General features: G+C 44.3%; 3 protein-coding genes across 3 annotated transcripts; 2 read left to right on the top strand and 1 right to left on the bottom strand.

Moving 5' to 3' along the window:
- The first annotated feature begins 25,766 nt into the window (after positions 1–25,766).
- LOC131259377 (uncharacterized) lies at positions 25,767–38,265 on the top strand. The gene is made up of 3 exons (XM_058260856.1): positions 25,767–27,109; positions 27,202–27,740; positions 37,247–38,265. The coding sequence occupies exons 1-3, from the start codon at positions 26,958–26,960 to the stop codon at positions 37,390–37,392; spliced, it is 837 nt and encodes a 278-aa protein (XP_058116839.1). The 5' UTR covers positions 25,767–26,957; the 3' UTR covers positions 37,393–38,265.
- A 2,418-nt stretch (positions 38,266–40,683) lies between these two features.
- LOC131259361 (transient-receptor-potential-like protein) lies at positions 40,684–46,063 on the bottom strand. Its single transcript, XM_058260836.1, has 7 exons — positions 45,503–46,063; positions 45,298–45,440; positions 44,623–45,230; positions 43,885–44,551; positions 43,450–43,813; positions 42,605–42,827; positions 40,684–42,538 (listed from the first exon to the last, which is right to left on the bottom strand). Exons 1-7 carry the CDS (start codon positions 45,929–45,931, stop codon positions 41,031–41,033), a joined length of 3,942 nt encoding a protein of 1,313 aa, XP_058116819.1. The 5' UTR covers positions 45,932–46,063; the 3' UTR covers positions 40,684–41,030.
- Positions 46,064–54,346: 8,283 nt separating this feature from the next.
- LOC131259366 (probable serine/threonine-protein kinase pXi) lies at positions 54,347–68,976 on the top strand. Its single transcript, XM_058260843.1, has 8 exons — positions 54,347–54,399; positions 60,884–60,974; positions 62,427–62,630; positions 62,714–63,055; positions 63,927–64,079; positions 64,145–64,301; positions 64,385–64,589; positions 66,537–68,976. The coding sequence occupies exons 1-8, from the start codon at positions 54,366–54,368 to the stop codon at positions 68,438–68,440; spliced, it is 3,090 nt and encodes a 1,029-aa protein (XP_058116826.1). The 5' UTR covers positions 54,347–54,365; the 3' UTR covers positions 68,441–68,976.
- Positions 68,977–71,609: the final 2,633 nt, after the last annotated feature.

Genomic DNA, 71,609 nt, shown 5'->3' with positions numbered 1-71,609 from the left:
AGCGACGGATGCACGCAGCGACGGAGACAAACGCACAACGCGATGTGCCTCAATGGAAAAATGTGGAGCTCGGTGCGCTCCTCGTGTACGAGAGCGAGCGCAATGCAGGGTGCGCGCGTTCGATCACCCAAATAAGATCTCTCCATCGGAAAACTCGAGAGTGGGATCGAAAAATTTGGCTAAGTCCGCGAGCGACGGGTCTTCGTCGCGTTCGCGGCATCTGCGGACGGCAATAATCGAGAGTGGCATCGCAAAAATCGGCTAAGTTCGAGAGAGCTGGTTTTTTTTGTATGGAGTTTTCTCTGGCATGCTCAATTTTCAAATGGAACCCATCCCAGGCTGGTTGGGTACCCAAATAACCTTTTGCGTGCTTTAACCTCGCGATGAGTTGATATCCGTTCAAAAACCGAGGGTTATCCGTTCAACGGATAGTTGTGACAATAGCAGCGGCATCCGTGCAATTTTTGAGAGGTGAGCGCGCGAGAGCCCCAGACCCGAGAGTTACTTCCGAGAGATTTTTTCTTTCGCTTCTACGCGTGGCTGTGACGTCACAGCCCTTGCGCGAATGAATACACTGGACGAAATTTGTTGTTGCGTTTTCACCTTTTTATTTCTCGATTTCTTGTGAATCCAATAACACCGAAAAGTAAGTTAACATCGATAATCCATCAAGAACAGCATACACACTATACAATAAACTATTTCGTATGAAATATACACACTTCACTGCAGAGCTTACAGTTGAGGAAGTTTTTTGCTCAGCTTCTTTCGGTCAGGTGCGTTGCTCCGGAACTTATCATTCTGCGTAAAAAGATGTCTCCAACTAGCTAGAATCGTAGGTTGAATAGTTGATAGTTGATTGAATACCAGATATACTACCCTGCAATAGATGAAATGTAAAAATTATATGTAATTATCGCCGAAAAACTTTAGCGAACTTACCGTGTTGCTTTGTTTACGTCGATCTGGCAAAATCGCTCTACGCATGTGATGAACGCAGCGAAGGAGAAAAAAATATCCACGTCTCCATCGTTCTAATGGAGAAATGCAAGCTCATGCTTGAAGCTACGGAGCACGCAGCGACAGATGCACGCAGCGACGGATGCACGCAGTGACTGAGACAAACGCACAACGCGATGTGCCGCAATGGAAAAATGTTGAGCTCGGTGCGCTCCTCGTGTACGGGAGCGAGCGCAATGCAGGGTGCGCGCGTTCGATCACCCAAATAAGATCTCTCCATCGAAAAATCCGAGAGTGGGATCGAAAAATTTGGCTAAGTCCGCGAGCGACGGGTCTTCGCCACTATCGCGGCACCTGCGCACGGCAATCATCGAGGGTGGCATCGCAAAAATCGGCTAAGTCCGAGAGAGCTGGTTTTTTTTGTATGGAGTTTTCTCTGGCATGTTCAATTTTCAAAAAGAACCCATCCCAGGCTGGTTGGGTATTGTCACAACTATCCGTTGAACGGAGAACCCTCGGTTTTTGAACGGATATCAACTCATCGCGAGTTTAAAGCACGCAAAAGGTTATTTGGGTCAAAAACCGAGGGTTATCCGTTCAACGGATAGTTCCCAAATAACCTTTTGCGTGCTTTAAACGTATTACGTATTAAACGTATTACGTATAAACGTATTATTCGGGTACAGCACTGACTACGATCGGATAAAATCCGTTCGAATCGAGTTGTCAAAGGTCACTCACGTTGAAAAGCGCGGGCAAATCTGGCTGTCAAGTTTCACTCACCTGCTCGCAAAGGTGTTCATTTTACTTGCCATTTTGAATATGAACGAAATGAACTCTTTTCGCAAATCCGTTCGTTCCCGTTTGTATGGGAAGAAATCCGCGAGGTTTTAAGCCGCGGATTCTCAACGAATTCGTACATTTGAGGGTTCTTATTAAAAAAAAGAGTGTTAATTGCTTTTCTGAGGATCCTATTTGTAATTTTTTATGAGTTTATCATCATTTTGTATAATTATTTAAATGATTACCATCGACTTCGTTTGAAAAGAAACAATCATCCACTTCACGGAAACACTTGAGCGCCTTAGGTATAAACGAAGCTGGAGGCTTCAAAGTAACCTTTGAACATATAAGGTATAAACGCACAGAGTTCATTTTTCAGCGACCGTCGAACGGATATTTTCCGATCGTAGTCCGTGCTCTACCCGATTATGTATTACGGATAGTGTGCAAGGAAATAATAAATAGCTGTTTTATTAGGAGGTTGTTCAGAATTAAACGGACCACCGACGTCATTGGCACCGGATTAGCTTTAAATTCTTACGCTTTATTTTGGGTATGGTGATTTGTTTGTTCTGATTGATTTCAAATATTGCATGCAATCAGTTTTTTAAAAGTGTGTTTATAATTCACATCTCTACAGCCATGCTATTATGTTGCTTGCACTGCGGATCATCGGGTTTACATCGTCGTCCATTCCTCGGGATCATTGGATTCCATCGCAATCATCCAGCTGATTTTTTCATTCCCAGGAAAGCAAGCTCTTTTGTAGGTCACGCCGAAAATAAATGATAATAATTATGAAATCAAATGTTAAAAATCATTACAGACATAAACGTTAAACGTGATTTTTGTATAATATTTGATTTTTTTAAATTGATAAGCACGTCGTATAAGAAGCATCTAAGTTTGGAAATGATTGAAATTTTTTTTTTAAATATATCCCGCAATAGACCGACTATATAGACAGGGCCAATTAAAAAAAAGTTGCTTTAAAGAGTGTGAGTAAAAAAAACTAAAAAAATGTTTTTTTATATATATATTTGGACGGCCAGGCCGTATTGTACTTCTTGTACCAAAATATAACATTTTTCTTAACCTAATGCTTAAAACTAATTGTAGCGTGGCATTTCCTCCAGCTATCGCGGCTGTAACCTTATAAATAAAAAAATGTTGAGTCATTTTGAAAAATATGTTAAGCGTCACTAATTTTATGCGAGTAGTATAATGGGCTCTTGATTCATTTTTTCTTATTACCACTTTTAATGCATTAAATTAACAGTCCATTTCATTTTATTTAGCATTGACAAAACCTTCTCTAGTTTCGACGGGATCTTAATATCACTTTATTACATACTGACAGGAACATAAAATTGACAATTCCTTTTTATTATACCACCTCTGCAATTTAAATGGATCAAAAGTGGATGAAATTTAGTTTTTAGAAAAATTGTTTGCCTTACAAGTGCTAGTTATGTTCACCAATCAAGTGTTCAAAAAAGCCACAGAATTATATTCAAAGCGCTACTATTTGTACACAAGTCCGCACTATTTGTTCTTTATCAAATGAAAGCTGACAATGTAGTTTATGAACGATGGCGAAGAAGGCCAAAAAATGTATGTGGGTTAACAAATTGTGGAAAAAGGCCGAATCAAAGAGGCCGAAGCTGCATCTTTCGATCTTAAAATAAACTTAAAAATCTTTACTGTCGCGGTTCGAGCAGCCTCATTGAATCAAAGCGTTAGCAAATAAAGTTAACTATTCTATGTTAAATTTTATTTTGGGAAATTTCGTTCAATCCGTGCAAAATTTCCGGTTCCTCGAGCGTAGGATAGGAAGGAAACGTAGGGGGGCAAGAACTTTTCATAGTTCGGGTCAATTGATGGACGAGGGAGACGAGTCGCGGTAGCGACGGTAGGTTGCGCTGTAGGCTCGACCGTGAGCTGGAGTGAGACGGAAACACATTTGCCACTCAAAATTGCTACTAGAGAATTCTCTACAGTAACCGTCGGCATGGCATGGCATGGTTGTTGTCCTGGGAAAATTGGCCTTTCTTGCGTTGTGTTCAGCACCGCACGAGCTTAATGTCGATTTCGCAATCAATTCTGGTTGGTTCGAAATACCATGGTCAGGTGTTGAGGAGAGAATTGGATATATTGTTTAAATTTTTACCAAAAAGTAAGGCCTAACGGATGTTCGGCAGAATGTTGGAATAAATTTGGATGCGGTCTACAAGTTAGTTAAACCAAACGGAAATGTTCCAAACCGGTCAGTAATGAAAAATGGTTTGCTGACTTACGACTTATCCCTACAAATGCTAATGAATCAGTGCAACTCATCGTCATAGACGCAACTTCGACTCCATGGGCTAGCGGCGATTTATTTCATTAATCAAAAAATGCAACCGAATCTTTTCACGTCCATCATATTCATCATCGGTGCCAGAACCGAACTGGGGCCGGAAAAATTGACCACAATTTGTCACTATTAACTCTTTCGTTCCTTCGACGCCAAAAGCCTCGGGAATTAGCGTGCATTGGCCACGACCAGCCCACGGTAAGATGACGTGATAAATCGTGTTTTAATCCTAAAGGCAAACGCTTTCCAAATGCCACCGATCCCGGGAGTGGGCTTGGGAAAACACCCTGTGGACATATTAAAATTCAACTAGGATTCGTTCGTCAGCGTCAATCCCAGAGTTGAGCAATCAACTTCAAACGGATAATTAATTCGAAGGTGAGCATATAGGAAAATGCACATTTGCATTATTCCCAACAGCATCCAACCGATGACCGGGAAACACCGACAACCGACTCGGTAAGCTACCAACGGTCATATGGAATGTCCGTTCCGTTGTGTCCTTTTCCTATCCAGTATCCCTTTTTTCCCTTCGCCACTACGGCACTAAAAACAAAGTAGTCAAAGACGAAAGTCATCCCAGCGAAAGGGCTGCGTCCGGTTGAATGATTAATTGCTCGGAAAATGTTTCAATTGCAGTTGGTAGCCTTCGACATGCATGCATCCTTTTGGTCACCAATGGCAGGTAAGGGACAGTGACGGAACGGAAAATGCATGTAGTTCCGGTTTTATCATTTAGCCATAAGTTTAGTTTATGTCCTGTTACGTTTCCTTTCTCCCATTCAAAGCAAGCCAGGTCAAAAGTTGATCGCACGGTTCGGAGTGTCCTTTTTCGTTTTTGCTTCGGTCCTTCAAGAAAGGACCTCTCGAACGGGCAAACCGATCAGATTACATAATGTCCTTGCCTTTCGTGTACTGTCCAACGATGACCGAGCATCCTTTTCTTCCCCTTTACGCGTTCAAGGCAAGGGTTATCCTTGGCACATTTTAGCTGATCCAGTGTAGCAAAAGCCTCAACGGCTCGCGTTAATTTATTTGTTTTAATCGCTGCCCATATCCTCGCCCAAGACGCACCACGATCGCGAAGCCCTCTTCCGGTTGGATTGCAGACATGCAGCCCGCTTGCAAGGCCCCTGGAAAAAAGGGAAAATGTTTACCCGTTGTGCCCCCCTCATGGCTTCTCGTCATTAACCAAACGGGCGCTTTTTGTCTAAATGTTTCTCTAGGTTTTTTTTTACCTTTCCATTCGACTTCGCGTATCCTTTTTCGAGCGGTGGCATTGCAGCCAGCACGCAAACGGGTTCGGAACAGCGGCATCGGGGCTGATAGTCGGTTTTGAATTGACGAAAGTCATAAAATAAAACAAACATAAACATTGGCACCCCAACCCGGATGTCGCTGGGAAACGTGGCGGGGAAATAAAGGATTACCAGCAGTGAAGGGTAGCAACGCGTGGAACTGTAATGCCGCGATGAACACTTTCCCTTCGTCTTGGTTTTTCTGACTGTCTCTTTCCTTTCTAGGATTGATTTAATATTTAACTTTTACTTTTGACACCACCGTTTCTGATTCATATTTTTCATTTCCCTTGGATTGTTCCTCCTCTCTAGGCCTTTGACTTTTTTTTAAAAGTCCACCATTTTCGGACGACAGGGAATTGACTGAAAACTTTTCTAATCCTTACCGATCGTGGACGATCTCTTCGATCCTGAGTGTCATCATTCTCATCAGCGCTGTATGGAGTGGTCATAAAAAGAAGAAATTATTGCATTTCTCTTTCTCCTTTTTTTTCTATCATTAAACGATCCACTTCGGAAACGGCGATCTTCTTTCTTCTTCCCTCGATTAGATAATTTATTTTGATTTCTCGACATGGAAAAGCCACCGGTGGCAGGATGCGTCAAAAGGACGATTTTTTAATGTTTTTCTCCTGTTCTCTTTCCTTTTAATAATTCCTTCTCTTACCCACTCACCTTTATGGGTTCTTTCAAGGTATTCCAACTCCAACCCGAAGTTTGTCCTCTTTCCATTTTCCACCTTTCTCTCGAGGGTCAACAACTCGTTCGCTGCGGAAGGAAAAGAAAAACCCCCTCTCACCCAAGACAGCCGGTTGGTTTTGTTTATTTTTCCTTTCTCCTTTACTTTTTCTCGTCGTCGGCCAGCAGTTGGAGCAAAAAAAAAAGATTACATTAACACTTATGACAATTGTGTCATAAATTTTATGACATCAACAAATCAGAGAAGCGAAAAAAAAGGCAACAAACGGTGACGATTGAATCGCACCACTTGAGGTGGATGCTTTTCGCGGTGTGGACTGTTTACATTCTGGTGTCTTTTTTCTTTCCTTGGTCTCTTCTAACGCCCATTTTCCCGTTCGCGGTTCGATTCGAAGTGATGCGTTTCGTTTTTGAAGTGCCGTGATTGTTTGCTGTTTCATTTTGTTTTTTTTTTCTCCTAACATTCCTGCCATTATTTATGTTTACACTGTTGTTTCCTCTCGAAAGGATTTCCGTTTTACGACAATCCGTTAGCTCGAAGGGCTTGAGAGAAAAAAAGTTTGCTGGGAAAAGTGCAGCCAAACACAAAAACCAACACAATTCCTTCACATGGAGTGATTTTAATGGTTTTTGCTTGCCGATTGGGCTCGTAAATTAGATAATTTTATCGTCGATTGATTGGAGATGTTAGTTTTTACGATTGAATTTGTTTTTTAGATGAATTTCAACGGTTTCATTCTACTTGAAGGAGACTCTTATCAAATTATAAAAATTATTTCAACTTTACTGTGATGAACTTGCCACTAGGCAAACAAATGTTTCGCAAAAAAGTTATATCTGTGTTTCTACTCTCCTCTTTTCCGCTCACTCAAGTGTGATTCCTTTTCCATTTTCTTTCCTTACCTCAACAAACTCAAGGAAAGTGTCCGAAGGAGGCGGTCAGCTGTCGCAAAAAAGGCTAAAAGGCAACCACCGAAAAAGGACACGCGGGAAAACAATCGTTAAATGATCTTCCGATGGATGTTGAGCACGTGCCGGACCGGGGTCTCTCGCTCTCCCTTCAGGTACCCCAAACCGTGCCCAAACGAGCAAAACGGTGTAATTGGTTGTAGTTTTTCGTTGAAAAGTAACAGCCTGCATGTTGCGTAGGAGGGATGGGCCAACGTTGGAAATCTGGTTTCCTAAAACCTCTCCAAACCCGGGACAGAGGGACGGCTCGATGGATGGTGGGATGTGGCTCGTGTTTATTATTTGCTACCTTTGCCGCTGTCCCAAATTTTCAGGGACCCTAAACAGGCCGTCCAACAACCTCGACCATATGGCTTCGGTGTCGGTTGCTTTTAGGGAAAATCTGAGGGTGTTCGTGGCTGGTTTTGCTACTCTTTTGCTGCTCATCTGCTGCTGTTGTTGCTGCTGCACATTCACCCCGGACACACACACACCAAAGTGCATCGCAAACAGAGGAAAATGAAATTGACGCCAGCTTCGTCCGGGTTCTACCAGCATAAATGTTCAGAGACATGAAAAATGAAAATAAAAATATGACACACACGGGGTGAACAACATCCGGAACGGTGTATCCTTATTTGCTCCCGACTGTGATGCTTTTGCTTCTAGAGTAGGTACAGTGATGGCCTTAAAAGTAGCAACAATACTCATAGTGAAAACTTGAAGGTCGATAATTTAAGCTATAATTATACATTTTTTTTTCTTAATCATTTCGTTTATTCTACAAAACCATAGTTACAAAACCAAAAGTTAAATAACTGAAAACATTTTAAGAAAAATAGGTAAGAAATAGTAAGAATATCCTTATCTAAAAGATAATACTAAAAGATAATACTACTAGATAATAGATAAAAGAAGAAATAGTAAACTATCAATACATGGATCATAAATTCTCAAAATTCATTAAAATTTTAAGTAAAAATAAGATAAGTTGTAACAGAAATGTTTCAATTATAAACTATAAACTAGCAAAATGTTTTCCAATGTGTTTTAGAATTTCATGTCTTAGGTTAAATCGGTTTTGTTTATTAGTATATGGATATTTCTAGTTCACAACTGTTGATAACGCTTTGTCTGATGACGGTCGAGTATTCAGTTACTATCAAGGAAAACCTCATCGTTCGAAGCCACACGCGTAGGCACCAAAAGTGTTACAGAGAGATAGAAACAGCCAAACTGAGGGTCCTTTTAAAAGCCTCGCTTCGACAGACGGCAGATGAGCCCTCTTTTGCGCTCCCTCCCGTCCCCCTAAAGGAGAAAGCGATCGTAGCTATTTTTATCCTCCTCCCAAATCTACACCGACGCAAACAACAACGCCAGAAGCCACCGAACACGGTTGAAACACGAGAATCCGCTGCTCGCTAAAAGGGACCTAGGGCTTTTTCCTGAAACCGAAAATTAAATTACTCACCCCGACTCGCACACACTTTTCCCGCAGTGGACGCTTTCGGCATGCGCATGCGTCATGCCGCAGAGTTTTCGGGTTTGCGCACGTGTTCGACGGTGCGTCAGCTGTTTGGAAATGTGCGTCCTCCACAGCCCTTGGAGCTGTAAAACTAGGGACTGTTTACTGCGCTGATAACCTAGCCTTATCGGATGGGTGTCACCCTCGCGTTTCGTTTAGCAACGTAAATGTTGGAGGAAGATTAGTTCGGCTGCGGAAAAGCGAGTTAGAGAAATGTTCCGTATCGCCGAACAGCACCGCATATGACACATCGTTTTTCGTGTCGGAACATATTAATAACAACAAAAAGACATTAACAAATGTACCGAAATTACCTGCGTGGTTGTAAAAACGAACCGTAGAACGGTATTTTTCATCCAACAGTAATAAAAACAACGATCCATATCACCATGATACAATCATTTTCGGATCACTGAGGAAAACGTTTCCTCGCATGGTCAAACTTCTTTTTCAAGATGTTTTAATAGGGTTTTTGGCTAATAAAAAAACAAAACCAGGCTAATTAAACCTTTGAACGTCTTGTTTGTAAGTGACTTATGGTTATAGATTGAAAGATTCAAAAGAGATGTACGTAAAGTGAGGAAACGATAGTGAAGATGAACATCAGATCGTAAGGTCAATTGCGAAGCTATTTCGAGTAGCCACTAACCGGTGATTGGGTCACACAAATTTAGTGTTTTAGAATGTAACAATACAGTTTTAAAAGTAAACTCCATTGATGTTGCTAGGAAAAAAAACATTAGACTTTCTGGATTGGATTTATATAGATTGATTTAAAAGACACAAAATGGAAAAAAGGAGTTATCATACAGCTGCCATTTTTGCTCCGGAGAAATCCGCTTGTACGACAGGACCCATCTGTGGTTTGCCAATCGAACTCAATGTTCCATTAACCATCCAGTAATCCCAGCTCATCTGTCCCGATCGATTGTGGTTTCGATCGTTCTTTGCTACTGCATTTGAGCAAACGTTGGCGTTACGAGAGTCTTCCTCCTTCGTCTATCAATGTCGATAAAGCGAAATTTGAGATTTCGCTGCACCAACTGACGGAATCAAACCGTAACAAGGGGATTTCAAAAACGGAAAACCTTTTTGAACGTTCGAACTGAAGAAAAAATTACACACAACTGCAACGCATTTTCAAAACCAATAAAACCGACTAAATTCTACAAAGAGCCAAATTTATTTATATCAAAAAATCCCTCACCGACGAGCACCGGGCACAATGGCGATTAAGCGTGTTCGGTTTGAATGCAGCTCGCGCGCACGCACGCATCGACTTTCGGTTTTGTTTCGGCTACGGAATCGGAAATTCGATCGTTTTATTACGTCGTTAAATCGTCCCCGTCCTTTTCAAATCCTTGCGCGATCCGGAGACTACAGACTCGTCCAAAATGTGCGCAAGGGTCGCGTTTGACTATTTCTCCCCCCGAATCGCTCAAATCTCATCACCGGCGCATCTATCAGGACGCCGGTCCGTGTTTGACGCGATTTGATTTGATGGGTCCTTTTTTCCGCCAATACTTTTTTTTCTCCGCTCCTTTGCTCTCCCTTTTTATTCCGCTTCGTTTCCCCCGATTGCGATCGATGTCGTTCCGATTTCGGGCCCAAAAAGGGCCATTTGATTGATATCGGGCGTCGATGTTGCACGATGCCAAAAGGACGCTGTCGCGAAGGAGAACGCGAGGATCCTTAATGCAATTTATTATGATTTTTATTAGATTCACACTTCTCCTCGTATCGATCGTTGCTTGATTCTTATTTTTCTCCCGGGGTTCCTTGTGCCAGGATGCGCAAGGACCTTATGCGGCGCCAACACAATGCACTTTTCGTCACGCTGGTGCATCTTTTTTCGCCCTTCAGTATGCCAACGCTTCACGGTGTTTTAAAAACGGCAGCTTTGGCGTGTTCTTCGAGTCCTTCTTTCTGGCTTCTCCAGAGGTCCTTCGTCCTGCGGACCTACAGCGGTCGAGAGTGGCTTCATCATTATTACAACGAGAGTTTATTTATGATTAGATATGGAGATCCCCGTTTTTGCCGTGACTTTTGTCCACCTATCGGGTGTCCTCTGCAAGGACAACAAAGCCGACCACCGCCAAGGATGTCGGTAGCTGTGTCCTTCCTGATGTTCGTTTCCAAAATACAAACACACATACACATCTGTCACAACACTCCCTGGCCATCGCTGGTTTTGGATGAGTGTAGCGATTATCAACACATCCTGCCAGCTCCTCTTGTCTTCTCTTCTTCCGAGATCGACCATTAGTCGTCCACAAAACGGTCACTCTTCAGGGTTTTCGCGCTGTCCGTCACTACATTAATACCGTCATTAATGTGATTTTTTTCTTAAGTGTATCGAGTGCAAATTGTGTTATGATTTTCCCTTCCATCTTTTGCATTGGGTCGATCGTTTTGTGGAACATTTATGGTTGCCGAAACTGAATCTTTGTCTTTATGTTGACTGTTCAAGAAGGAATATTAGTTGTTTTTTTTTCGTTATCTTTGTTGTCCTGATTTAAATCCCTCAAATTTATTGGATCTCGTAAAATATGCACTTCTCTCTCAGAGCCATAAAAGTATTCAACTAACGGAAAAAATACTTCCAACTTCCAGTACATTTGTTACATCGTTTATTTCCAGCGGTGATCCCATATGACTTCGAACTCAGTAACGGAATTTTGCTAAAACCTCTTAGAAACCATTAGAGAACGTTTGGAACCCTAGAGATTGGTAGTTTTTGATGTTTAGCTCCGGAAAAACATTTTTTCCCTCTCATCAAAACCGTTACTATTTAATGACTTTTAATCCAATCATCTTTCTGCTCAACCGTGACAACTTCTGCCTCTTTATATGGTGAGTATATTACCATTATGATTTAAGAACTCGAACTAAGGAGAATTATCGTTGGAAATGATGGGGCAATAGAATATCATTTTGTTGTTTTATTTATTAATTTGATACTTTTCCATTGATATAATCTTTTATGCCAAGTACTTGGTGCATGTTGCATTTAAAAAAGTGACAAATCATTAGCAAATTTAGACTAACTTAACGTTTGATATCCATGTTTAAATATTTGAAATGGAAACCGAAAATTTTAATCTGAACAAATTATGATTCGAACAATCATTACAATGTTTATTTTACACTCAATTTGTTCAGACTTTATCCTTTCAGAATACCTAATCCAATCATCTTTTGCCTCAACCGTGAAAACTTGTACCTTTTTATACACATCCGTGTGACTTTGGGCTTGGGGAAATCTACCACCTTGATTTGTGAACTTTGCGTAGCAAATTATTTGGCGGTAAAAAACGGTTGAGTTTGTGGATGTTTTTTCCAATATATCATAATTAAAATATTTAAATTTTAGTCCAAACCAACGATGCTATAAAATAACTCGATATTTATTTTTCTACTGCACTTCTTTAGTGTGTATTCCTTTAAAATACCATCTTCCATCTAACTACACTTTATTTTCATTAGCACAATGCTTACAAGGCATTCGCCACCTTCGAACGTCATGATTGATGAAACCACACCCTTCAAATCAAAACTTCCATCACGTTGTATCTCATCGCTAACGGTTTTATGCTCCCTTTCCCGTTGCTTTTCCTTCGTGTCGAATAACAAGCACGACTTAGGTGCGCCCGAGGTGCAAAAGTGCATACGATTGCAATTTGCATACCATGTAGACAACGAATAGGCAAAATGCCCGATCAGAGTCGTCATAATTGAAACCAAGTTTGTACTGTTGTGCTGTCAACAAAAGGGGAAACGCTGGTAATAACTGATGTCAGATGAGCTTCAAACGTGCCTTCCATATCGTATTTCAAAACAACGGCGGACCTTAAACCAATGCCTCCGAGGCGTCATTTGCATCGGAACCTTTTAATGAATTCCTGCGATTGACGCTACTTTTCTTAGATGATAGCAAACGTATTCGATTCGCGAAACCGGGATGAAACTCACCGAAAACTCTTCCCAGGGAAAGATAATATTTCAAGACACGCAAAAGAGTGACACTTTCACCCCTTCCGGGTGACAGTGCAGCGCCTCCTGCACCTTTGACGCTCTGTTTTACTTCCTTAAGGGTTAGAGAGTTTAGAATATCTATCCATATTTTGCATACAGACGTTCCTGTTCGCAGTTTCGTCGTCGAAGGATATTAAATTTCAATTCTTTATCTTCCCTAAGGTAGGGATGTTCTTTGAGCATCCTAAAACATTAGTGTTGTTAGGAAATAGAAGCAAAAAAGGACACCCCGGTAGTTAGATGTCAGTTAGTTATCGGTTAGCGAAAACAAGAGAATGGTACTCCCATATCCGGAAATAGCTTGGACGAAGGAAAATGGCCCTGATCCTTGAGCGTGTTTTATCACACGATCGTACGTAACGTGTTGATGTTTATTTTATTTAAATTATTACGCGATTGTTCGCGCAAGGGGCAAGGACAACACTTTCGACTTTTCTCCTCGTGTTCGCTACCAACCCGCTTTCAACGCAGGGAAGTGGAATGTTTAGGTTTTGTCTGTTTATTTCTCTGGTCCTTTCCCTAAGCTGTCAACGAATTTTGCCATCGATAATTGAAATATTTGTTGTGCCGCCGACAAATCTGAATAAATAAAAAAGTCACCCAGACCAGCCGAATCCGCTTCCTGGTGGGGTGGCGTGCGCGCGCGAGAACCCAAACGCATCCGATTGTAATTGAAGTGTAATCCTTTCGAGAGCAGCATACGCTAGGGAATGAAAATACGGAATGCGTTATAAGCTCAATGTAATGCGAGACATCCCGCTGGGAAATGCTTTCCCCCGTCGCTTGCAAGACGGAAGGGAAAGATACCAATCTTGAGCGTTTTGTTTTCCGGCCTGCAGTTGACATACTTTCCGTCTTGGGAAACCCTTTTTCTGGGCGGCCGGAGGCACTCGAGAAGGAAGAATTGTTGTTTGCATCCAGTTGTGGCAAAACAGTTGTATGCACCCGGAAAGAGAAAAATAACCACCGTAAAAACATTGAACAACGGAGACGATATTCTTTCGGGGTCGATTTTCATAATATCGCCATAAATCTCCCACCGTCCTTTCCCGATGCTCTTTTTCAGTAAGATTTTTCGGAGAAGGTAGCTTCCGGGTGCAGTTTATAAAACTCTCGCATGAGAAAGGAAGTGATTTGTCTGTGAAGTATTGAGCTAGGAAAATTATCGAGTGCAGCGACACTCAAAGAGGATTTTGAATAAAAACCATTTATCAGATCTACAGGAAATCGTACTAAATGAAGGTGAAGTATAGAAAGCACCTATTGAAGTACCTTAATTTGTTAGCAAGTTTTTATTTTCATTGCTTAATTAATGCTTTTTTTGTTTTAATTAAATGCGCTTTTTTGTAGCGTTATTAATTAATTCATTTTTTACAGTGAAAAAAATATAAGACAAGTTCTATTCGAAAAATTGTTTTTACACGGAAAGAATTGCGAATCTAAATTTCCAATGTAAGGCAGATGAAAAACAAATACATATGTCACGCTCAAAAATCCTTTCAAATCAAAACACTTTCAATAAAAAATCAAAGGATTATTCTGAAAAAGATAAATAAGCCCAATTGCTTGGAAAATGGTTAAGACATTAAACAGTACAGTTTTGACTAGTTCACTGATTGAAGTCATTTATTGATCTTCAATTTTACATTTTATGAAATTTTATCATTATCAGTAGTACTCAAAACATCAAATGAAAATATTACAGCTTAACTGAAGTGAATTACTTTCATAATTCTGAAGGCATAATTATAATCTGTTAAAGCCATTATCATTAGCGTAAATAAAGTCAAACCTTCCCGTTGTTCAGGCATCTACTTTAACGTTTATCCCTTCCTTCCGAAGTCTGTTATCCGACCGAAACGCGCCTTCCATTCCTAAGACCGGGATCGGGATGATCCTCTCCGTCTCGCGGCACAACATCATCCGTCAAAATGTTCATCTAAATTATCCAAAATCGGGACAACAATCCCACCCTTGCGCCACCATGCAGATGTGGAAAGTGAACAAAACGGATGTCGCAGAACACGGGTGATTTTCCTTCCTTTTTTCCCCGGGCACACAAACATCTGGCCGATTGTTCGCAGGACGTTTTTGGGCCGTGTTTTGAACCTGGTTGAGTTCTGCTTGCTTGCCTTCAAATGTTTGATCGATTACGATTTAATGATTGATCGTGCCTCCGTCGTGTACCGCACCCGAAACCCTCAGCTCCATCGATTTCAAAAAGGACCTCCACGTCCAGGCGCCTTATCTCTTTTTTTTTAAAAGTTCATTGAATTAAATCCCTCCTTAATGGATTTGCTGAACCGTTTATTCCAGTTTAAAGGCTGAACACAGCAAGGATATCGCAAGGATAAGGTGACAAAAAATCGTTTGCAGGAGGAAAATGAACGAAAGGTTTGTGGTGGACGTGGCAAACGACCGTTGGTGCACTATCGGGGCACGATCTTCAATCATACTTTCCGATGCGACAAGGCGTTACAGTCAGAGCGTGTCCTACCACGTATCCTTTCGCGCGCCTTAGCCTTATGATGTGTTGTGGAAAAAAGTTAGAGAAAATCTGTAGCAAAAACTACGTGCATCTACTTTTTTACAAACACTTTCTGACATTCCTTAACTATTTTTTTTTTCCATTTCCCTTTCTTTTTCGATATGTTGTTTTCCTTTTTTGTTTAAAAGAACTTTCTTCCTTCTTGGGAAATTATTTTAAAACATGTGTCCATCGGTTTTTGTGCCTTCCTAACAACATATCACTTAGTCGACGCTCTTCCGCCGGAATGATGAATTCATTTCACGCTACACATCAGAAAAGGGAAAGGAAACATCAGTTAAACGGGATTTTCAAGCGCCTTTTTCCCGGGTGCCAAAGATTTCCGTTAGTCCATAGTTAGGTTTCCAAGGAAGCTTCATCAAAACTGGCGCTTAGCAAATGTTTCAGGAACTGAAATAACTGTCACACGACCGTATCTGGTGAATCGGTGTACCGTTCGACTGCCATGTTTGGACTTTCACCTCCATCCGTGAGCCGCTTTATGCGTTATTAATGATGCGATTATGCAATACGGCACCGGCGCCATCGTCACGGTTGTCCATCAAATGCACTTTTCCCGCTGGCAACCGCTCGTATCGATAGGCAAGATTTTCGTCCCGAACGTGTCACCGAACGGGAGCCCGGCGGATCTTGAGCAGCGTGTCGAATTGTGGACATGTTCCGAACATCGGATTCTAATTTCTCGATCCCAAGGGAAAGGGTTACATAGCTTTCAACTGCAACACTTTCACGGGGTTCGTTTGAATCGGTTTGCCATTTGAATGCCCGCTGGTGGAAAAGGCCGGTCCTGTTGGGATGAAAAATCGATCCTGGGAAAGAAAAACAACAACTGGTTCAAAAACATAAACGGGTTGAATCCGTTTCGCACAACGACTTACACCGAGGATTTCGTGTCGCTTACATGTAAAAAGAGAGCGAGAGAAGAATACTATAAGGCCAATGTACATCGACAGTTCGCCCCTCCACGCAGGCAATTCGAGCTGGAAAAGCGTGGAATCGATTTTCCTCACCGTCGAGGTGCAATTTATCATTTCTCTCGAGTGGACACTTTCGCTTCGGTCATCTTTCTGGAGACCGAGTGTACCGGTTGTCCGTGCGTTTGATTTATCGAAGTTATGTTAGTTTGTGGTGGAAGGACATTTATCAGCCTATTAGATAGAAACCGTTGAGATTAGGTCAACTTCAGTTGGAAAGTTTTGAAATTAAACGTTAACTTTCTTAACGAGGGTATATTAAAATTTCAAGCCAAATTTTTGGAACTAAAGATTGTTATACATTTTTATTTGATCAGAGATATATATACCTACATATAATAAAAGATTACAACTTTTATTGCCCATAAAATCTTAAGCATTCCGAAGTGGAAGCGTTTTATGGCTGGGATTTACTGGCTGTTCTGATAACTATTGCTTAACATCATTCCGTACAAACCCTCTTCATTGGAGTAGTTTCGTAAGTGGAAAAGTGCATTTTAATTACATAAAGTGCCACCCATGAGTGTCTGAAGTTGCTATTTACAGAACAGACCCTTGTGAGTTACGACAATATCGAAAGGGTTTCCCACGCATTAAAATAATCTAAATGGCCAGAACGAAAGAAGAATAGGTCTGCGATCCGGCGACGATTTTCAGAGGCAATGAGCGCGGTAACTGTCAATATTAATCAAGTAAATTGAAGGCAGATGATGAAGTTTCCCATAGACGATAGTTTCAGAATGCAAGGGTTTCAAGCGATGGTAAATTTGGTTGCTTCTTTTGAGTGTTGACAAAAATCTTTAACGTTTGAAATGTGAAAAATGTGCCTTAATCAAATCATTGAAGAGACAATCCGAATACAAACTTTTGTAAAAGAGGTGAACCTCTCACCAAAAACCAACCAACCAACAAGTCGTGGGAACAGTTCCCACGGCGCTTGACCGCAAAACCAAAAAAGCGAACAGTCTTTCTCTGGTTTAACATCTTTAGAGCCCATATTTGAGAATAATTTAGCAACCACACGTCGAGGCTTCCCTTTCATTGTCTCTCCATGTCTATATTCCTTGCCCTTAGGGACCCTCTTTTCCGTGTGTCACTGCCCGTAATGATAGCTATTCGCAATCGAACTTGACACCTCACGACTAACTCGCTTCGGAGAGTGGAAGAAGTGAAGAAAAGATAGGTAACCTGACCACGAGTTTTATTTCGTCCAACGGTTCCCGCACTTCGTCTTGAGGAATCACGCGCGCATCGCACACCGGATCCGGGGGTGGGATCAGACGAAGGGGAACCTCATTAAGACTGTCCTTCGTGCGAACGGCTTTTCTTCCTGTGCCATCGAGCCGGAAATAAGCAGTTGGAGAGACGCGTCTCAGAGGAGACTCACACACCAGGAGGTGGAAAGGGGTTGGGGAATGGAAGAAAAAGGGGAGTGAAAGGTGTGACCGGATGGGTTCGTGTCGTGGTTGGGAGAACCTTTTTTTTCCTATATCCCTTGTAACGGAAGAAAGATGATAATAATTTGAGCCTACCCTTCTAAGGAACCGCGATCCCTTGCGCTTCCTACGAAACACTCCTTACAGTGCACTTTCTTCCGTGTGACTCCTTTGCGGGCTTAATTTGATGACGTGCCTCGCCCTTCGACTGACCAGTGAAAAGGGGTAGCGGCGAAACGGAACGGCCGACGGGCGAATTGTTTAATATCCGGTCGGTTTTCCGACTTGTGCGAAGGTAGAAGGAAGACACGATCGCTCGATTTACGTTGGTTAAGGAATCGGTGACTGCTTCGTCAGAGTATTTGGGGAGGAAACAGAGAGGACGTAGCGTGTTTGTGCTTACTTGGCCGTGTAAAACGATATTAGCAAGATGAGTACGCTGGACGATCCGGATCGCAAATCGGTTTGTCTATAAAGAACACTTTCTGCTCGAGTTCGCTCATTTTCGCCGCACGAGAAGAGGAGTTGGATGTGCCTTTCCTGGTGACTTGAAACCTCGATCACGCCAACAACGAAATGGGAGAAAAGCGAAAGAAGAAACCACACCAGAGATTATTTACATCCTAAACCATGTTCGTCTCTTCCACATAGGTTCTTTATTCACCTTCTCTTTTTCGGAAACTCATCAGCCACCATCATTACCGGAGATCTCGAACGATCGCGGAAGGTGGTCGAAGGAGGCAAGGAAAAGGGATCACTTTAATCGCCCTTTTAGTACGAGTTGCCTTAACTCCGAAGGGAAGTTAAGAATCTTGCCAACCGGCCGAGAGCTGAACCCGAACGATGTAACGTAATCAAATCCGACCGAGAAAAGCCAGAAACCCCAGCAAAACCGGGGCCGGAAATCTCCTTCTCTTCCACACTTTAGCCCAGCAAGAATCGTTCAGCGACGGGAGGACTGGTAATTTGGTCGGTGGAGACGGACATTCACACAACGTGCAGCTAAGCATGACCACTTCCGCCCTCGGCCGTTTTACCTTCGTTCGTACTTTCCCAGACCTTTCGCCGATGCGCGACGTGCGAGGGAACGGTGGACAGGTGGAACCGGTCAATCCGAGTGCACAAAGGCTGGAGACCTGGAGGTTCCCATCCGACGTCGCATGATGGCAGATTTTTCTGCACCGTTTTCTCGAGCACCACGAGTTCTGGCGGCCAAGGTTATGAACGCAACGAACCGAATCCGCCAGGTTTTGGTTTGGCCAGGTCTCTAGGCTCCCATGACGATAGTCTTGAAAACCGCTTGGGCCCCCAGAGGGAGGACAATGAGCGATTGGTGTGATAAGATCTTGATTTTCTTAGCTACATTCTGCGCTCCGCTGCACCGAATGAGGATGATGACGAGCGAATGTTTTACATTGGAGACGGTTACGTTCTTTTCCAACGATTCTTAGCTCTTGTTTACGGTCAGAGATCACGGAAGTTGTGATGGCCGGTTCTGGTAGTTACACTCAGATCTTCAGTCTCCAAAGAGTCTCCGCGAACCCCCTTCGTCCAAAAGGGTCACACTTGCCCTAGTTGTGATTGTCAACGGAATGTTTTGTCCACAAAAGTTCGTTAAAAATAAACGAACCTCTCGACAAACATGCGGGAGTGAAAGTTTCCCGCGCACTGTGGGAAAAGCGTGAGTTCGTCACGGGAAAACGCGCACCTTCCCAACCTTGAGGTACCGATGATTTTAACACCCAAACAAGTGAACGTCCCTGTGGACAACTTCCGGGCGCCACCATTAACAGTGACCGTTTGCTGTATTCCCAACACGGTGGGAACTTCTGAATAGGGACCCGCGTAAAAACTGTTGGTCTGGATGGAGATTCCGCTTCACGCTCCACCGAAGGATGATGGTTCGCTTCACGCCATTCGCTTACTTTCAACGGCCAACCATGGAAAGGGTGTGTACATGAAGTCTGGAGGACTTATTGGCATGGAGTAACGCGCAAGATATGAGAAACTCCAGCGGCCTATGGCAAGGTATGAAGCCTTATCCAATGTTCATGATAAGTAGTGATATCAACTTTTTTGCCCCTTCTTCCTAGTTTTTCAAGGTGGGCTGCACTCATTACCGTCGTAGTCAACCCCATTTACCACGGTCCACTACGTTTCACCCGTGTCATTTTAAGTCCCTGAAAAGCGACGGACATCCCACGAACTCAGACTCAACAGCGGCGCAATAAACCGCCAACTCGTTTCACCTTCAACTTTTTCTCTTCAAAAACCACCGTCCCGCGAACGATGATGATCGTATGCAAAACTGCCGATCATTGGCAATGCTCGAAAATCTGTCGATCGTCTGATGTCTACAGCGCCTTCAAACCTGTTCCTACGTCGGGCGGCCTACAAGGATCTGGTGGAATGGAACGAACTAAAGCGGTGGATGGTGATCAGAATTCGCAAGGCGCCAAGGACTACCGGTTTTTGTGGAACGAAACCACGCACGCTGGCGCTTCGACGATCATTCCTATCCTGAGAACCTGTGGGCCGCAATTAAGGTGACGCGCAGACGCGATTGCATGCAAATAGGTCAGAAGTTTATTTATAGGCACATGTTTTCGTCGTTGTAACTAAAGGCTTAGGGCGCGCTGTGTCTCTGTTTGAATTTCTTGAGTTACCTTGGGTAGTTTAACCTTAAGAAACCAGGTGCACATTTTGACCAATTTACGGTTAGTGTCTAAAAAAACATTTCCTCAACAGATGGAGTTCTCGTATCACTCCCACGCTAAAATAGGGGTCTTGTAGCTGTTTTTTATCGTTTTCCAATAGTTCACACAAAACTCAACCGTGAACCGGAAGCACGGTTCGTGCGCACTGATCCGTGAAAATATTGTTTGATTTGTTTTTTACCTTATTCTCTCCCCCCTTCTCTCTTTTCTCCGTCTTTATTTAATTTTCCGGTTGTAGTTTAAATGTTGTCTTTCGTTCCATCGCTACGATCCATATGGTTACGGTCATGGTTTTGAGGTTGATCATTTAAGGAAAATGAAGGAATACAACACTCCTCAGCGACTTTGCAAACGGGGGACCTCAACTGTAATTTTCCCATATTAACTTTTTTAAGTCTTAGTGTTACTTGAGCCATGAACTTGCTGTTAGGAACTCCGCACTGCCTTTAACGACCGGTGTCCATTTGGTGACCGTTTTGGGTCAGTTTATAACGTACTTTTTTTAAAGCTGTGTCCCTTGCAACATGCACCCTAACGGTTCAATGCAAAAAAGGTTGAAAAATAACTTGTGAATATAGTTTCTTGTTTTTTTCTACACACATTCACATGCTGTGTCTTTGGCGAGAACTTGTAACGACTAAATAAACTCTCTTCCCTATAAGGCTACTGCAATCAGCATGGGAGTGTAAGTTACGATCTTTTTCCTCAGCCCTTACGACTTATCTCCATTGCCAGAAGACAGTTTACAGTTAAAAGGATTGAAATGTATTACCCACGATTGCGCTGCATCGTTCAGACTTCGTTCGGGAGTTCCGGCGCCTAAATCCCATTAACTGGATCCAATTGCATTCCGCGCGGGGATTAATGAGCCCGCGAAAACGGCACAAAAACATAGAACAAGGGTAAAATGTGGCCGTCGCAACGGATGCTAATTCGGCTCTCCCGACTGCAGCATTATTAAGTCGATGTGGTGCGAATGGAAAAGCCATAAAATATGATTACGTGTGTACCGGGCCCGACATCTGCATATCGAACGCTGCACTGGTGGTTTCCACTTGGGGTTGCATTGCCGAGCCTGGGTAATAAAGGATAGTTTATCGATTTCTGGTCGAGAATTTCCTTCGCACACTGGTGAGGCGCATCCGGCTGCAGGATAGGATTTATCAGCGAATCGTGCTATCCCCGAGGAGTTGCTCAACGGTGCAGCTATCCTGTGGAATCTCGCCAACTAGAACGCCTCACGGCGTCTCACTCGTCCGTCACTTTCGCCATGGTACATAAAATGTGATATGCTACTCGATGTGATGTCACCGTTGCCGGTCGACAAATCCAAGGGTCCCGTCCTATCACTCAACGCACGTATAGGGACGAGAATCCGCGTCACTGATTGATCCTCTAGCTCGCTCGGTGTCCCTTTTTCCCCTTCTCACTGAATATTCTCGGAGTAAAAAATCCCGTACGACATGAGAACACATTTTACACACTGTGACAAACGTCCATTGTAGTTCTGGTGCATCCTTTTTTCCGATTCCTACCAGACTATCTTGTCAGTCGCGTCCAGGACCCGTCCTGTTGGAACCCCGCGACGATTTGGTTCATCGAGAGGCGCGATTCAATTTATGATCGTTTTCAACTGTCCTCAACGAGCTCGAAAAGTTTCTCCGGCATCGCGTTCGACATTGTATTCGATTAAATTTATTCGATCGGTTTGTTGTTGTGTGAGGGAAATTATCGAATCCGCTATAATATCGGCTGGCTCAATTCCGTTAAATTACGACCCAAAGAAACCCAAGAAGTGGTGAAATTCTGTGTGTCCTTTCTCCCTGGAATTGGATATGCCGGAAGAAGTTGTGGTTCATAAATTTGGCCCCACAATGGAACCGATATTGCCCCTCTCCCATCATTAGGATGCGGTCTGAAGGGAACTAGTAGTAAATTTGATTTCAACAACAACACCGAAATGTATTCTGAATAGAAAGTGTTTCTAAATAATAATTAATTTACCACCGTTGCTAGTTTGTTCGACAATCGCATGTTTGTACCTGGCAAACGTTTCAAATGTCAAGTTGCTGGGAAAGAACTCATCCGTATCCCAATTCCACTTTGTATTTTAGTTCCTTTTTTTTCTTCTTCAGCAAACGATGTCAGCTTCAAATCCTAATGCAACTGCAAGAATACTTCATTTTTACAAATTATTTAACATCAGTTCCTCACTGCCAGCACACTTCAAGTAACGAACGTTTATTCTTCATCGCTTCGTAATGGTTCTTCTGAGTTTCCGACGCAGAAGAAACATATAAGTTTGTCGTTTAAAATATCATTAATCAACACACTTTTCTCTATCTTCTCTATCGTCAAGTAAACAACACGGTTCTTCATATAAACCGACATCTATCAACAGTAGTTCAATAGCACATCTTCCCTCGGGAGTTTTGTGAAACATCATCCCGAAACAAAACGGACAACCCAAACAAACAACATGCTCAAATTATCACATCATCTTGAACTCACATGCCCCTTTCCGGGAGGACAATTTCTTCCAGTTGTGTCCCCATTTTTACCGATAATCGAAATCGATGCGAAAGTCGGCAAGATTAATTATCTTCCCGTAGCGTTGCCGTCACGTTTCGGTAGACATTTTCGCCGCACCGTCCCGGAAGGATTCTTCGGTTTTTCCTGTGATGAAATTTGAGCCAATTACTCTGCGTGTTCGCTGGGAGCCCCGGGTAGGGCTAAGTACAGGAAGTACGGCAGATAGTTTTCGGCAATCAACCCCCGATGGAGGCCCGTCGCCATGCTGGTCGGCCTGCCGAGTGGGGTCGGTACGATCAGTAGTTAATTGAACAAATGACAGCATATTTGTCTTCGAGCTATTTGCGGGAGCGACAGTGAGTGGTTGTTCCCTGTACTTGATCCTCACTGCCCCGATCGGGAGGAATTTCTCCCGGATTCTCGTCGGTTTCCGACACTCCGATGCCACCCGTATCCCTTTCGAATATTGGGATCCCAATAAGGGATCAATGGCCCGGCCCAGTCAATTTGCGAAACCCTTGCGATACCATTGCGTCATTAATTATATCAATTGTCGCAAAACGATTAGCAAAAGCGTGTGTGTGGCTGTGTGTGTATGGATGTTGTCCCAGTTTGTCCTCTTTTGACCTGCATCCTCCACGAGCTGAGAAAAATGAGCTCAACTACGAAAGGTTCGTCTGCTTCTTATCCTCCAAATAGACCCTTTTCCCGATGGTGGTCTTTTCGTCAACACCAAAAGAATGGAAAGCAGTTTTGACAGAGCGTCTCCCGAGATATGATATATGTATATTTCGTTCATCATACACGATGTTTGAGAGGGTTTGGGAACTAGGATTTCCAGCATGCCTTCATAAATGTAGCTCGCTGCCGAAAGATGGTCTCGTCATTTATCACCATCCCAAACTCTCAACACAGCTGGTTAATGGAAACTTTTTACATTGGGCGTTGTGCTTTTTACCAAGCGACTCCCTAGAAAGTACAAAGAAATCGACAGGGAACTCCAAAGTTGTCGCTCGTACCTTATGGTTTGGGTTCAGATATCAGTTTTCCGTCGCTTCCCAGAGGGGAACCTCGAACCGGGACAACATCCTTCAGGACCGTCTCCCTTCGATGGCCTCCACACAGTGAAGACGATACACTCGGTGCGGCATCTTTGCCAGCATGACGAGACAAAATTGAACTGATCGGATCGTTGATCGTCAGGTGTCGTCGGAGTGGAGGCCCTTTTTCATAGGGGCAGTTGGTTGATGGCAATGGTTCTGCACTTCTACGGTTTCCGAAGAGAGATGATCCCTTGCGTCACGGCTCGCACTTGGCGGTGGTCCGGCGAAACAGTTGTTTGATGGCGGATAGGAATCAATTGTCACCAGGACGATGGACCTTATGCTGTTTTCCGAGGACCTCCTGCGATGGTGTTTTGTACATGTCGAAAACTTAGTGATTGTGAAATTGTTTAAGTCTTTTATCTAAAACATTCTCGGGATGAAATATCGAATTGATGTTTCATCATTTCAAACCTCAACATCTCAACCACGTGTTTCTGGCGTTTGGAGGAGACGGAACAAACACAAAAACCTTCAAGTCCAAACGTGTTCGCGCAGGCTCCTCTTCGAGCGTGCTTATGCGTCATGCAAAACTCTCACAACATCTCCAAAGTTCGCCTTAGCATCTCTACCCCAACCGTCCGTTTAAAGGTTTTCAAACATCGAGGTAGGCGTTATTGTGGAGGATGGAGTAAACAGGTAAAAAAGGAAAGGGTAGGAAAGCTGGTCCCGTGGATGCCCATCATGCTCCTTCGCGGGCAGATATGCTGTTCATTTAAATCCCAAACAACTCCAACACGCTGCAGCCGTAACGGAAGGAGCTTTAAAAATCGAGGAACAACATACGAATCAAACCGAGGCGAGCGACACGAAAAATAGAAACAGGTATTTGCTGCCGAAAAAAAGGCAGTCAAGAATTGAAAACGGGCGGTTGTTTTTAAATTTGTGGAAAGAAACGACAAAAAAAATCCGGCGTCCAACGCACGCCAGCGACGATAAGCACATGGAGCAGCATCACAAAACGACGACAAACGACGACGTCGGATGATGACGAAGGAATTGAAAAACAACTTCGTGTGTCCCATCAACGCAGCAGCATCGCGCAGCATAGAAAAGAAAGAAACGAAGGAAGAAGCATTGGGTTTTAAATCTCCAGCGACTCCTCGCGGTGGTTCGATTCCGTGGTGTGTATTATTCTTGTGTTTGTCCCACCAAGACGGAAAATAAGAAGTGGAATACAACTCGATCAAGCGACAGACAAGCCTTTTTTCTTGTGGAGGCGATTTAAAAATCTCGTCGCGTGGTCATCCGAAAACGAGATCTAACGAAGCAAAAGGATAAGCAAGCGCAGCGTAGAAGAAAGGGGCAAAAGCAAGACATGATACGGACTAGCATAGGAAAAAGTGAGACAGAGGAAAAGGGTTTTTAATGTTTTATGTAGGAAAGGGGAAGGCGTAGTAGAAGGAAGAAATAAGGTGGCCTTAGTTGTGTGTGTTAGATGGAATCCTCCAGCTACGAACATTGCGCAAGCATAAATATCCTGAGCATCATGCTTGTCCCAAACATTACTTACCTATGAGGTGTAAATGTTGGTATTTTTCTAATATAAACCATGTTATAATCATTTGAAGGATTTTTAACATATTTTCAAATGTGCTCACAAAATGTATGTACTTATAAAAAATAATATTTTTTATTTTATTGAAATTCTTTCTACATAATAATTCTTATCACAATACCTTTCCTTTGTAAGAAACGTCAAAATCCGTAGAGTCTGTCGCTCCGTAAAGTAGTGTGCGTGTACAAACTCGTTTTCGAGGGTGCGTTGAGCAGTGTGCGTAACGACCTGTGTAGAGAGACGAAAAAAGCAACTATCGCAGCAGTTCAGTTGAAAGCGTCGGTTTAGTCAGGGTTCGACATCTTCAACCGAAAGGTTGGCTTCGTAGCGTTGTGAGCTCTGCCTTTTTGGTTCAGCGAGTTTTTTGTAGAGGTGTTTAAGATTGGAAAAAATAGTTTGTCTACGGAACGTGCTAATATAACCGAAGAAAGTTATAACAACGTCGTGATCAACAACATCGTCGAGAATACAGCGGCCGTACGTGCGTTACTGGCGTTACGGCGATCGAAAGCAGTGCAGTGTGTTGCTTTATTTCGTATCGAGTGTGTTTGTTGTGCGGTGGATCAAGTTTTCGCTTTGTTGCAGTACTTTACGTGACCTTCCTCATCAATCTAGTTCAAACGAATTGCTTAGAGAAAGTTACTCTACAAGTTGGGAAGTAAGTGGAAAGCCTAAGGCCGTGTTTGTGCGTTAGAACTACAGCACCGTGTGTGCGTTACCTTCCTACCCCACCCTACCGACCCGTGTTTGTGCGTTCGAAAAGGAAAAATTGTATAACCTTCGCGTTAGCAAACATCCTTCCAAGAAGAACTGTGCAAAGGACAAGTGTAATATTTTCACACATTCGTTTATCGATTCGCGCAACCATAACCTCAACGTTTGAGGTAAAATAAAATTGTAGAAAAAGTTGCCCATCGCGTAACGCAACCCCCGCGCTATCTCACGCACACACGATCACACCGCGCATCGAAATCGAAAGAGTTAGCTGACGGCGGAAAATATAGTCGTCCCATTCGCTCTGCAGCGGGGCATTGCCGTGCGTGTGAACAGAAGGCTGCTTTGCTGTCCAACAACAGTTTCGTGTGCCGTGCTGCTTGAAATAAAAACCCATCGCCCTTATTTAAGGTTGTGACGATATTAACTCCTCGCCGGTGAAACTGTGCCAAGTGTGTTTTTGGATAAATGATTGCGGATGAAGGCAGCAGATCTGCTTGGCCGTGTTTTAGCAACGCGAGGGGCGCCATTTTCCCCCCTAAACCCACATCACCATCGTAGTGATTACGCCGCACACTTCGATCCACAACGGTCTGGTGTCGGTTGTCTTCCTGCGAAAGGAAAGAAGCAGTAAAAAGAAGTGTTGTATATAAACAGAAGTACGAGAGAAAAACATTTGCGCCGAAAAACGCCAAAACAGGTTGTGCGTCGAGTTTAGCAGAGGGTGTGAACATTTGTTAGTTGGAACACGGAAAACAGATAATAGCGATCATGGGAGCCCAGGTTTACAGTCAAATGGTACAGCGAGTGCACCAGTCGCCGGCCCCCCCACGAATTCAAGCGTCGATGCGGCCAAAACCGGGCCGGATTAATCGTGCCAAGGCGAACCTCTTCGGAAAGGTCGAATCAGCATCGGTCAAACAGTAAGTGTTGCAAAAAGAAATTTTCCTCCCAGTGCCCGATTGCTTCAATGGTGGTGTTTACATAAAGTTCTTCCTTTTGCCTTTTCTCGTAGGTATGTCGACCAGCACCTAAAGGAGCAGTTGGAGGCGAAGAGCAAAAAGTGGAGCTTCGATTTTCAGAGCGAGCGACCGCTGCAGAACGGTCAATTCGAGTGGGAACGGGTGCAGACGACGGTTCCGGTCGCACCGGCCATGATAACGCTAACAAACGCGGCACATGTTGTTCCACCGGCTGTTGGTTTGAGGCGGTTGCAGATACTTCGCAGAAGCCACAGCAACAGCAGCAGTAGTAACAGCAGTAGCACCTTGTCCCGTGATCTCACGATGGAAGAACTGATGGACGAACGGGCAAATCGTGCAAACGGTCGCGGACTCGGTGTCGAAGAAACACTGGACGATTCACTTTCCTCCTCGACGTCGACACTGTCACCCACGCCACCGGCCAGCCCCACCTCGGAGGAGTCCGAAACTATCGTTACCTATCCGACCCTCGAAGACCACGACCGCATCATCAGCACACTCCGCGGCGAAACGAAACAGCATGCAGCGCCCGCGAGTCCACCACCAAAGCTGCGACAACGGCAAATCACTGGTGAGTGTTTTCTTTCCCCTGCAACTCACGCCAATTTAGGTGATGCAATGTTCCGGCCAGATAAGATCACTCCCTGCACCGTTGAATTGGTCGCACCGAACGGCGGCTTACTCTCCTACACCCATTTGGACAAAAACTTCGAAAGACTAATTAGTCCTGGTCCACTGGAGGAGAAACAAACGGATCCGGCAAAATTCCGTGCCCGAGAGGTGTTTCGCTTTATTTCATCTTTTTAACGACCGCACAATTAACACCTCTCGCGATCGGTGCGATATTGGTCAGAGCCAGGTGTTTATATCTTTCCATCTCAACGTCATCCGACGCGTAAGACGCACAAGATCCGTCAAAAGCCATTCGATCGGAATCTTTCCAATTTCCTTTCAATCATTAGCCAAGGCTGGGTGAACCGCGGATCATCGGTTGGACGAGTTTCCAATTATCGGAGCTTCTTCAGATCCACCGAAAATGAAAGGAAAGGGTGTTTTATGTTGCAAGAATATCGTCCCAGCGAGATCGTGCCTAAAACAATAACGCGGCCTTAGGTCTCTATCCGTGTCTTCTTTTAATTGGGAAATGGAGAAAAATGAACCATGTAATAGCGTTTCATGTTCCCTTCGACCGCATACACACACACACGATCGGCATTTATTATTGCTTTCGGCACGCCTTTTTGGTTGATCTTCAAAGGGAAACAAAAGTTTAAGACAGAGAAAAAGGGGATCTTTTTCATAAAAGGACAAAAATTACCTCTTTCTGTTCCTATGCTTTCCCATTTGGTATTCGTCCTTTCTCTAAGTTGGTTAGTGACACACCAAGAGCAAGGAAGATTAAATAGAAAGAAGTGTGGGCGATCACTTTTATCTAGGAAAAAAGAGAAATTTAAAAAATGAGTCGTATAACCGTTGAAAATTAAAACCCCCTAAAAGAGATGGGATGCATTATGATGATCGATCCTATCCATTAAGTTTTTTTTATTCGTCCCTATTTTTCTTACCTTTTAGTTATCTCTCTAAAGCAAGTTGTGGAGGGTGGCAAAGGTGCGGCCAATGTGTAGACCGTGAAATATGCCTTTCTTACGTCGACGGAAACAAGCGACGGTTTGAAAACGAATAGAAGGTTTCCTTAAACACATCCTCCTCTGCCTGCGTGTGGGGATTCGGAAATCTTCCCGTCGATAGGGAGCACCCTTTTTTGTTGTTGGTGTTGTTTTAATATCCTTCTGCCTTTCTCCCCCACCCCATGCACGAGCGGAAGAACTCTCTAACCGTCGAAAAATCCATCCACACGGCGGCGGTGTTTTATGGTCCGTCGCGTTTTCCAACGGTTTTTTTTTTCGTTCGTTGTTCTCCCTTCGCATGTGGGCTGGAGAATAGAATGAAACGCTGGAACAAGCTGTTTTCCGCGTTCTTTATTTTTATCTCCTGCGCGCGCGTTGTTCCTCAAATGTGCATGTTCTCAGCTGGGGTTGGCTCGACGGAAGGACACACCAACGCTCGATCGATCGAGACAAGGGAGTGCTGCATAAATGCTGCACATTTTTCATGCTCGCACATTTAGCTCGCGGTATGATCTATTTTCTTCCATACCACACGCCCTCGGTTCAGGCCGGGGATCTTTTCCGAGCCCCACGTCGATCGAGCAAAGATCATTCCTTCATTCTTAGCTAGCCCTGCGTTGGGTTACGCTTGAAAGGCACCAATGTAGGAGGGACTTTTAATGTCTGGAAGAAATTCCTCGCTTGCCCCATCGCGCGGATAGTTAAGGTAATTGTAGCTTCATTATTTCGCTACCCCCGCCAAACACAGGGCGAAAATGTTACGATTTAATTGAATACTTTCCTTTCCTTCAGGCTGTCGTCGCTTTCAGGGGCGCTACTGTTGTATCCCTTTTTTGCCAATCATCATCCGTCGAACAAAAACCGCAACCGAAATGTGCAACGCTTTCGCGCGAGTAAATTCTGTTCCGCCAGCGACAGTTCAGTTGTTTTCGACGCAAGTGCGCCACCGTTGGGGGGGTTGCATTTACGGGTAATTATCCAATTGCTGTGCGGCTTGTACACAGAACGGCCCCGGGTAGCACAGCCGCATCGGCCACCGGGCTTTTTTTCCCCGCAGTAGAATTATTTTCTGCTCCCCTTGGTGGAGAAATGTATTAGTTTGCCAATTAGAGTTTTGTTGGTGGGCCCTCAAATTGGCCGCCTTGCTGGGGGGGAGGGAAAACTCGTTCGACTAGCTTCGGAACCGATTGCGCAAATTGGCACATCCAGTTCTCTGGGGCACAATCAAATACCACACACTTTGCTGGTTTAAAATCACTCCAGACTGCATTCTCGGCTTTATTTTATTTTCATTTCCAATTCGTTTCGGTTGTTCGGACTGTTTTGCTGTGGTTCTGTAAAACCTTGCCAATCGTAAATAGGGATAAAAAACAGCTGGTGTGTGCAGTTTTTACCTTGCACCCGTGTCTAAATGGCCCACATTTGGTTGTGGAGTTTTTATTGTAGTGTGTAGTGTTTGCGGTTTTTATTTTGAAATTTGATTTTATTTATTTTATCGTTGTGAGTCACGATCGTCGCAAAAAGTGTTCCATTAAAATCCACATAAACAAAACCCTTAACTAGCAGGTACTGCAAAAATTTACGATGCGCTTGACTGTTTTCTTCTGCTAATTGATGCATCAGGATGAAAAGAAACGGAAGGAAAGGTTGTAAAGTGTGCCGGGTATATTCACGCAAATTTATCCTTCTTTCCGGTTCCGGTCAAATGGGAATCTTTTTCGTTATCTTCCCTTTTTTCCAGTGGTCTCTTGAGGTTTTTTCGATCACTAATATAAGGGGCATGAACTGTTGCTTTTCGGAAAGTAAAAAGAAAGGTCCTCAAGGCGCATTAACCTTGAGTTTTTGGGTTTGTACCTTCCCCTTAGCCAGTTTGTTTGAGGTCTCTTACGTAAGCAAAAAATACAGGTCCACTTTAATCTTGTTGTAATCTCCACTTTGCCTTCCTTCGTTCTATTACTTCTCATTTTTGGCAAACGATCACCACTCTGGAAACCGATACCTGCGAAAAGAATCTCCTCTGGGGTTTCCTGAATCGTATGAGTCAACTTTCTTTATCTGGGTGATGGAATTGTTTACCTTCCCGCAAACAAAATCTCTCGCTGTGATACCCAGGAGAGCACAATATCCGGACGGGAAGGTCAAAAGAAACGAGGCAACATGAGTAATAGATAATTGCAAACACACAGTAGTGGGTCCGCTGTATTGTCCAGCTCACACGGAGAAGAACGGATCGAAGGGCAAATAGGAACGAAAAGCTTGTTCGTGATCCTTCCGGTAGTTCCAGGGAATGCGTGTAATGCCTTTTTGGCTTCTTGTAACTCAATCTGCTGCCGGAATTTCGGTGATCCGGTGAGTCAAACCAGGCAATCTACCGACCTCTCTCGGCAGGGAGGTTTGTTTTATGCCATTTTTAGAACATAAAGCATTGTGCAAAATATGCTTTTCGATTGACGATCTATGGAGAAATTAATTGCCAGAAGGGAATGGCTTTAAAACTCACTGGGGTTTAAACATTTTACGAACGAATCATAATTTTATTCAAACGCACCTTTGAAAGGAGTCTGTTTTCAGTCGTTTTAAACCCAACGTATAATTATGGTTACGATTTAATTGAATTGAACGATTGGGTCCTTTATTGTACTAACATTTCCCTCGACGCGCAACCGTTCAAGGCCCCATGGAGCGAAAAAGGATCATTGGCGGAAATGGAACCATCAATTAAAAGTCCTAGGGTAATGCCTGGTTCTGGTTCTTTTGTGGTGATGTTCTCTGACCATAAATTACCATAAAACTCGCTGGAATTGCGCCGCAAAAACCGCTTTTTCGTTTCGTCTTTATTAAATCGAGTTTGCCCACCGTAAGCTTCTCTCTTACCTCCAATCATTTTGTTCTTGAGCAGATTGTTTGGTACGTTTTTTTTTGGTTGGTTGGTTTATTACGGTTGTCCTGGCTTTATCGTTTATTGATAACCCATGTTTTCCATCCATAATATCGAGGTCAGCGGAAGCTGAAGGGCAGCGGCATCCGGCTGGCCGCATATCGGTCAGATCGGGCCGGGGTGCAATTAATCACATATCCCTTTGTGTGGCTCGACTTTTACGGGGTCGTTCGATTCGGCGTTGTTACTCGTGGCTACCGAAAAAAGGAAAACACCTGGACACAACAACGACGACGGGAAAGTGCTGTATCCTTTCGAGTCGGTTTTATTTAACAAAAAGTATGTTTACCTCGTACGATGTTATTGTAGGTTCCATCTTCTCCTCGAATGCGATGCGATATGAAATTATTATTATGTTTCCCCTACACGCCTGCCATCTTTTGCCAGCATGGTACTTCTCCGGGAGGCACAATTTTCATGATCGAGAAGCCAAACCCACTACCGAATTTCGCTACAGCCTCCGCAACGTAAACGTGGCTGCATTTTCCTTCCTTTCCATCGGAGAAAAGGTGTTAAGTGGTGAAGCAAGAGAAAAGGGCTGGGACAGGGGATGGATGATCGAATGGTGGAGGCGATTGTTTTCACACTTCTTGTTTTCGATTCGTTTCCTTCATTTGCTGCTGCCACGACGGACGATGCACCGAAAGGACAAGCCCAAGCCAGGCCAGCAGAAATCTTCCAGTAGCTGCGTTTTTTCTTCTTTCATGTTGAACTTCTTCACCTCCTCGGCGTGAAGCGCGTGTTCTGTGTCCTTTTCTCGTTCGCTTTGCTGCGTTTCAATTACAGCTCACCATCATCATTCTCCCTTCCATCGATCACACACGGCCGGGAACGGGTTTTCGGTGTCGCTCGAAAGGGCCTGCACGTTTCGCGAAAGTTCAACTGGAAGAAAATTGGCCTTTCTTTTTTCGTCTTTTGCCGGACCGGAGGACCGGTCGGTTTTCGGGGAGTATGCCCCCGTCCCTTACGTGTAACGAGCGTGTTGTTTTGGATCGTTTTTTTCTGTTTTTGCGTTTCAATTTGTATCTCCTCGGTTTGCGTGCTTGCTTGCTTGCATTGGATTGTAACTTTGTTTTTTTGCTTCCTCAAAATCGATCGCTCAGTTCAATGTTTTCACTGTGTTTTCGAAGGTTTTTGGCTCTTCTTAGAGTTTTGTTCCGTTCTTTTCTGTTTCATGATGTGTTAAGGATGATAATCTCCCCACACAGCTCCTTTTGCAACCAATTTTCCTTCGATGGTTTGCGGCTGCTGCTGCTGCCGTTACTGTGACCTGTTTTTCCCCTTTTCTACGCTGTTGTTCACATCCTTTCTTCAATGCAGCTTTCTTTCGTTCCGTGTTCTCTTTTGTTGTTTACATCGTAAAAGTGGTCTTTTTTGCGAAAAAAAAGTCCCCAAACCTGTATGTAACAGTGAAGATCAGCAGGAGCTGGGGATGGTTTTGCTTGCCTCAAGGAACATTAAGAAAGGGCAATAAATACATGATGGCCAAGTCAAATAATCGAACGTACGCGCAAGGTAGCCGCGCCAGGTGGACGACGACAAGCCTGTGTGTGCCGGTTTCATCACCATGTGTCCCGTCGCGAATACGAACCTTCCAAACACTCGAAGCGGGGCGCTGGGAGACACGCATCAAGGGTAGGAAAAAAAACACCGAGAATCTACCCATGGCCAATCGTGTACCGCGCCCCACCTGCCCAATAGCCCACGAGTTTGCCCTCAATCAAGCACCATCAACAAAGAAAAACATTCGGCCAAAAACCTGACTCAACGTGTTTCTTTTTTTTAATATGGTCCAACTTTCTTCTTCTTTGTCGTTCTTCGCGACGAAAACGTTAATCACAGCTCCACCACAAACAGTTAGTTCGCGTAAAGCGTAAAAGTTCCGCGTGGTTCCGCGCGACGGAAAAGACGACAAAAACCGGCCCGTGATACGTTTTGTTACCCGCGCCATTAACCTCCTTCTAAAAAGGATGGTGGTTGGTTTGTTGTTATGATGCTTTTATAGTGGGGACAACACCTTATTTTTGCTTTCTTCCATTTATGTCGTGTCGATGTTTGTTTAGGAAGAAGTTGTTATACGACTTTACTACTCTTGCACTATCTTAACCTTGGAAATACCTCAAAAATATGTATTTATTTTATTCTTTAAAAGAAGCAATTCAATACTAATAAAACAATCCCTTTTTCGCCAAACAAATTGCTTTAAAAAGTTCCTGATTCGTGTCAAGACTGTTTTACCCCAGTCGGGATTCGAACCTACTACCTCTCCTCTGCGCGTTGGTTGTGTTTCCCTATAGCCTTACCAGCTAGGCTACGGGCGTTGTTGTCTATTGCGTTATTTAATTCAAATAAGAACTTCGCACATCGTCTAGCAAACAGTCTTACCGGGATCAAATAATGCTAAATTGCAATAATGTTGCAATACTTATTTGCAGTGAAGTTTAAACCACTTCCATTCGAGCTCTCTAGCTGGTGGAATATGCCACAAAAGGCAAATAATAAATTGCCCTATTCCCCCTCCTCCCTGCTCGCTCAAACGTCCACAACAATCACTTCCTTTCTGGCGTCTTGTTTACAAGTTCGCCGTTTGATTCAACATACGTCTCGCAAGCAGAAGTGAATCAATCATCGCGTCTATGTGGCCAGAAGAGATGGGATGGAGGAGGTGGGAAGCATGTGTATATCCGCTCGTATTTGTGTCAATTAAATTGTGTCTTCACCTCCATTTCGCCGGCTCGCCCGGAACATCTGCTGCCTTCCGGGACGCGTGCGGGCGTTGATCGACGTTTCTGTGTCGACGACCACAACTTTCCTTGTTGGGAAGCAAGCGGCAAGTCGTGTGCGAGTCGTGGAGTGGTGTTTTTTTGTTTGCACTCGGAATTAATTGTCCGGGTGGCTGCTTATCATCTTGGCGAAGCGCGGAGGGAACCGAAGTGGTGGACTTGAGACTGATTTGACTAAGTGTTGTTGTTCGAAGCCAGACATAGAGGCCGCTCGATGTAGCGAAGAAATCTTCTACGCAAGGGAATCACTTTTCGCGCCAAAATCAAACATTGGCCTTCGTTAAAAAAACAGAACCACGTGTTTCTTGGATTCCGGGATCCTAACACACTCTTCTTACCAACTGTTAGAAATGAACCTCTGTGTGTGTGTATTTATGCTGCGACGATCGGGATCTGTCCTTGAACATTCCATTCCTCCAGCGTTTGCGTTCCCCTTTAAGCCATGTTGAGATAGTTGTTTTGCGTCTTGCCTAGCGTAGTATTACGCAATATTATTTCTCCAAAATTCGCGCCTTTTTCGAGAGGGTCCAAGTCTTCGCCATCGGAGCAGGTTGCTTCGCCACGCGGCCCGAGGGACTTGTTTACATCGGCATGATCTTAAGGAGGTAAACTTGGCTTGGGTTCCTTTTTTCACGTATCTTCTTCAGTCTTTTTCGCAGGTAGGTTTCCAACCCGTGGTCGTTGCCAACCAAAGCCAAACCTGTGCGCAAGCCAGGTCGAGGAGTTCTCCTGCCGGAGGCAAGTTGGGAAAGGTGACAGATGTGCTGTGTTTCGTATGCGGAACACGCGGTCTTAAAGTTTGGAAACTGGCAGCGAGAAGGATGTGTTTTTTTACACCGACCTTTTTTGGTCGCTATTTGCGGAACTTGTTGAAAAAAAAACTGGAATCGGTTTACCTTTCGGGGTCCAGATGGCTTACATCCTGCGTGCGTGGAAAGCCCGGGTCATGTCCCTTCCCGGGGTCACCACACAAACGATATGTTGGCACGCGCTGTTTGCGATTGAATTTCGTTTGGAATACGGAGCACTGGAACCTCAAGGGTCTTGCCTTCCGCCGCAGCTGGGTGAAATGGGTATCTGTTGATGCCTTCCAAAGAGATAGGGTCCATACTGATCAGCTTTTAGCGAAACGGCAACGACGTGGACGTGCGTTCGAAAAGTGGAAGTGGAAGTAAAGTAGTGCATAAATTTAAATAATTTTAAACCCGACGCACCATAAGGTATTAACCGCGGGTTTTACCTCACTTTATGCAATCCTTTTAGGCGCTTACGCGAGAGGGGGTGATCTACTGCGGCCATATGACGACGTCTCTCCCTGTGACGAAAAAACAAAATACGGAAAGGAAACCCGGACATATACCACCGCCGAGACACGTGCGCACGATTGTTGGCGTTGTTGCCCGATATTCGTTTATCTTTCCTGTCGATCATGTGGTTTACTCCGGTGGCTTTTCTCGTGCTCCCCAACCGAACCCTGGTATGAATAAAAGATGAGCGCGGTGCATCGGAGCCCAACGAGAGATACCGGCAGATACTGGCCACGGGAAAGGGGGAGGGGACGATTACCGGACCAGCGAACAGAAATCCCGAAAATGTACAAGTATGCTGCATTTTGTGCCGGTTCCATAATTCACTTCGTTCCGATGTTAAACGACCAGGAACGGACCTCGATATGCGGTACAACATCTGTTCAGCTCCAACTCGGAACCGCGAAAAACAAACCACCGAAAGCGGTGTAACGAAAATTAGTAACGGTCATTTTATTCCCCGTGAATCGAGCCGAATGTTGTTACACCCCAATCGATCTTTATCTTTTGTCGGCGATGGTCTTGGTTTTTGCGATGCGGATAGTTTTGTGGTCCCGAAATTTGTTGCGGTTTGTTGTCGATAATGCCGTTACCTTAATGGTCATTTGGCAACGCTTTTCGTTCGGACAGTGAAGGTCTCTGTCGTCAACAACCGTACGGAATGGTAAAAGCATCAAATATACTCTCCAGCTGATGAACGGACCGTGCAGGATTCCCTTTTGTTGATCGTTTGGTGGGGAAAAAGGATCATTTGATCATCCTCCTTTTCTCAGCGGGACGGTTTATCGACGGTTCATTACTTTCGTCGGCTTTTATTTATTGTTTCAGCTGAGCTCTGGAGTGTATATTCTTAGGTAAAGAATGACCATTACTAATGGATAGATAAAGCTGGAGACGCTTTGAGAAGCATCCCGCAAAGAAGCTACGCGCCGGGGTGAGGTAAAGAAAGTTTACGGTACATCTCTCCTTCACTTAATTCTCGTCAGTGTTGAGTCTGTCTGTGTTCCATTCCGTTTCGTTCCGTTGCGTTATCTTGTACCGCAAACAACGCGGCGTAAGCACACTTCTTCTCCTTCTCCTCCTCCGTCCAAGGCGCGACGAATTGTTTACATTACGATTCCAGCGTCTCCCGATGGTCATTGCCTGCGATAAGGTTCGCCCGTCCGTCCGTCCACTCGTGAGCTCTGTTCCACGTCGAACCACGTACCCTCCAATTTCTCTGATTCCACCGTTCCGTCGGGAAACCGTTGGTGATCTTTTATTTGACCTCCACTTGGCCGTTTCTCCTACCCTACCTCGCTTCTCTCGTACCGATAATGTGGGTACGACCAACGACCCCTATGTGGGTTTGAAATTCTTTCCTCATCATGGTCAAATATCACCTTGCACTAATCATGTTCTATTCAATTCTTTTTTTGCAGAATTCCTTAAGGAACGCAAGCGCCTCTCGTCGTCCTCGGTGGAGCGCATCTCGGTCAAGAAGGTACGCCTGATGGGTGGCGCATCCACGCCGTCCTCCACGGTGACCTCGGCCGATGTTGCTTCGACGTCCGCGTCCAAAAACTAAACCTCGACTGTGCCACATCCCCCCCCGGTGCATCATCCGACCAAACCAACGCGAGGAGGACCGACCGAAGCAAGCAACAACACACAATACACTGTAGCTGACGCTTGGATGAAAGGAACGGACAATGCTCGCTCGCGAGGCAAAGGACTGACATCACACCAGAAGTCAGCGCAGTCTTGTGGCTTTTCCGGGACACCTTGCTTGGATCGGACTGCGTCAGGGGATTATAACACTTACTTTTAGAACCATTTTAACCTTAGATTTACCGCCACACAAAGCCCATGGCTATGCAAGCCAATTTTCTTTTTTAGCAACCCAAATCGGAACGGAAACTAACTTTCGAACAACTTTCGCAAAGTCCCGCTTTGGTTACAGTTTAACAGGATTTTTGAAATTTTTCTTTTTGATTTTGTTTTCCTCTTCGTGAGTCTATTTACAATTAAGAACTACAGATCGTGGCTAGATGCAATCTACTGTTAGTAGTAGAGTAGGATTGTCTAGGCCCGCATAGAGACGTCTTTATCGAATATTTAACATTTTCCCTTTACCGCAAGCCCATTTACTACAGCTAGAAGTAGTATTTGGGCAGATAACAATCACGAACGAAAACAAAAACAACCTCTAAATGCTATTTTGTAAATTCACGTAGGAGAAGGTTACGTTGCGGGAACCAAAGGTGTGTGGCACCTTTCGTACGACCGATACGATCCGATGGTAATATCCAGTATCTAAATCGCTTGCATGGAAGGTGCAGCCGTTGTGAACGCGCCGAAGAAACCGGTACAGAATCGAGCCATCTCAGGCAGAGCCACGAGATACTATCGGTGAATCTGTATCGTTTTATATACTATTGTAAATAAATACCTGTAGAACTATAGATAAGTGCGCCTAGTTATAAAACAATAACGATCGAAATCGTCCCACTGAAACCGTGACTAACTGTTCGTAGCTTCTCTCTATAGGAGAGATCTTCGTCTTGTTCGATTTCAGTGGGAAGCGATTTGGTGGCAGCAATCGAAATCGACTCGTTTGCTCGATCTCGTAAACACTTACTATGCACATGAGGACCTCCTTCAGCGCGAAGGGAAAGAGGGGGTTTATAATGCAATAGTCGAGGCGTAGCGATGCTCCCTTATCGTGAGCGACCCTACCCCACGCAATTGTTATTTGTGCAATAGAGTTGTTTCTAGCTTTAAGTATGTGTGTATCGAAAATAACTTCCGCTGTCCATTGTCCTCCCCATATCCCATCCCAAATTTCCACTTTCCCAACAATTGTACAGTTTTAGTATACCATTCTCTAGATCGTAGGAACGCTATGATTAAGACAGAGCACCTTGCAAAGTTGCATGTTCACGTGCCAAAAAAGTTAGATTGAAAAACACAACAAAACATATTCCGTAAACAGGATGGAGGGTCAAACAAACGTCCCATACGCCCAGAAAGGTTGATGCGAAGAAAGTGTCCGATTCGATTTGGTCGACGGCAACGGACGACAAATCGACTTGCTTACTTTCTCGTCGGCCTTGTTTCGGTGTGGTTGGGAAATAATTCAACATTGAAAGGACTTAACTTGTCGTTACCATTTGAAAGCAAAAAAAAAAATAGTTTGCAACATTCTCAGAGATGGAGTTGGTGCGGAGAAATCGATACTATATCATCATGTTGCGATCCAAAATCCTTAATCTATGGTGTACAATAACGTTTATTACGCAATTTTATTTGAAACACGTATCTATAAAAATGAGACAAAAATAATGATTCATGTTTTTACGCCACTTTCACATTTCAAGGTACAACTAAAGTACGAAACCCTTATTAGTTAGCTTTTCTCCATCACACATGTGATCCTCATATACATAGTAATTTATATGCATTCGATATATGGCGAATCTGTTGCTCACAATAGAAGGCTACTTTCTATCGTTTAGAAAACGATCGGATTAGGAGAATACGATGGCAAAAAAGGGAAAAAGTAATAATAAACATGTCGAAAACCTACCCACATTATGATTAACGAGAACTACACCGCTCGGTGTTAGTACACCCTAAGTTTATTCTATGCGAAAGTGAGCGAAACATTACGCCGTAGAAATCAATAAGATCTCATGCTTCAGTAAGTTTTCAAATTCTCCCTTTACCTCTGCTGGGTTGTATGATGGTATGCCTTAGAAGTCTTTAGGTCATCACAGGAATACCTTCACTACAATCCACTCAGAGAGGGGACGTGGAAAAACGTTGCTGAAATATAGCTTAGAGATTTATTAGAGAGTATTAGATACGGCGCCGTCGGATTAAGCTTAATCTCGTCTATCTGTATGTGTTTTTCGCCCTTCCTTCCGGATGTTGGGGGAGTAGAATGAATGAGGCTTTCTTGGCCGTTCACCACATACCGCTGAAAAGGGCAAACAACATGTCGGATTCGTTTGATCTCTCGTTAGATATGTGCTTAGACGTGTAAGATCTAGCTATGGGAATGGTACCTTTACCTAACCTTTAGAGGGCAGACAACGGAGGGCGCAGAGGGAAAAGATGAGAGCAACAAAAGAAGAGTTTTTGAGCAGACGAAATTCACACATCAATATATTGTAAAATAGAAATTCGATCAATAGAAGACACTACCTTAGCTAATAGTTTTCCCGTTTATAACAATGCATAACATAATAGGAAGGAACCACGTCGTGGAAAAATTCTCTTCTGAAGAGAAACACAAATGAAACATAATTGAAAGTCAACAGTAATACACGGTTTTCAGGGTCAGCTCGTGCTTATTAACTTGTTCTTTACCCGCGCGATGCTTTTGCTTGGCAGTTTTATGTTGTAGTTCATCCATTGGTCTGATCTACAAAATAAAAATACTAAACAACAGCGTCACGCGAGCAAAGAATTGGTTTGCTCGGACGAACTCGCCCTTAAAACAGTGTAATCACACTACAGTGAAAGAGGAAGTGAAGGAACAATAAATAAGGAATGAAGGAACGCCAACACCAAACACACACCCAGGTTTGTGATCTGCGGTTGGACGCCCTTCCGCCTTGGGCGTAAGTCTGAGGGATACATGATTACTTTATGCTTAGTCACCACAATAAACTATACAAATAAACCAATATAAAAAAAAGAAAATAAATAAATTTCTATTACAACCAGTGTTAAACAAGTTCGTGTTAATCCGTACAAAATCTAAATATGAAAAGAAAGAATCGGTAAAAGTGTTGTGTTTCATGAATCTTTCGATGAGATTCTTCTAAAGAAGAGTAATTCGAATCAACATTCGAGACAAGGTGTGTTTTGGTTGGCCCTTGTTTTACAAGGATGCCTTTAGTCGTTTTTATTAGTTTCTTGTTTGCAGAAAGATGTCAATACAACAAATTGAATGGTATAAGTAGGGTGCGGTTTTTGGGCAAACCGCGGCAAAAATAACCTCCAAGAGAAGTGTCTGTTCCCGGAGCGGGTAAGAAAATATCGTTTGCTTTCTTTCCTTGCTTTGGTTTTGCTCACACCTCGTTTTTTGCTCGTTTCGTTTTGTCGTTTTAGATACTTCCCCGCCCACCCCGTCCGTCATCCAGGAACTACCGTTCGTTATCACCAGTTTATAAAGACCCACCACGAGGGCGGAAGAAAAAGGATTAGTTGGTCAGTTTACAACCATCCGGTCTTCGGTTGCCGCTTGATGGTGGTCACATCTTCCACCTTCCGGTACGGGCGCAAGCAGGGTGGTGAGGAGGCGGCCCGTGCAGCATCGGCCGACGCGTCTCCACCGCCCACGATCAGGCTCTCCTTGCTACCGCCGGCCGACGTTGGTTTGGTTGCGGCAGCGGACGGTTCGGAGTCGATCATGAGTTCCGTTTTAATCAGCGGCACCAGTGGAGGGCTAGCGGCGGTTGGTGGTGGCGGTGGCGGTGGTGACGCAACCAGCTTCGGGGATGCCGGTCGTGACTTGTGAGTTGGAAGGGGCGTTGCCGGAGTGGTGCTGAAGACGGGAATGACCGGAGCCGACGACGCCGAATCTTCCTTCGACGGTGGAGGAGGAAGCATACCCTGACCGGGTTGTGGTTTCGCTGCGACGGGACGTGCCACGGCTATGTCCTCCGGGCCGGTGGGACGCTCCGGAGCGGGTGCCTTCCGTTTGATCACCTTCGGTGGCGAGTTGACGCCCGAGACGAGCGGCTCCGGATCGTCGCTGTGCACGACGGAGGGAGCCGAGGGGTCACCGACGGTGGATAGTTCCTGCTCCTTGGTGTCTTCGGTCGATTCGGATTTCTTCTTCACAAGCTGCGATTCGGTGCGCGTAATGTGGATCGTCGGTGGAGGTGACTGCACCTGGGGTGGTGGAGGAGGCGACTGGACAGTGGGAGGATCTTTGCAAGGAGGCGGCGATTTAACCATCGGTGGTGACCTCACCCCAAGGGTGGCCGGTTTCTTCTCCGGCGCTGGGGTTCCCTCGGGAGATGGAGATTTACTGCCGGCGATGGAAGCGAGCGGGGATTTTGCGGCCGGAGTTGGACCCTCCAGGCGGGACATTGGACCACCGGGTGAGCGTGAGCCACCCATGGACGAGCCAGCGGGAGATTTCAACCCACCCAGACCACCGTCACCGGCCTTGGTCGACTTCATCATGCGCGGAGATGGCGTCTTGCTGAGGGCGGCCTGGAGTTGCGCCGTCAACAGGTTAATCGGCGTCGTCGCGCGGCTCTTGAGATCGTTCGCGTTCAGCGTATTACCCGGGGACGTCTCGTCACCTTCGGCCAACTGGCTGAGCAGATGGAGCAGCGTGTTGGTCGTCTCATCCGTGTAACCCTCGACATGCGGCGAAACGCTGCGCGAGCGAGGCAAAGGACTACGTTCCACCAAACGGCGTGCCTCGTCCATCGCCTTCTGCAACTGCTGCTGCTGGCGGAAGCTGTCCCGATTGCGGCACCGTCCGATCTGGCTGTTTATCTCCACACCGACACTCGTCATCACCTGACCCCACTTGGCTGAGGACGTGTTGTTGGCGACCTTCTTCGCCACCCGACGGAACCGTGCGAGTGGGTTTGCGTCCTCCTCTTCCTCCTCCTGTTCCTCCTGTTCACCCATCTCAACCGGCGCTACGTGGAAGTCCTTCATAAGGCGACGCTCCCAAATCTTCATACGCTTCGCCAACACCGCTACAATATTATCAACCATATGATCAGCTTACTCACGGTACTTTCCTTTCCTTTTAGGATCCTTACCCTTCTCCTTGCGATCGACCGCCGACACATCCATGCCGTTCTTCTCGAAGATGTCCAGCAGCTCGTAGCGCATGGCGGAGATCTCCGTCTTTACCTCGTTGATGTCATCCTCCGTCACGGCGTCTTGCTCCATGCGGCGATGCATCGCGGAAACGTACCGCCAGACGAGGGCTCGCATGACGTTCGTGTAGCGTTCCGCACGCTCCTTATCCTCCTTACGACGCTATTGAATGCACCAGAAAAGGAGACAGAGATGCGCAAGAAAAGAAATTAAATACTTTTAAATGCCCCTATTTGTTCCAATTAAGACAAGTTTTCAAAACGGCACATAGAAGCCACTTAGCTAACAGCGTTGCAAAATAGTTTAAAGTTTGTTATCGTATTAGTAGGCTTTGAACAGTCAGTCCAATGAATTGTATGTTATAGTAGGCTGGTTCCATGAGCACGCTATTAAACTATTTGGTTGCACAATATGGAAACCCTGATCACAATAATTTAATACTGATGATTTCATACTGAACATTTAAACATAACTTTTTAATTACGTACGATTGAGTTCGTCTACCAATATTTATAAAAAAACCTTCGGAGATTGTCAAAGATTTATGCGCTTAAAACGGTTATCCAATTTTAGTAAAACTCCTTTCAACTGCAGGTCTTTAGAAATAGACTTAAAGTGTAGCTCAGAAATAGATTAACGATTTTGGCATTGCATGAGAAGTGTAGAAAGTTTAGAACTATTTTGCTAAACTCTAGAATAAAGGGAACCAAACAACAATAAGCAGGTAAAAGAGAAAGGGGCAATTTAAAGCAAAACGAATATAATCGGTTCCGGTGCTCCTTACGATCGTTGATTCACGCTTCAGATCGCGCTTCTTCTTCTTGCCGAAGAGGCGCATCAGGTGCTTCATGTTGGGGAAGATGTTGAACGGTGGCGGCAGGGTCGAGCTCTCCTCGAAGTAGCTCATCCAGAGGCGCGTCCTGGCGAACTTCCACTCCGTGTCGGAGTGTTCCTCAATCATGGCGTACGAGTTGGACATCATAGCGATAAGCAGGTTCAGTAGTACGATCACATTGATCACACTGTACGAGCCGAACATGAGCAGGCCCCAGAATCGCGTGTACGATTTGATGCCGGTCAGCTCAAACGCCTCCAGCCCGACCATACCGAAACTGGCCCAGAACAGCGACTGAGAGGATTCGAAAAGGCTGTGGCGAGAAATGAGAGAAGGAGAATTAATGAAGCCCTCGGGTCTCCTCTGCAGTTCGGGAATACTGACTTTCCAAATCGTCTCCACTTCATACACGCATCACCCTGGTTATCCCAATCCGGTAGGCCGCCCTTCAAGCTGTAACACTTGGACTTCTCCAGGTCGGCAAAGTACCACAACAGTTGATTCAGACCGCACGCGAACGCAAACAGTACGAGCGAGTAGATGAAGAAGAACTTCACGATATCGATCACCATCCGGCCGAGCGAAATCTGCAGCGGTCCGAGGTGCGGATTGATCGAGAACAGGTGCACCAACTTGAGGGCGGAGAACACGTTAGCGGCCGCGAACAACCCTTCGGCGATCAGCTGCGGATCGAAGTCGTCCCAGTGCTCGCGGGCGATGTACGCCGTGCTCGGGTCGGCCGCAATCTGCGACGACTGCTGAATGTACGCGATGATGCGCAGCAGCACCACGCAGCAGTAGAGGAAGTTGCGCGCGAAGTCGATGAAGTTCCACATGTTGCGCAGGTAGCTCCGGATGCCCTCGATGAAGATCTCCTGCGTTTCCTCCCAGATGAACCCGATCACGTAGATCACGACGAGGCACTCGAGGTACGTCGGCCCGTTGCCTCGCTGGCGGGCCAACTCCTCCTGTAGTGCGCGCTTCATGCTTTCCGTGCCGAAGAGGAGAACCACCTGCACTTCTGCCCGCTGCGATACGAGTATGAGAAGAACTGTTTCCGAAAGGTAAGCGTAATGTGTCATACCCAGAATTCATCTCAAGCCTGCTCTCTGCTCTACTTACACAGGAAGAACAGATAGGACGAAGCGTGGATCAAGAACTTCATGAACGGTTTCCGCATAAACATGGACGTTTCGCAGTTCGGTGCGATCATGTACAGCATGCAGTAGAACGGGAACAGCACGGCCGTGCGCACGATGATGGCGATCTTCTCGGCCGCCGACTTGCGCCGGAAACCGGGCACACCCTCGTACCACATGGCCGCAAGCAGCTGCTGGATGTTCGGATGGGCGACAAACTTCTTCTGCTTGTAGTCGATCGCAAGCTCGAGCCGGGTCAGCTTCATATGATCGCCGTCCATGTAGGGCGGTGACTCGGGATCGTAGTTCAGAATGATCGCAAGCTCCTGCGAGCTACGCGATTGATCCAGCAGCTCCACGGCAAAGTTCTGACACTGGTGACGTAGCTCGAGGTACTGGGATTTGCATTCCTGCTCGGCGAACGCCAGATTCCTCAGCTCCCAGGACAGCTGGAAGGCCGTTAGGAGAGGATCCTGCGAGCTGAGCGCGATAAGGGAAGGACTAGCGAGGGCACGGTACTCGTTGACGCGTGCCAACGAGTGACGCAAGGAGTCCTCCGATGAGCGTCGGATACATTCCTCGCAGCCGCACCTGGAGACATGAGGACAGATCGTCGGTTATGAACTGGTCAAGGAAGTAAAGAGCGATCAGGACCTACTTTACGTCGTGTGGCATCGGAAGGGTCGCACCACGATCGAGTAGGATCTTCAGGATTTCGTAGTTGTTCTTGTGAGCCGCCAACATCAACGGCGTAATGTCCGGCGTAAACATGGCCGTGTTGATGTCGACCCGTTGCCAGCTCTACAAACAAAACATACTCCCATGAAATCATCCTCCGGCACGGGCCGCTGTTCAACACTCACGTAGGGTTCACCGTCCTTGTGGATGAGCTCTTCGTGCTCGAGCAGCAGCTCGACCGCCTCGACGAACTCGGCGTTGATCGCCAGCAGCAGCGCATCCTTCGTCTCCACGTTCATGACCACCAACAGTTCAACCATCTCGAGATTCTCGTTCTCGATGGCCAGCGTCAGCGCCCCTCGCCCCAACGAATCTACGCAGTTGACGTTCACATTGCGCCGCCGGTGGGCCCGCTGGAGGATCCGCTTGACGCTCGCCAGGTCGCCCCGTTCCACCGCCAGGAGAAACTTCTTCTCCTCGAGCGACAGTGGCACGGGCAGATTGATGTTGGTGATCATGTTGAACGCGGCCGAGCCACCGTAGCTGGACGGTACCGGCGAGGGCGACTCGATCTGCACGCCGACCCCGCCCGGGTCCTTCTTTTCGTTTCCCATTTCGTCTGGCTGTTGTAGTGGTTGTGTTTTTTCAGACTACGCGCATCGGACTCTGGAAGTGGATGAAAGCAAGGAAGGAAACGCACCTCACGGAGATTAACCAAACGGATCCCGAACGAGCGTATAACGTGTAGAACGTAGTATCTGAACCAAAATCTCACTGGCCACTGACGGCGATTGAAACGAAAACTGCGCTAATGGAGCGAACTATGATTGAATCGAAAATAATCGAACGACCGAATGAGCAATGGGGCAATGTGTTATGCATATGAACTGCATGTTCTGTCGCTGAAGCAGAACCACTTGCGGAGGAGGGCACGATGTGCGGAAATGTGTGTTTTGGTTTCTTGTTGGTTTTGTAGGAAACACCTCTGATGTACCTCTGAGCTGGGTAAGGTTACCGAAAGAGAGAAAAGGTATATCCCAACGTGCTGCAAACGTACGTTTTTAGCGATGGCAGTTCAAAACTAAGTTACTTTGGTAAAGGACGTCGCTTAATCGCCTTTAAAGGTTTCAGGGACTTGATTTGAAGTTTTTTTTTTCATGTGAAGTGCATCTAACCATAAAGGGGTATCAAGTGTATTAATTAATTTTTTCCGAATTTTCGTGTTAATAACATCAGCTTTGTATAACATCATCCCAGTATTTTCGACTCATTGTGTTTATAACAAATGTGTTGTTTTAAGTCTTCTTTTTAAATCCTGCATATAATGACATGAGTTAATTGGTAATTAAATCATATAACGTTTAGCCAATTTTGAAACTACAAAATATACCACAAAGCACTTTTTAATGTTTAATTTCGCTTTTTTGACAATGCTAAGTACTTAAACAGTTTGCTTCTTTTTTATCCATTGTTAATTCTTAGCAAAGCGAGATTTTATATTACCTATTCAACAAAAATAAATCTCGCACTAAGTTACAAATGACGCGAATATAAAATTAGTACGAAAAATATTACTAAAACTAGTTCTGATAAATACCAGCGCCCTTGAAGCTGATGTTATGCTCATGAAAACACAATAATAATGATAATCATGATATACACAAGCAAAAGTTTTGAGATCAAATTAAATAACGCTTCACTGAAATATATTACTTCTCACTGTGGATAATTCTCTACAATTTCGAATAGAGTTTTTAGACATTTTTAGCATTTCCATTTTTTAGCAAATCTCTGGATGGAATAATCGTCAAGGCTTAACAGACTTCTTTCTCGGCAGCTCGTTGGGATTCCCTTGCGAAATACATTTTAATGAAATGGCTTAGGTGCATTCATGGAAAATTTGTACTAAAAACCAACCCTTAGAGCAAAGAAGTTGGCTGAACATACAGATGTTATGGCAAAAACGATTTCGAAGTGAATCAATGAAAGTAACAGAGTAGTTACAGAAATACAAAATGACTGAAAGGTCGCTACAATTATGGACAAGTTCGTAATAAGAAATATGCTCATGCTGGAAATTAAAGTATTCCTTTCTGGTGTTGGTCCACCAATCGATGTCGATAGAGCGTTATTCAATTAGTGTCGACCACTTAATGCCATCGTAATCTCGTTAGTATCTGCAACAGATTTAGAACAGGAGTAATAGTTGTTTTGTTCGGATTTAAACGGCGCCATCCAACGAAGAAGCGAAGGTAACTGATCTTTCCCCAACTGGTATTTTCTAGTTCTAATGGACTTGTCTAGACGGGTCAATGTCCGGCAAGATTTATATCACTAATTCCTCATGAAACTCCATCCTAATATCACTTGCACAAATTAATTCCTTTCCTCATTGTTCTATCACAACACAAAGCACACACAAACTCATTGGAATCATCCGCTACTGAGAACGATCAACTGAACACCATAATTCACCTTCTGCGCTGGAATGTCCTTGTATATCCTGCCTCCGATCACCTGAAGAATGGACTCCTGCACCACAGACACAGTTATTGCAGCGAAAAAGCTAGGGACTACGGCTACTCCGTCGCTCGGACACCGGGAAGCACCAGAAATCTGGTTTGTCGTAGGGGGAAAAGGGTTCTGGTTGGCGAAAAACCCGCTGGAAACGCCGAGCGTTGGTTCAGACAGGCAGCACAACAACACCAAACTACTCTGTGCTCACGGTGCGACAGACAGAAGCCATCAAAAAGGCGCTCCACCGTTGGTCGGTGTTTTATAGACTCGCCGCGTGCCCCGGGAAAATTGTCCAACCGGAGGGGGATGGTGCTGGATATACCGGGGTACCCGTCCACAGTAATCCTGTTAGAGGGAATTTAGCGGTAGGTCAGCAGCAGATTCGGCCGAGCACGTTGACATTCCGAATGGTGGAGAACTCTGAGGGAAGTAAGTGTTTCTTACTTATTGATTTTGTTTTCTTACTCCGCAGAAGAGCTTCTAGAACGAATGTTAGGAAAGAATATAGATACACGCCAAAATCATCAAACACAGATTTTTCTACAAAAAAATGATTAAACAGTTCGCGTCTAAAGTTAACTTAAGTAAGTGTTAGAATTTAAAGCTTTAAAATTTAAGGTTAATCAAGATATCAAACAATCAAAATGACTATTCAATCTTCAAGAAAAAAGAAACATGGTAAATGAATAACTTTGAGTACAACCGTACTAAACTTAAGGAGTACAATAAATGTATCGTGAATTGTTACAGGCAGCTGATGATGTGAACACATTGACTCCCATGATGATAGCCATTTTGATAGAGATAGTGATAGTTGATGGATGATTAGTTCTAAAAAGTAATCACCAGTTGTTGTCCTATGAGTAAATGAAAATGCAACATAAAAATTATAATAATATTAAAAAATAATTCTTTGGGAAGCTAAATCTGTGTTTAGCCTCGGTTTCAGTCGGTTTTATACAGTATGTAAAGAAACTTAATAAAAAACGGATGTACTAAAAAAGTGTGCTTGGCAGTCAACGTGTCAATTGGTTTGATTATTAATTCAAAGACATCTTAATTTTTATTTGTAATTATGTCGTTTATCGTATATTGCATAGATTCTTGTTTTCAATTGTTCATCAACACCTTCTTGTCCGGAGTCTCCGCGAATTCAAAAAAACAAAAGATGCGACAGAAGAACGATATATAGTTTTGAATTCGTCCGGACGATAAGGTGTTAATTGTCGAAATTATCTGTGAAAAACCTAGTTCAAACATTATTTTAGGATCTTTTATAACTTTTACCATATAAACTTCTAGATATTTGAAAGAAAAATAATCAAGAAAGAGTGTCGCACTAGAAAATCAACTTTGTACGATGAGTTGTGTGACTAACTGTATGGTGTCTTTTTTCATTTTTTGTCTTCCAACATCGACTATTGTGAAACAGGTTGCAAAAGGCAAAATTATATTATAAGCGGCTTGTCCTGGTTGCCCGCGTGCCTCCTCTTTGTTCGTTGGCTGCCATCATTGTTGCTACAGTGTTGCCAGTGCCAGTATACACCGTAAAGGGGCGGCCAACAACCGGGCGCCTCCACCTAAGGATCATTGATCGATGTCTACCTTCTCGAGGCATAAAGATGGGAAAGCCTAGAAAAGGTTGAGGAATGGCCCTCCGCACACCCATGCCCCAAGACTTCCTGGTATGCCAGAATTAAAAACAAACCAACTTGGTTTTGTGTATGTGGCTAGAGAGAGAGAGAGAGAGAGAAAGAGAGAGCGGTGCAGAGAACGAAGGTTCAAGATCGATAGCAGCCAATTTCAAACCGGGCCAATGCATTCCTGCCGGCTTTGCAACGCTTCCGTTTCGTTCCGTTTTCCCGTCCGAAAGGGTGTCCTTCGTTTGCCTCATTTGTGCTGTTCGTTCTCTGCAGGTGTCTACCGATTCGTTCTAAGGTTCGCTAAGGGAAAGAAAGAGAGCAGCGCAACGTACGTTGCCAAACTACTCTCTGTGAGGTTCGAGTAGTCTGGTGCCTGGCGACTTCACGGCCAAAAAGTGTGGCCCATGTTGGATGGTTGGTTTTTCGGCCACTCACCGGATCCTCTCCGAGCTCGCACTGCGCAACGCAAAGCGAAGCCAAACGAGAGCTCGACGCGCACGCTCATCCCAAAGGAGCCTCTTCTGACGGGGCGACTAGATGATCCGATCGGATCCGATGAGTGATTCTCAGTGCTGCCCTCGGTGCGATACGACGTGCGAGCTACTAGCAGGCCCCTTTTGCCAGTAGGTGCGCGCTTGATCGGACAAACGGAACAGGGGAACAAACAAGAAGGTTCTAGCTGCCCCAACTGTCAGACAAACGTCATCCAAGCCTTCATCCAGTGTCAGCCGGAGTGTTTGCCAACCCCCCGGGGATCCTGAAGGAAGGAATCTCAGCGATTGAAAGTAAAAAACCCCGCTCGTGCCCGTGAAACATGTCTGTGTGTGTGCCCGTGACGTAAACAACAAGAAAAAAACAAACGGAAAGAAGAAATTCGCTCTACTGTGCGTTTCGTTTCGCGGATAATACCGACACGAGATTCAGTGTTCCCCGATTTTTTTTGTGTGTGTTGTCCTTCTCTCTCTCTCGCGCGCGTTCCAACAACCCCGAATTATCGAGGCCATAACACCACACCAAAGCGAACGCAGTCGACATTCGGGAACGGTTAAGTGCGTTTTAGTACTACAGGCCTGCAAGGAGGTTGAAAAAAAACGGAAAACAGACACACGGCAGGTCGCTGAAACTGAACAACACTCTCCTGCGTGGCAGGAAGAATTTTCACACAAGCAAGCCAAAAGTGTGCGTCTGGTTGCGGTTTTTGTGGAGTGTTTTTGGCCCGCCACCGTTACGAGCTATTGTGCCGAAAGTGAGCCGTGTGTTTACGTGCTATTTTGTGCGCAAAAAGGCTGCAAAGCGGCAAGATTCGGATTCGTACGGGAGTCAAACGCAGCGACAACCTGTTTTTAACTCGTTCGGAGTGGATCGGGACGAAGCTAGATACTGAAAGGTGAATAATTAACGTCACAACTGTCGAATGAACAACTGATGTTTAGAGCTTCACGATGATGTACTAAAACATTTTAAGTAGCTTACATAAAAGAGCAATGAAGACATAGAATTTAAGAAACTCATCTATCCAACAAAAGAACTAAAGTCTAATTAACAAAAGTAAGACTTATCTAAACATTACATAGAAAATCAATACGCTTGCAATTTAGTGTTTTTCGATCGAAACAATAATCGATTGAAAATTATGATTTCAAGAGGAAGTCCTTCAAGAGAATCCGTTTGTAAAATCTGTTCCGGAAAATACGGAACATACTTATGCCATCTTTTCCTTTCCATTTTAATCCAATAAGAAGAGTAAAGTATCTTATGATTTCATTTGATAAAGCATTTCATCATAACATTCTATCGAAGGGAATATTTTTACAGGAAATAGAAATGTAATTACGCTTTTATTGAACATAATGTCGGTGAGCCTACTCAACAGTTGTATAAGGGTGGTGTTCTAAACACTACCGACATTATTTAATGATTCTTTTGTGTAATTTTAAGTCCGTTATCCCAAACACAGTAATAGTTGACAAGTTTACCGATAAGAAAAGCGGACTCTCGAAATCCCTAAAGATTTCGAAAAGCATTCTTAGATTTGGGACTTGCTTTTTAATTCATACTCATTTCAAGCACATCTCAAGAAACTATTAAGAGAAGGATTAGTAAATGGGGAATCGTTTAGCAACAAAATGACGGATTGAAAGCAGATTCAAAGTCCCATTTTATTCTGTTCCGACGGTGATCACTTTGCTACGAAACGTTGGATGTGCGTCGAGACGTTGAAGAATGCGTTCTTTATATGAACCGTCATCTTTCAGCTAGGGCTAGGACGAAATGTAGGGCAGGGCACGGAAGAAAAGGGGACCAAGGTCCGGCAAAGGGGAGAGAGAAGAAAAAAAAACCCGACCGGGACATCCGACGCGGGACAGCTTGGAATGCGCAAAAACCTCATTCTGTCCGTTCGTCCGTCCTCAAGTTTTTGGGTGTCTGCTTGCGTGTGTGCGTATTGGTGTCTTCTGGCGGCGTCCACTGCAGCTTGAAAGGGCTTCACAACTGCCAGAAAGGGGGGAGGGAAACATGGGTGGGTTGGCAAAGGAAATCGTATGGAAATCGATCCACACGTCGGCGGAAGGGAAAAACGCGATGCGATGCGCAACGGCTCGCCTGCGCCTAACCTTGAGAAGGGCTCGTGAGGGTGTTTATTTCGCTCGCTTTTCCACCTGCACACACACACACACACACCTACCCACATACACACTAACGGATCACCGCCCTCCCGTGGTGTCGCCGAAATGGTAGAAGCGGTTTCGGATTTAAAGAGTTGCGTGTTTTCATGTCGCTGCATCGCGTTGCTGATCGATCAGATCGAGACGGAGGTTTTCACGCACTTTTCCTCTTCACTCATACACAAACGCTGGCGTTACGTCACTACCGAGCGATCTATTACACACTGATGATTAGAACTCTTGAAGGCAAACAGCAATCATGCGAGCAAGTTGGCTGCCGAAAGAAAAGGAATGAAAAAGAAAAACCTCCCAACCCCAACGTCGTTGTCGGCAATTTCCAAAAATATCCACGTCTCGCTGGCAAAACCCCGCCGAAAGCACCATGCAAGCGGAAAACGCCACCAGTCGATCGGAAAACAGATCGTACAGCACAAGTTGGAAACCCGTCGGGGGGGAGGATGGTGTGGTTGGCGTAAGTGAGTGGGTGGAAAAATGAACCCGTCAATGTTGAGACGAAGTCGGTGCGGCGGATGGTGGTGGCGGAATGGTTCACTCCGGAGCATTGTTGGCTTCACGATATGTCCACCTTTTTTTTCTTCGGCGGGGGGAGATGGAATAGACATGGAAAACCATCGCGAAATGCGCGAACCCCAGCTGCGTCATTCGTTGCAAATCTGCTGGCAACACTGGCCAGCCGCGCGTTTCGTTTACATTGCGTGATCGTCTACTTCCGGAGCGATGACTCACCCGCCGCCTAGGATTGTCTTGTTCCGATCGGAACGATTCGATTGTCCTTAAAAGGGAAAGTTGTTTACGGAAGCCCGGAATGTGTGTGGGATGACGGCAAGGTTTATGGAAATTTAATTTGAAGTTTCGTAGAATTTTACTTACATTAAATAATCTTCGATCTTTTTCTGAACACCTAAACTACTAAACTAGACATGTTGTTTGTATACTAGGCAATAGTTTAAGTACATCTGTCCCTAATAATAGCTTCTCTCTTTCTCCTGGAACACATATTTGTTGGCGTCTTAAAACCCTCAACCAAATAAAAACAACAAGTACATCCTCACTTTTTTTAACTCAGCAAAGGTGAATGAATTGTGGTAAGAGAAGAGGAAAACGCGATAGGAAAAAACCCTACAAACGCCACATTGCCACTGGTCAACCGGAAGTGGGAAACGGCTTACCGTGATCCTAACCTCGCCCTCCCCAAACCTCCCCCTGGCACCGTTGCGCGTGTTTGTTTGTGTGTGTGTATGTGTGTGCGATGTGCTTTCGTTTATGAACCGAGAGTGAGAGCCACAGTCATGGTCAGGGTTTTCACTGAACTGTTGGCACGCACGGATTTTCGTTCGAATCGACATCGATCGATCGGGGTTTTCGGGGTTCGAACGCGGGCGAGGGTTGAGGAAACACGAGCCAAGGTAAGAAGGGAGGGGGGTGAAAGTGAAAGTGAAAAAAGAAGCGAAAAATAGTTTTTGCTACGCCACGCTAATTGAACGATGCGAACAATTTGAACTCATTGGCGCATTATCGATCGAACGGAGCGGTTCGCAGTGGCTTGCGGGACACGGGACAGTAAAGGTATCTGAACTTCGAACCGGTTAAGTACACAGAGAGCCACAGAGGACCACAGATTACCATAGCAAAGTTCAAGGTGTAATCCTTGGGAGAACAAGTTTGAAGGAGTTCTGCAATTAGCGGGCAATTAAATTTAACGATGAATTCAAATGTTTCGATAAACATTTCCATTCTAATCAGGTTCATTTGTGTCGTGAAGTAGACTTAGAAATTGAGGTTATTTTCTACTATTTGCTTTTCTCTTTGCAATGTATGCTTGTAGTTAGTTTTATATGTGGATAAGATAGTCTTCATATTTTTTTAATTAAATCAAAATGCTATATTTTGTTACTAACTTTTGTTATTTTTTCAGGGTATTCAGGAGACATACAACTCAAGGAAATAAGGATCAGTGAAACTCATATCGTGGAGAATCATCTACAGCCTAAAAAGGACAAGCTAAAATAGTAGAAGAATTGACATTCAACAACAGCTAAACTATATAAACATTCTACTGTTTGATCGTGGAAAACTAAACAGCGTACATCGTTACCGAAAATTTCCATCATTGGCCGGAAAACGTAATCGGAAGGATAACAACTGTCAACCTAACAGCGTAACGTGGAAAAAGGAAACAACCAAGAAGATAACAAACCTCAAAGATGATTCACGTCGACGAAACAGACCCTCTCGGTGGTAAGTGAATGTGTTGAGAACCAACTCTAACCCATTTTTTCGTCACATATTTTCAACGTTCTATTCACAGCAGGTTTTTCTTTCATTTGTGTGCTTGTGTTGCTTTGGTCCCTAGTAGTGATTGAACGGATGGTTTTTATATTACGTCATTGGTTATCGTTGCTTTTATCTTTACCGCCAAACCGACTTTTCATACTCTTTCCATTTTATCCATGAGAAATAACTTCTCGTTAAGTTATATCTTCTGTAAAACAATTATTTTTGGTGTTGTTTCAACATAGTCCACTCTGTTATCGGGTCTTCCTTACATTAGTATTTTCTGATTTGATTTATTACTAATTTATATTTAATCGTTACCATATTCACCCATTAGTACAATTTGAATGGCATCGATTCTCTCTTCAAAATAATTCACATTGTCAATTTGTACCAACTACTGGGCGCCTCCATCTTGTCACGTGTTTTCCTTTTAAAATCGCCCGGAAGGTTATGTAAACCTAGTTCAAACAAAACAGAATAATGAAAGTGGAATTTGATTACTCTTTTTATACCATGTTCTACAAAATGGTAAACAAGTTACGCGAGTCTCAAGCGACAACTTTGCCTCCCTTTTTTTTTGTTTCTGTGTTATGTGTTAGTATCCTTCCGTTTTAATATAAGACTCACAAATTGTCATACTCCTCTTGAACTTGATGTAAACCGTAGCAGTAAATAGTTGTTAACGCTTCTGTTACCTCACCTTACGACTTACGACTTTTTTGCGGTTTATTTTCATTTACCTTTTCCCACAAACAGACGCATTCGTTTCAAACGCTTTGTCGAAGGAGCTGTCAGGTTGTTTTTGGATTTTGCCTTTTGCCTGTACCGTTCAAAATAACTTACTAGCGACAATTTGTGGTTGGTTGGTGGGTTGGTTTTTGTTTTTCTTCCCCTCGAGCAGCTCGAGACAAATAAATCTGAACCGTGAAAGTAACCAGCATCCATCTGGCCAGGGGGAAAGCGTACGGTGCGAATTGGCTCGACGACAGGCCACAAAGAGCGTATGGAGGCACACGTTTTGGCACATTAATTTTCTCCTCACGGTTCCGTTTGTTTCGTCCGTCTTCCCGGACCCACCTTTCTTCACTTGCTTTGAATGAAACTAACGGCCAAACCATGGAAAGGGAGAGTACACCGAATGGAAAAAATACACTCGCAAATCAAACGCTTAAAATTCCGATCCCTCAACAGGTCAATTCGTGACAATTAATTGCATACGTCCGCCCAACCCCACCGCCCGTGGAATGTGTGGTCTGCTTTCCTATCCCTTGTGTTTTGGCTGTGGGGAGAATATTTTCCTTTCATTTTCCAACGGTCATACACAGGCGTTTTTGCTTCTTTTCCCTCATTCAAACATTTCTCCATTGCGTTGGCGTAGTAGTGACCGTGCACACAAACACACATGCTTGCCCACATGGCTCATTTTCGTTCGGCTTTCCTTTTTCCCTGCCGAAGAGAAATTGTTTTCCCTCCTGTGGGTTCATGTTCACGAAGAAAAATGATACTCTGAATTTGCAGACTGAGCAAAAATACAAACACCTTTCTAATGATTTCCTTGCCCTGCCCCGTTTCCGATTTCCCACTACCGCTCGAAGCTACACGGAGATTAATGATTGTCATGCTGGAGGTCACCCTGCGCACGCCACGGGGACTATCAATTCGCACCAAAAATAACTAAATTTCTCTGAGTGAAAAGAAAAACGAAATGGAAACAAACTAAACAGTTGTCGTTGCAAAATCACACAAGGTCAAACAGTACGCATTGGGGGAAAAACTTACTACAAGCTGGTGGTTTATTTGAAGAACAAAAAAACTATAAAAGTAATAAACAGCATAGAAAAGGAAGGAAGTATTCTGATTGTAAAATGCTTCTTTACACATTTTCATGACCATTTTGTTTCACGTCCACTTAACTGCATTAATTTGTTTTTCTTCCACTGCTCAATTGTTTTCCCCAAGTTTTTCGAAGCCTCTGCGGGAGCGAATGCTATAAATAAAAGAAAAATAGTCACGCTGATGCAGTCTAAATACGAAACGTCGCAAAACACATGGCGCCATGCACCGCAAGAATGGGGTGCATGTGTTTTTAACCTTTCAGATCAGCTCTTTTTGCCTTTTCGTTCGGATTTTGTTGCTGTTTCTGCAATAAAATTTTGTTTTTACCATTTCCACCGCGCGAATGGGCAAATAGGTTGTGACCTCTGGTGGTGATTATTTTCTTTCACCATTTCCCACCGATCGCTTGATGATGATGATGATGATGACGGTTAGCACCTCGGTTCGGTCGGTTGAAGAAAACGGAAACCTAAAGTTCAGTGAATCGATCGTTCAATCGATATTGACGTTTTTGTTCGTTCTGCTTCATTTCCCTCGCACTTGTTGGCGTTTCGAAATGGCAAGGAAATCGATCGCGTAAAAGAAAAAACAAGGCAATGAATACATACACACACACCACAAACTCCCATATGATGTTGATGGATGGACGGAAGTGGGAAGAAAAACCACACGGAAAAACACCAAACCGTCCGGGCGGGCAGAGTGGGAAAATTTGTTCCGCAGCCAAACGCGTTCCCGCTGGCAAAGATTAATGCACGAACATGGGCCCATGCCGGTGGAAAACCCCCTCCCCCTGGTCAATCTCGAGGGAGGGCGAAAATTCGGGTGTTAAAAATGAATGGATTTTGATTGAGACGGACGCAAACACGGCTTCTGGCGGCGGCCAACCTCGGCGGACCTCGGGCAACCGAAGATGCATTGGTTTTGGCCCGGTGGGCTGGGTGGAAAAACTACTCCCACCAGCACACACTCCCCCCATCTCGCTCCTTCCGTTTCCGTGCATTTTCAAGATCATCTTTAGTTTTTTTTCCACCGGCGGGGGTTGTTGTTTGTTTAGTGAGGTTAGGTCGGCACGCCTTCGTGACGGCCGTTCATCGGCGTTTGGCGCAAAAACGCCGTTCCGTTGCGGCCCATTTCCTGCGGCGATGATTGCAATTTCCCGAAATAAAGACCCCGCCGCCACGGGGGGTACCGGAAACCGGTTGGCCCCCGGAAGAGAATAATAAATATTAGTGAACCTCGGTAGGGGAAATAATTGGGAAGTCAAAGGAAATGGTGCATTTTCATCGAAGAAAAAGCCCTTTGCCAGAAAACAGTTCGTGCGTCCGTTCGTGCTCTATCATTTCAACCGGGTTTTTGGCAATTCGTTTTCCCGGGCATTGACCGGTTGAAGAAGAGCTACACTCCCCCCTTCAGGGACGAGGAAATCTGCATTTGTATCGTTGCGAATCATAATGACAATATTTAGCACAACCCAGCTTTTTCCCACGCGCAAAAATAGTCTCCTCCTTTGCCAATTTCGACCGGTAGCGTTTATACGGACGATTGAGGCAATTTTTTCGACCTATTACCCGACTGATGGTTTATGAGGTAATTATCCCGAAAGTAATTGCGTGTGGACGAGAAGGAACACTAGTTTTGCTTCAAGGTTGAGAAGCGTTATACTAAATTGCTTTGAGCTGCGCAATTTGTAAACGGATGCACTTCGAGGTGCTTAGTCTTCTACTTGAAGATACTAAAACCCAACATTGGTAGAACGTTTTTTTCGAGAACATCCATTTATGGATTGTTTTATTATAGATATTCTACAGTTGCTATGATCATATGAAAAAAACGTATAGAATAATGTTTGAAATGTATTTCATTGTTATGATAATTCAATTACGTTTTAACACGTTGACTGCCACGGGTTTTTTTAGCACACTTTTTAGTACACTATTTCATTAAATATTTCATTTCATTTTATTAAATTAAATTTGTTTATATAATGTTTAAAACCGACGGTCTAAGGCTAAGCAAAGACTTGCCAGCTCAAAGAATGAGTTTTTAATATGATTATATTTTTAATGTTGCATTTTCATCTACTTATGGGACACATGGGTTACTTATGGGTTTTGTAGCTCAAAACTGACCTATGCTATGTTTGAAATATTGTACTAAACATATTTTATTCAATCCTTGGATTGCCGTTATATTCAAAATAATTACTGTTATGTTTACTAAAGGGTTAATGTGTTTGAGCACTCGCCATTACATTGCTTTAGTTTACAAGCCAATCAATACAAGCTTTATTTACACTTTTCCTATGGCGTCTTAATTATTCCTTTGCATTTCCCTCCCTGCAGGCTTATCGCTAAGTAACACGTCAATTTCTGTCGGTTTTCTAGAGTGTAGCCAGTTCAACCGAAATGAGTGCCGATGACATGTTTATATTGTAAATCATCCGCCAAGCATGTCGATAAATTCCCACTCGCCATTTACGGTTGTCACGAGCATTACATTTTCGTGCTCAGTTCAGTCGGATGGTTGAAGTAGCAAAAAAATCGCAAGATTGCCTCGTGGCACAACGCCAGAAGATGGTGACATGATGAAAAAAAAGTGCACGACATGATCCCGCCCCACCTTAATACCTCCGCCCGAGAAAAGATTCCGTTGATCGTATCTTCGAGTGCCAAAATCATTTCCTCAATCATGATCATGCAGGACACGGTGGATGTTTGAGTGGTTGAGGAGGGGCGAACGCTGGTTGCCAACACGGACGAGGAAATAAACAGTGATTTAATTCGGCGCAGAACATACATAACCTCTCTGCTCAGCCCGACTCGCGTGCCCTCCTCCCAAGGATGGGTCGTTCTACGACTTCCCTATAAACTCTTGCAAGCGCCGGGTTGAAGGCTGACTCACGCGCTGCGGAACGAAGAGGGTTAATTAATCCAACCCTAACGTCTAAACGCAGACGGCCGTCTAAATCCAACAACCCGACACCGTGGGCGAGACGTAAAAAGTAAACACTCAAACACACCGAAACCAAGCAGGCGCAAAAACAGTTGATTTCGCACTGGAAAATCGACCGGTTGTCATTACGGCTACAGTTCACATGATTGGTCGTCACTGTCCACCGTGCTGGGGACTTTTTGCGGTGGTGTTTTCAACGTATTTATAGTTGTAAGTGGAAAATTGGTTCTCAGTTCACCTTCATTCGTATGGCATCCCGGATCGGATCATATCGATTTTGTCGAAGGAAAGTCCTTAGGTGCATAAAAAACGGTACGGGCGGGGTTTTGACGGTCAACAAGCGGTCACCGTGTCACTTGCACTTGACATGCTCCCGGGACAGGTTGACTGCATCGCTTCGACCGTTTGCCAATCGATGAGAATTTCTTCTTTTCGATGGTAAACTGTTACAAGGTCTATTTTTCATTTTATTATGTTTTGCATAACACTGTTATGTCTAGGAAAATGACAAACTGAGTCTAGGAGCAGGATTAAATAGATTTCAATTGATTCCTTTCTTAACACGTTGACTGCCAAGCGATTTATTAAACCAACGATGTTTGAAGGCTAAGCAAAAACTTCCCAAAGAATTGATATTAAATGTTACTGAAGTTTTTATGTTGCGTTTTCATTTATTTACGGGTCAAAAATGAGTGTTAAAACAATTAAATCTATTTGTTGTTGAATTAACAAACCCAAAAATATTTAAGAACAAAGTTAAGAAAAATGAATTTGAAATGAAATTAATTTTAACATTAGTTAAATTGAGTTTAAGAAACACCTAGTATTTAAAATATTTTTAACAAAAGTTTGTAGCAATAATTATAAATAACACTTTTTTGTAATATGTACAATAAACAAAGGAAAGTGCATTAAGCAATCATATCCCTGTGGAAAAAACATATCCCTGTGATTCGGGTCGGAATAAGGAGTAGACTTATAGGATCTTAGTAAAAATAGTGGAGAAAAAGGCGAAACAATAAAGATTGGAATAGATTATAAGAATAAATAAGGAAGTGAAAATTAACGAGCTCAAATTCTTACATCCATAAGAACTGACTCGAAGTGAACGATAAATCCATTTCAATAAATCTTTGTCTTCAAAGCATGCAAAGCAAATAAACCTAACATGCAAACAAACAAAATATTAGAAAAACAAGCGCTAGTAAACTACTTAAAATCCAATTATGTAGGAAAATATATACTGGCAGTTATCAACAAGAGGTTTACAAAATTTGAGGTTTTTAAAATATTTGGTTTTCAAACAGAAACGATGAAACGATGAAATGATACACGAATTAACAAGTGTAAGATTGACTAAAAACATTGATAGAACCCAACATGACATAACAAAAATGTATACAAGAAATGAAAAAAAGGAAAAGTCTTATAAAAAGTCCCAAAAAAGTGTCACTCGAACGATTTCTCAACCACTCTTGACGAAAAAGCAAAACTGCATCACTAGCAAACACCACCGTAAAGATGCCATCGTGTGCATTTGTTTTGATAACAACAGGTTTCCTATTTGTGTTGTGCCTTGAGTTGAACCGTTTTACTTTTTCCTCTTCCCCCTTCGCCAACCACTTCTCATTAATCGTTCGGTTCTATTTCGCAGATGTGCCGCCAGCGTTCCCGTACCGGGAGGTGGAAATTCAGCGCGGTGTCGACCCGAAACAGTTGTACGAGCTCAGCTCGGAGCTCGGCAGGTAGGTTCGGGCTGTGCGGGGACCTAAAATTAGAACCATTCGAGTCGCAGTCGTCGTGGTCGTCGTCGTGGTCGTCGTCTCCTTGTGGCCGATGGGTAGTGGTTTTTCGATGGCGATTGTCCATCTTTCATCATCCGTTGACGCGGGGACGCCACTGCCCCGGGTCAGGTGCATTCCTGTCCGAGAGGAGGTGCATCCCGCAAACGACGTCTTAGTCAACGCTGGGGCCGGGGAGGAGAGGGTGGGAAAATGTTTTTCCATCTCCAACCGACGGCGAACGAAGATCGGTGACGAAGTTGAAGAAGAAAAAGATGGTAACGGGGCGACATCGGGCGAATGTCGTTCGATGTTGAAGCACCTGTTTAGTCTCGCGGATGGGTGGAATGGTCCGGCATTTGTGGCCACTTAATTCTTCCCTCCACAGGCCCTTCTTCTTCACCATTCGTTTTACAATCCTCGTGCCGAAGGGTCATATATCCGGCGTGAGAGGAAAATTAGTTTCCCGTCGAAGGCGCTTGAATCGATACCGCCATCGCACGTGGTAACGATGTTAAACGTTGTCTGGCTTTTTTTCCGGTGTCCGGGGATGGGAGAAGTCTTACATTTCTACGGAGGTTCGCTGCACGTGTTTCCGAAACGTTGACTTTGAAGTTCGCCAAGCTGTCCTAGATCGACGGTTCGTACTAAATGGTTTCCATGCGACCATTATCGCAAAGAACTATTTCCCCGACCTACGGTTTGTGTAAAATGTGAAGGTCTTGAAGGTAGTAAAACGTAGCAAAACAGATGGTACAACTCAGTGCTGTCGTTGGAAAACGAGAAGCCACTCGTTTAGTTTTTAGTACATCTCCCGTGAATTAACTGGTGCTTGCAAAGGTTAAACGACGATGGATAATTAACAGCTAGTACCAGTTCGTTATACATCACCCATCCACGACGCCCGAGCAGAGAGTGTCCAAAACGCAGCATCAAAATTTTACTCCATCTGACACATTGAGGATAAATCTTGCCCACCTTCCCTTCGGAAAAAACAGGCCATCCCGTCTGAACTTTAGATTAATGGGATTTCTTAGTGGCCCATGCGCGGTCATGCGTCTCGCGTTCGACACGGCAAAAGTGTTTAAAACGGTTTCAAAACGGACCACGGAAATTGATCGTTTGCTTCGAAAGTGAAAAGTGTCCACGGTGCGAAACCAACAGCGACCAGGCGCCTCCATCGTGAAGGGAAAATTAGCGCACGAAAAATGAAAGCGTGAAATGGGAACAAATTTATTTTTAAGGAGGCGCCAAAATGGAATTTCCAGTTCTGGAATGTTTGTGCCATTTTTGCGGTTTGTTCACTTGGGAGGTGGAAAACTGTTTAGTTGAAAGACGGTCAATGATAGGGAGGGAAATAAATGAAGAAAACTAAATGGAAATGTCTAACGAAGTGCTCCCTCTCTCTTTCGCCAGGGGAAAGTTTGGCGTCGTGTACAAGTCCAAGGAAAAGTCGACCGGCGTCCGGCTGGCGGCGAAATTCATCCAGATCCAGAAGAAGGGCGACCGGCGCAACATCGAGCGGGAGGTGCACATGATGAACGTCCTGCAGCACTCGAAGATCGCGCAGCTGTACGCGGCGTTCGAGTTCGATCGGACCTTTTGCGTCATGATGGAGCTGTGAGTGGTTGATGATCTCCTCCCAGTCTCTTCTCCCCTCGTGTGTACTAAATTCCTTTTCTTCAATCATCTTCTCCTCCCAGCGTCGAGGGCGGCGAGCTGTTCGATCGGGTGCTGGACGACAAGTTCATCCTCACCGAGCGCGCCTGCTCGATCTTCATGCGCCAGATATGCGATGCGGTCGCGTACATCCACGGGAACAACATCATTCACCTGGACATGAAGCCGGAGAACATCCTCTGCCTCACGGAGGCCGGCAATCGGATCAAGATCATTGACTTCGGGCTGGCGCGCGAGTACGACCCGGACAACAAGCTGCAGGTGCTGTTCGGTACGCCCGAGTTCGTCGCGCCCGAGGTGGTCAACTTCGAGGCGATCTCGTTCGCGACCGACATGTGGAGTGTTGGTGTCATTGCCTACGTGCTGTAAGTACCTTCCTTTTTGTACCCTACCCTACCTACTAAAATCAACGATTGTCATAATTTATCTGGGCAAATTTGCTTCGGTAAATTAATTATTTGTTTTTGATAATGAAATGTTGCGAGTAAGACAGACCAATTGAACAATTGTTGATAACAGTAAGAGCCTTACAATCTCAAATGAGTATGAACCAAAATTAAGAAAAGTCTACTAAATAAAACTATAACTTAAAATCACTTAACACGTTGACCCCCAAGCTGTTTTTAGTACAGTTTTTGCACTACGATAATTGTTGATAAAATTTGTTTGTATTCATTAAGCCAATTATTATCGAAAACCAAGCAAAGACTAAGCTTCCCAATAGACTTAATTTTGTAATTATTATAGCTGTTCTGTTTCATTTTTATTTAGTTTAATGTTTTGCAGATGTGTACTTCTTTCAATTTTGTAATCAAACGCACTTATATTTTTATTACTTTTTCTAACAACTTTAAGCCAAATCATATCAAATAAACATGTTCTAAAAACTAAGCTAATGATAGCACCAAGAATGATAGAGGTAGTTCTAAATCTAAGGTAGTTTAAAAGTCAGAAGTAGAGTTTAGTGCGTAAGTTCATCTTGTACTTCAAACTGGAACGTTCTAGTTTAGATAATAATTTGATTTTTTCGTTCAAAATGAAGCCTCAATCGAAACCGTTTTTCTTATAACTTTCGGAACATGTCATAACAAACTTTAGAAGCATTTTGTGACGAAAGATCGAACGAAAAGGTTATAAAAATGGCTTGCCCTTTTTATTCCCTAGACAACCTAATCAATGCTCCAAAACGACTATAATTTGTTCACCGTATTAATAGCTTTTTGGATACCATTTCAGAGTTTCGGGATTGTCGCCATTTGCCGGCGAAGACGATATTCAGACCATGGGTAACATCACGATCGGACGGTACGATTTTCTCGACGAAGCGTTCGACGAGGTGTCCGAGGAAGCGATCGATTTCATCACCCGATGTCTCGTGAAGGACCAAACGTAGGAAATGCTTCTTCAGTACATCGAATTAGGGAGGATGAAACCACAATTTTGTACTGTTTCAGGAATCGTCTAACTGCCGAGGACGCGTTAAAACACAAGTGGATCAAGCGGAAACCACAGTACTATCCGACGAACCGGCGTCCGTCCATCCCCAACTTCAAGCAGATCCTGCTCGAGACCAACAACAACAACACCAATGTGACGGTAGGCGAGAAAGATGTATGCTCGATACGATGCTGAAAAAGGTTTCCTTTGTGCGGGCAATATCTAATCCCTTCTTCGGTTCGTTCAATCTGTTTTAGAACAATGAAATCGACAAGGAAAACCTTAAAGACCTAGTCGGCAAATGGAACGACACGCCCAACAATCGGTACGCGTTCGAGCAGGACACGGAAAACATTATCGCACCTTCCGGCGAGTCGGTGCAGCTCCGAAGGCCAACGTTACCGGAAGTGAGCGGGCTGGCGAACGGTACATCCGGCAGCCGGAGAGGCAGCATAGCGCGGGGTGAGTGTGAGCCACCGTCCGACCCCAAACATTCGTTTTTGGATTGTTCTATTTCGTGCCTTTTTCGAATGGCTACGCATTTTTGTTGTGCAATGGAATATCGCTCATTTCGCCTCATCACCGTCATTATCATCATCAGCAACAGAATAATTGTGCCTTTCTTCAATTGGATTTAACTGTTCTTCGACAAGTCAAAAGGCAACTGACTCATATGCAAATCTTAGCTTCGGCGAAATGGTTGTACTAAATTATTTTCTGAAAAAAATGCATCGCATCTATCATCTCATCTGAACGAGGATTTGATTGATAATTCTCATCAAAGGATGAAATCAAATGTTTTTTCAACGGTTCCGATTATGTCTTTGTAAATATGTATAGTAGACAAACCATACAACTAACGCCAAACTTCTCTCTCGTTTTTCTTCCCTTATTTTACCCATCGCTCTTTCTCTCAACTCCGATTTTCGCTTTTGTCCATCGGATCGGGCTGTTAAACAATAATTGTGTGTTTGGACCGGAATTAACTTCCCTTTCTTCTTGACCCCCCTCACCTCCTTTCGACCGCCTGCAGACCGAGACAGCAAGCTGAGCATACTGTTTCCACTGTAGGAAGGCCACCTAGTTTGCGGCCATTAGTTTTGTTGTAGCTCTTTCGTCGTACTAGGCAAACTATTTTTAAACCTAAATTAATTGAAGCCTCTCCGCACTCCGAACCGGATGGCCTTAACTGATGGGAGAATTTCTGACCATCGAAAAGAGATTCTGATACTTGAACGCGACGACCCTCACTGACGACCCCACCGACGACGACGAGACAGCGACTTGGATGAAGAGCAATGTAAAGAAAAGTAGTTTGTTTACTTTGTGCCGTAGTGATACCATCCCCTTATTTTTTATTCTCTGCCGGGTAACAGTTTTTGACTGCCGTGTTGTGGTGTACTAATAACCGGTTTGCCCGATTTGAAGGGTTTGCCAAACACGAAACACACAGAAGAAAACTTTAAAACCGATACAGAAGAGACATGACCATTGCCCAAAACCGGATGCAAAATGTTTCTATAATTTGGAAAATAAAGCTATTGATAATAAGCTGCACATTAAAGCAAAGACAGATACAAGAAATATAGACAATCACATACACTAAATCTAATACAAAGCCATTACAAAACCAAAACACAGTTATATTCCCTGTGATGACTTAACCTTTTGTCCCAATTCCATATCTTGACTGTACTAAATGTGTACCAAAATAGCACTCAATCCGCTATACACCCTAACGAAGATCGATTTTTCCATGGTTGCTAAAAAGTGGATCGATGTGTAGTTTATAGAAAGTTGATAGATTGTATAACCTTAATCAAACACTTCATGTACTTCATCCTCTGCAAATCTTCATCCCTTAATCAAGCGTACGATGTAAACAATCTTCGTTTCGATCGTAATTTGTTATAGCTTACTAATGTTTGCTTTGCTTTCCCTTTGTTTCTTGTGCTCTTTTCTTTTGTCGCTTTTACTTTGTTTTTGTACTAATTCCAACCGAACGCTTCCAAACGAATTTGGAATTTCGACAAATCGTTGCGCTCCTCGACCAAACTAATCTGCTGCTGTTGCTGATGATGACGATGATGATGATGGGGACGTTGGAAACATTTTGGAAAAACCCCTCCCAATATGCAGTTTACCGAAGGCGCACCGATGCCGAGAAGGTTTCCCTGGTGCTTGTAAACGATGGCTTTGCTTCGGAGGACTAAATTGCTATGGTGCGATAAGTGGTTTTAATTTGCTTGCTCGATGTGTATATGCCAATGATGTACTCTTCTTGTATTCGGCACGCTGTGTAGAAAGCTCGATGGCGCTTACTAATCCAAGCTATGCGCTGCATTTTCCCGTCTTTTCCTTCGCTTGCAAACCCTGCAAAACCAACAGGTGCCGCGATTGGGAATGGAGAGGAAACTAACGACAACGACGAGGATAATGACGTAGAAAATGAGGCACCAAACGGAGGAGGCGGTATGGCGCCTACTAAGATTCAGCACAACAGTTACTACGATGGCAGCCCGAAGGAACAGCACGCAAGCTGGGAGCAGACTGCTTCCTCGCTTCAGTTAAACGACCATCCGACGATTGAGGCGGTGAAGTTACGGGAGGAGAACGTCAACAAGTGTATTGTCACCATTGAAAATGCAAATGATTCTTATCCGTCCACTAACAAGCAAACAAATGCACCGGCTAGCGAGCGTAACGCAAGCTTTGACAGCTGTCAGATGAGTGTAACGCCTAACGCTGCTCGTAGTAGCTTTGAGAGCGGCGTGAAGCATGAGGTTAGGTGTGGCGACCATAGCTCTAGCAGTAGTAGTATTTGCAGTAGTGATAGCAAAGCCAGTATTAGTAGCTTAAGCGATGGCTTGACGAGCGAACAAGCGACGGACACTAACAACCAACTTGCGTTTGCTAATGCACCCGAAAACGCGAACGGTGGACTCGAGCCGGCAGCGAGTTCCCCGGCTGCCCCTTGCTCTTCCTTGCTCCCGTGCTCACCTACTGATACCAAGGTTCACGTACACCACCGTACGTCCCTGTCCTCCGGTTTCTGCCTCTCTACAGATGGCGCGGACGGTGAGCCTACGAGCGATACAGGCGTTCCAAAACGAGACGTCTCGTCGGAGAGGGCACAGGAATCGGCAGCCCAGGAGTCGGTACCGACCTCCGAGCACCGGGATCAGGTACGTGACGATTTGCGTAAACTGTCCGATTTACTAAAGCTTTCCCTCACGACCACCACTACGGCGGTGAAGGACCCGGTAACGTCGCCCGTTTCGGCAGCGTCCGAGGGTGACGCGGAGGCGTCCAGTTCCGCGTCCATCGCATCTTCCACGTCCACCGTCGAGCTGGACAGCGATCTCGAGAACCTGAAGTCGAAGGTGAGCACGATGATCCGCACGTCGCGCGCGCAGAACAAACTGAACGAGCTCGCCCAGCGACCGGAGTTCCTCGCCAACGATCCTTTCAAGCTGCCCACGTTCCGCTTCCTGCCGAAGTCGATCAGTCTCTGCAACGACGACTCGGTGTTCAAGGAGAACTACACCAAGTTCTGCGATCGCAACAACGGTGGCTCGCAGTTGACGCAGCCGACGCTGCCGGAGGAGAAACCGGCACCGAAGTCCGAAAACGCCGTGCGGAAGAAATCCTCGACCGGTGGAATGTCGATGAGGAAGAAAAAAGAACCCCAGGAAACGTCGACGTCCACGTCCACCGTAACGACGACCACGTTCTCCAGCACCAGCTCGGGTAAGATCGCGTCCACAACCACCACGGTGCGGAAGACGATCGTCAAGCAGCAGAAGGTGTTGGACGTGGAGGACGTGAATTCGACAGAACCCCGGAAGTCTCTCGCTCCGACAAAGAGTCTCGACAGTTCGGCGTCATCCACGACAACGACGACGACCCATGCCATCCTAACGCCTACCGCTTCGATCAAACGGACCAAGTTCCGCGTCAACCAGATGAGCAGTCGGGACGTTCCGGTGGCACCACTCAACTCCACCGTCGCCCGAAGGTACCTCGAACGCAGCGGCGTACTGGGAACGTCCAAGGATCAACCAGAAGCAGTAGGGAAGATGCACCTGCACCCCAGCTCGGCTGCTGCCGACGACTCCGTGACGGCGAACAACCTGCGCAACAGTGCCCTCAAGCTACGCAGCCTTTCCGTCGACTGGGACGCGGTGGACGTGGCGGTCGAGAACCGCTCGATGAAGACGATCAACAGCTTCCTGAAGCGGCATGCCGTTGCCAGCTCGGCCGTGCGACAGATACAGGCACAGCTCGAGGCAACCATTACGACGCACAAGTGAGCCCCGTCGTTGGCCCGCCGCGGACATGTGGAGAGGCGTTAGAGTTTAACGGAGGCAAGCGCCTCAAAGGAAGCCGTCGAGAACGATTGTACATACAATTCGCACGATCTTATACGCCATGTGTATTTATACGTAGTATTTAGAGGTTTAGGTCAAGGTGGCTACGGAAAGGGAGCAACGAGCGAGAAAGCGAGGTTATGTTATGTGTTATATTTCCTAGGTCCTAGGGTGGTTGCCGTCGTACGCACACCGGTGTTGTAGAGCTTAGCTGACAACGTAAAACGAAGCACGGTTGTACTTTACTTTTCTTTTCGCGATCACAAACATTGGAGATAGGTTTAAGCACGTTTGGGCTTGGTACCAGCTTTACCACAACGCCCAGCAAACGATAAAAAGGGCACTGGTAAAAGGGACGCTTGTGTAAGTTTCCCCTTTGACAAAGGGGGTCAGTGCAGATGCGATTTCCGGTGCCTTGTTGTCGACATGAGAAGTATGTAATGGTGTAAGCTTATGTGGAAATAAAAAGTATAATTAAGATCATAGAGTATGTGCCATTATAGTTGCTAACGGAAGGAATGAATTGGTTCTTTTTTGAAAGAAAATATTAATCAGGTTCGCCGCTTACTGCCACATTAAGTCTTTTGAATCATGTGCTCGCCGTTTGCATACATAAGGGCGCTAGGCATAAACTGCATTAATAATATAGATGGCGCTGCTCGACAATAGCGAAGACATCCGTCACGAGCAAAATGGAAAATTTCCACAACTTAGACCGTTATGTATGTTTTTACCAAATTGAGCCAATATAAAAATACAGTTTTATGTTTTTTTTTTATATATATAACAAATCAAATTTTATTCTTGTGAGTGAAATTACAGATGGAAACAAAGTAAGATAATATTCAAAGAACCATGCTTCAATCAGTATAATAAAAACTCAATAAACTAATAACAAATCACCATATCCTGTTTCAGTTTTCAATACAGCATATCGTATACGATTCCCGAAAAGAGAAATAATGCATTGCTCTCTGAATATTAGATTTCTTTCATAATCTGATATTATCGGCACCATCGTTAGTAACATAAATAACGGACACTTAAACACAGGATATTTTTTTTTGGGATGTATTTTTGTTCATCTCTTTCATATTTTTTATTTTTTTGGTTGTGTTCCTTTCTTTTTTAATGTAATATATCTATGATTTTAATTTTTAATAATTAATAACAATGTACAGTAAAATCAATAGTTTTTTTTTTCATTTCATTTATCTCTTCGGCTTGTACGACGGGGCCGTGTGTTTTCATTTGCATTTCCTTGTGTTCGTGGCTGCATTGCTCTTCGTCTCGGCATTGAACGATTGTTCAAAATTTTCTACTTTTTTTATCATGTATGGTCTCATTGCTCCTGCGGGACGTTGCTTTTTCATGGTTTTATTTTGTCGACTTCACAATGTTTTATAATTTTTGCCAAGAAGTAGTTTGCGCTCCTTTTATTTTATCGAAGCTTACTCTTCGTTTTGGGAGTTTTTTTCAAACGAGACTCGAGTATTCGCTTCTAGTGAATGTCGCGAATGTTTGAAGACATTCCAGCAAACTTTCCCGATTCTCGAAAACAAACACTCGATCCGCATGAAAACTTCCACATGGAACACCCGAAAAAGCAATGTTCTCTTCCATCTTCCACGATTTGGTTTGATTGGTTATTTTTTAAAGACTTTCCTCTCTTTATTAACACGATCCATCGTTTGGTTACTTTTCTGCTTCACTTACCGGTTTGTTTCATTGGGTTTCATTGAGTTGGTTTTTTGTTTTTTTTTCTTTATTTTCATACCTTATTTTCGTACCTTTTCTCTTTCTTAAATGTGCCGTTTGTTCATTTGTCGTTTTTTCCATTACTTTACTTTACTTTACTTTACTTTACTTTACTTTAACGTTACGTTTACGCTAATATCAGCTGTTATACTAATGTTCTCATCCATTTGTCTTCTAGAATTGTTTCAACGTTCTATCGTGCCGATTTGGTTGGCTTGTTTGGTTACGTTTACGCTTTATACTTTACCTTTACCTTTTTGCTTCGTTCCCTCTACCTTCTCTCATCGCTTCGATATCTGTCCGACCGCTTTCCCATTTTTGTTGGTTCCTTCGTTCGTGAAGTTTGCTTAAGTTTCTTAAGTTATTTAAAGGGTTTCCTAATGCTCCTTCGTTTCCCGCTTTTTCGTCTAGCTTAGAGAAGATTTTCTATTTCTTCAGAAAACAAAAAATGATTAACACACAGAATCAGAAAACGGTATTCTAAGACCCCACGCGGAAATGTGCGTGCCCCGCACGGACGTCGGCACGGTTCCTTATCGCTCGAATCGAGTGAGACGATCGGTTTGGTTTCTTTTCCTTAAATGTTTTGCTTTATTTATTTAATAATATGTTTAATCGTTTGCTTCTGGAAGGGCACAAGAGCACGCTAATTCGAAACGGCTGGTTTCGAGGCAAATGTGGAGACACAATTTAGTTTGAATAGCAAGAGCAAAGAACGAATCTACATCCTCCGCGAATAGGCAAGTTCTAATTTTACTCTCCAATAATCTTTTGCTCCCCTTTGCTGTGTGTTTCGGTGTAACGAAAGGAACTCAAAGCTCCAACAAACATACAAACAAACGTACAAACTATTTAACCCACGAACAACACGCTCGGTATCTTCCATTTTTGCGGGGCTTGTTTCTCATTTCCTCATGGTTTTTATTTTCAATAACTGTTTCTTATTCTACCCCGACTCATTTGCTTATAGGAACAAAACGTGTTTTAAAACGTTACATATGGGTGGGTATCTCTTACATTCTTCCTGTACTGCCTCGGGAAGGATGCGTTTACTTCTACGATCCTTCCTTCAGCCATATTTTTTCGTCTCTCGGTTACTTTCCCTGGGATTTCCTCTAGAGGGGGGTGGCATTTATTAAGAGAGTTTATGGAATACATCCCATCCCTTTTGCCTTGTCGGGATAGCTTGCTGAATATTCCTAGTGACTCGAACGCGTGTCCATGTGTGTGTGTGTGTCTGTGTATGCATGTGTGAGTGTACGTGTGAATGATTTTCTCGTTTCAATTGCGGGTGCTTAGGTTATTGAATAGATATATTATTTTTGCTCTCGTGATTTATTCTATGTTTTTGTTT

Source organism: Anopheles coustani, chromosome 3 (genome assembly GCF_943734705.1).
Source record: "Anopheles coustani chromosome 3, idAnoCousDA_361_x.2, whole genome shotgun sequence".
NCBI lineage: Eukaryota > Metazoa > Arthropoda > Insecta > Diptera > Culicidae > Anopheles > Anopheles coustani.
This window is presented reverse-complemented; position numbering and strand designations above follow the sequence as displayed.

Excerpts from the sequence above, each read along its gene's own strand:
- LOC131259377 (XM_058260856.1), top strand. The coding sequence starts at position 26,958 with ATGGGAGCCCAGGTTTACAGTCAAATGGTACAGCGAGTGCACCAGTCG. Across the intron at positions 27,110-27,201 it reads GAATCAGCATCGGTCAAACA|GTATGTCGACCAGCACCTAA; the intron begins GTAAGTGTTGCA and ends CTTTTCTCGTAG. Across the intron at positions 27,741-37,246 it reads GCGACAACGGCAAATCACTG|AATTCCTTAAGGAACGCAAG; the intron begins GTGAGTGTTTTC and ends CTTTTTTTGCAG.
- LOC131259361 (XM_058260836.1), bottom strand. The coding sequence starts at position 45,931 with ATGGGAAACGAAAAGAAGGACCCGGGCGGGGTCGGCGTGCAGATCGAG. Across the intron at positions 44,552-44,622 it reads GTCCTATCTGTTCTTCCTGT|TTCTTCTCATACTCGTATCG; the intron begins GTAAGTAGAGCA and ends TTTCGGAAACAG. Across the intron at positions 42,828-43,449 it reads TGAAGCGTGAATCAACGATC|CGTCGTAAGGAGGATAAGGA; the intron begins GTAAGGAGCACC and ends TGCATTCAATAG.
- LOC131259366 (XM_058260843.1), top strand. The coding sequence starts at position 54,366 with ATGATTCACGTCGACGAAACAGACCCTCTCGGTG. Across the intron at positions 64,080-64,144 it reads TGTCTCGTGAAGGACCAAAC|GAATCGTCTAACTGCCGAGG; the intron begins GTAGGAAATGCT and ends GTACTGTTTCAG. Across the intron at positions 64,590-66,536 it reads GAGAGGCAGCATAGCGCGGG|AGGAAACTAACGACAACGAC; the intron begins GTGAGTGTGAGC and ends TTGGGAATGGAG.